At 31.0% G+C, this 51,182-nt stretch overlaps 5 protein-coding genes across 8 annotated transcripts; 3 read left to right on the top strand and 2 right to left on the bottom strand.

Moving 5' to 3' along the window:
- The first annotated feature begins 6,819 nt into the window (after positions 1-6,819).
- LOC107950514 (cytochrome c oxidase subunit 6a, mitochondrial) lies at positions 6,820-9,274 on the top strand. The gene is made up of 4 exons (XM_016885373.2): positions 6,820-7,033; positions 7,335-7,441; positions 7,549-7,591; positions 9,020-9,274. Exons 1-4 carry the CDS (start codon positions 6,919-6,921, stop codon positions 9,055-9,057), a joined length of 303 nt encoding a protein of 100 aa, XP_016740862.1. The 5' UTR covers positions 6,820-6,918; the 3' UTR covers positions 9,058-9,274.
- A 3,516-nt stretch (positions 9,275-12,790) lies between these two features.
- On the bottom strand, positions 12,791-16,187 carry LOC107950515 (uncharacterized protein DDB_G0290685). The gene is made up of 2 exons (XM_016885374.2): positions 15,885-16,187; positions 12,791-15,311 (listed from the first exon to the last, which is right to left on the bottom strand). The coding sequence occupies exon 2, from the start codon at positions 15,286-15,288 to the stop codon at positions 12,994-12,996; it is 2,295 nt and encodes a 764-aa protein (XP_016740863.2). The 5' UTR covers positions 15,289-15,311; positions 15,885-16,187; the 3' UTR covers positions 12,791-12,993.
- A 15,276-nt stretch (positions 16,188-31,463) lies between these two features.
- LOC107950910 (EPIDERMAL PATTERNING FACTOR-like protein 2) lies at positions 31,464-32,157 on the bottom strand. Its single transcript, XM_016885821.2, has 2 exons — positions 31,904-32,157; positions 31,464-31,839 (listed from the first exon to the last, which is right to left on the bottom strand). The coding sequence occupies exons 1-2, from the start codon at positions 31,977-31,979 to the stop codon at positions 31,610-31,612; spliced, it is 306 nt and encodes a 101-aa protein (XP_016741310.1). The 5' UTR covers positions 31,980-32,157; the 3' UTR covers positions 31,464-31,609.
- Positions 32,158-35,578: 3,421 nt separating this feature from the next.
- Positions 35,579-38,213, top strand: LOC107950516 (pentatricopeptide repeat-containing protein At5g47360). 4 transcript variants are annotated; one of them, XM_041089627.1, is made up of 4 exons: positions 35,614-35,787; positions 36,285-36,347; positions 36,505-36,632; positions 36,961-38,213. In XM_041089627.1, the coding sequence occupies exon 4, from the start codon at positions 36,993-36,995 to the stop codon at positions 38,130-38,132; it is 1,140 nt and encodes a 379-aa protein (XP_040945561.1). In that variant the 5' UTR covers positions 35,614-35,787; positions 36,285-36,347; positions 36,505-36,632; positions 36,961-36,992; the 3' UTR covers positions 38,133-38,213. The 4 variants fall into 4 exon arrangements, with proteins under 4 accessions (XP_016740864.1, XP_040945561.1, XP_040945562.1 ...); XM_041089628.1 differs by lacking the exon at positions 36,285-36,347; XM_016885376.2 differs by having other exon boundaries at positions 36,505-38,213.
- A 10,684-nt stretch (positions 38,214-48,897) lies between these two features.
- LOC107950518 (probable xyloglucan endotransglucosylase/hydrolase protein 6) lies at positions 48,898-50,411 on the top strand. Its single transcript, XM_016885378.2, has 4 exons — positions 48,898-49,191; positions 49,274-49,374; positions 49,445-49,641; positions 49,728-50,411. Exons 1-4 carry the CDS (start codon positions 49,008-49,010, stop codon positions 50,116-50,118), a joined length of 873 nt encoding a protein of 290 aa, XP_016740867.2. The 5' UTR covers positions 48,898-49,007; the 3' UTR covers positions 50,119-50,411.
- The last annotated feature ends 771 nt before the right edge of the window (positions 50,412-51,182 follow it).

Here is a 51,182-nt window from a genome sequence, read left to right as displayed (position 1 = left end):
AAATGTGCATAGGTAATCCCCAGATCTAGACGGATCGGTGCGACGGAGGACTCGGCGGTGACCACGGTTTTGGACTTTCATGGTTTTTAACTCATATTTTTGATAATTAGTTTTATTTCTATTTTATTTTTACTGGCTAAGTTTTGGGGTTGTAATTGGACTTTCGGACTTTGGTTTTGCGTTTTAATTATCTTTACCTTATGGATTACAACTGCTAGTAGTAGGAAACTTCGATTTTTAAAAGAAACAAATGTTTTTCCTAAACGCACGATTGTTTAATCTGATTTAAAAGTTTCCGCAAACGAATAACATTTTGAAACCATCGATTAAATAAGCAACACAATTTTGGAACTAATAAGATATTAAGATAAGGAATTCAATAGGAATGGTTTTAACGCGACGGCACAGTTTTCAAACACCCTATCATGTGACATCGCTAGATCCGGCCATAACGTTTAGGCCAGGTTTAGGGTGTTACAAACTCAATCAATAAGCATTTTATAAAATCTCAAATAGTATGTCAAACTCAACTATTTCACTAAATTTAGGCTCAATCAAACATGCAAAATAGTCATACTCAATATATGTTTTTATTTATATCTATATACATTTTTTTTTCAAACGTAATCAAGTCTTTTGACGCGAAGTGAGATGACAACCCAAACACCTCACCCCAGTTACTCAACCTAACACGTTCTCTTTATTTAATTTTTTTAACGAATTCAAGACATAATAAAACCTTTTGACGCAAAATGAGATGACAACTCAAACTCCTCATCCTGGTTACTTAGTTTCACATGCCCCTAATCGCTTTTTTTCTCAAGGCAACTTGATTAGTAGAGTGTTACAAGCTTCGGCTCGTTACCAAACCTTTTAACGTGAAATGAGATGACAACCCAAGCACCTCATCCCAGTTACTCAACTTGGTCGCATTTTTGAATCTTCACTCTTAACCAAGCTATTTATTTATTTATTTAAACGAGTGCTTTCATTAGGCAAGTTCAACAAAATTAATAATTTTTCATGAAATATCGACTAAGGCATAACATTTTCAATTCTACAAAATATTCATTGATCAAGCAAGCAATAGTATTCATGGTTCACCCACTTATTTAAGTAAACTGAACATAAGAATTAGATATTTATTTTTGAAATAAATTAAAAAAATTTATTCTTAACAAAACACATGCAAAAAAAAAGTATATCATGATTCAAAATTCCCCCTACTTAGCCCATATTGCCCCCAATGTGTAAAAAGAATAATATGAATGGAGAAAGTGTAATCCCCGTTTATATTTAATGGGCCGGAGAGCGATGGAAGTGATCACTTTGTAGAACGGTGAGGATGTTTGAGATGTTGGCTTTTATTATTTTGAGGCAAGCTTCAATGCGATGAAGTCGTTCGTCTACAGCTGAAGGTGGTTGCTCCTGGAAAATAGCACGATCAAACAGATTAAAATAATATTTTATTTAATTCTCAAACTAAACTAAAATTCAAAATTAAATTAAATAAAAATAAATGTGGTTGCCTCCCATAAAGCCTTTTTGTTTAACGTCGTTAGCTCGACGACTTGAGAGTTATTCGTTTGGTTTCTTAAGAATTAATTATTTCATTATGTGCACTTGGAATTCCTCCATTATTGGTGGATTAAGGCGTATTTGAGCTTCTCTGTTTGGGTTTGCCTTTTCCTTTATCAGAATATTTAAATGTTCAAGTAACGGTTTGAGTTCCAATTCCAAAGCCTGCAAAACAGAATGCAAGAATTTAGTTTTAGAAGGAGAAAGTTTAAAATATTTACCTTGACTTATAGGAAATTGTGACGAATCAGTTCTTTGAACGTCATTAACTCCTCTAATTTATCCATCGTATCGAGGTCTAAACTCTTGCAAAGTACAATTTGCAACCCATCCCGTTCATGATACTCAAAATAAAATTTCGTTAGTGGTTCAATAATATCAACACTAGAAATGTTCGACATTGTATTGGGTTGGCCCATCGCCTCATAAATATTAAATTTTACCACCTTACCGTCGAATTCCATAGTGAGGGTTCCACTTCGAACATCAATATTTGTACACACGGTACTTAGGAATGGTCTCCCAAGTAAAATATCAGAAGCATTTTTTGAGTGGTCATCCTCCATATCAATGATATAAAAGTCTACAGGAAAAAATTAGTTCATTTACCTTTACGAGGACATTTTCTAGTACCTCTTCTAGATATATGCATGACCTATCTGCCAATTGAATAATCACCCCTATTTCTTTCAAATGACCCGTGTTTAGTAATTTAAAAATAGATAAATGCATTACATTAATAGATGCTCCCAAATCACACATGGCTTTATTATGCTAATATTACCTATTTTGCAGGATATAGAAAACATGCATTGGTCTTTACACTTAGGCGGGATTTTCCTTTGTAACACCGCAGAAATATTTTCTCCCATATTCATCCATTCATTTCCTTGCAACTTCTTTTTGTCGGTACACAGTTCTTTCAAAAATTTTACATAACGTAGAATCTGTTTAATTGCATCAAGTAAAGGAATATTAATTTCTACCTTTCAGAATGTCTCAAGGATTTCTTTTTTCTCTCATTCCATTTTAACTTGGGCGGCTTTCCAGGGTATGGGTGAGGTACAACAAATGGTTTAAGAAGTGCTGACTCAGTGAAAGTTGTTGGTTTGGCTTCCTGTTCAACGTTATGGTCACGACTTGTGCTAGGCACTAGTTTTGACTCTTTCCCATCTTTTACGGTCACAACACTTGCATTTTGACATGGGTTTGGCTCGGTTTGAGATAGCAATTTTCCTTGGTTCTCCAAATGACTAACCGTAAGTACTAACTTACTTATTTGTTGATCTAGTTCTTAGAAATGTACTTCAGCCTTTTGTTGGAACTTTTCAGTGCCAACGACTAACCTCTCTACTATAACTTCAAGAGATGACTTTGGAGGTTGATATTGTTGAGACGGGGGTAGTCTTGGTTGATATTATTAATTGTATTGAAGGTTTGACCCATAGCTCAGGTTTAGATGATTCCTCCACCCTGCATTGTACATGCTTAAATATGGATCAGAACGCCTTTGAGGTGGCCCTGGGAAGTTCCCAACGACATTTACTTGTGTAGTTGTGTCTTCAAGTAAAACTGGGCACGAGTCAGTTAGATGATCAGGCTGAGCGCAAATCCCGCATAACCAAGTTGGGTTCGATTTTCCTACAAGCATACTTCTAATCACATTAGTAAGTTCATCAATCTTATTTACTATTGAAGGAGTACTTAGGTTATGAACCCTTCTTGTAGGTTCCATAAGTGGTTGATACTATTGAGAATTTGCAGCCATGGTCGAAATTAATTCCCTAGCTCTTTGGGGAGTCATGTTCACAAGAGTCCCTCCACTAGCGACATCAATCATCTTCATTCTCATTGAGAGTAACCCCTTATAAAAATACTGTAAGAGCGACTGTTTAGACAAGCCATGTTGTGGGCAACTTGCCCACAACTTATTGTATTGCTCCCAATATTCATAGAGTGACTTTGCTTCTTTTTGTTGTATTCCGACTATACTCCTCCTTAATTCAGCTGCTCGAGCTGCTGGGAAAAACCTGTCAAGAAACAATAAAGAAATATCAGTCCAAGTATTAACAGATCCCTAAGGTAAATAAAAAAAGCCACTCTCTAGTGGAGTGGGCTAATGAAAAAGGAAAAGCTCGTAGTTTTATTTGATCTTTAGTTACCTTTTCTAGTTTCATGCTCAGACAAACCATGTGGAACTCTTTTAGATGAGTATGGAGGTTCTCGTTTTTCAAACCGCAGAAAGTAGGCAATAAATGTATTAATTCTGACTTTAACTCGAACAGTGTTTCGCCTACCGGATAAGTTATGCATAGCGGTTGTTATTCATCTGGTACAGCTGCAAGTTGGTGTATAGTTTAATTTGCTATTTTGTCTGAATCTTCAGATGAGTAAATATCTTCGGTGTAAGATCTTTCTTCAAAGTCAGGTTGTGGTTGTTTACCGCGCCGAATAGCTTCTCTTCAAAGTGTTCGAGCCAACTTTTCTATCTCTAGTTCAAGTGCTAAAGTCCCCGATTTTGAACTGGTCATAAATAAAACAAACAAAAATTAGAAATTTTCACCAATCTCTAGCAATGGCGCCAAAATTTGATGGGTGTCAAAATCACCAACTATAAATTTCTACGACAAAATAACAATAAATTGAAATATAGAGTAGTAAGGTTGAATCTATAGGGACTGGTTGTCTAATTTCACCTTTTTTTGTAACCAGAATTATTGTTGTAGTAATAGTCATGTCCACGACTAGTGTGTTGCAACGCTAGAAAATAAAAATGGGGGTTTTAAATTAATTAAGATAATAAAATAGGGAAATAAAAAAATAAAATAAAAAATATTCGAAAATGCAAAAATAAAATTAAGAAAATAAAATAAATAGATAAATAAAATATTTTTTAAGCTTAGTCTTAGCTTCAGTGTACTCCAATCTTGAATCGATCCTTGAAACAAAATTTCCCTTCCAAGCGATTAGCTTGTTATAACAATCAAGGATCTCTCAAACCGCCAACTTTGTCTTTCGTAGTCGATCTCGGTATCACTTGAAAATCGACCCTTGTTGAATTTCTAACCACGTGGCACGTACCCGTAATTTAAGACTTCGACAGCCTTACGATCTGAAAAGCCCAACTCAAATTAACGGCCTCAACCATGTGGGTTGTTTAAATCCGATCACCATCTCCCTTAACGGAATCCAACTAGCTTTTTTCAATTGAACACACCAATTTGTTCGTGGGATTTTGAATACATCACCGCCGACTCAACTTCCCAATTGTACGTCAAATGATTGCAACCCAACGCGCGTTTTTTTAGCTGAAATTGAATCAATTTTGAGGGATGAATTTTTAATATCCCATACGCCAGAGAGATAACGAATACCGAATTGAGAGATTTTTTTGAGCTGGTTCGTATCTCACGATTATTTTGTTGGAGCAATTTTCGGGCTAAAGCTAAAAAGGGTTTAGTTAATCATGGAAAAAATCATGCTTGAAAATAAATGATTTAAGTGGAATTTTGAAAAGTAGAAAAGGGCAAGGCCTTAGAAGAAAATTAAACCAAAAGGTTGAAATCAAAAGAAAAAACAATTGAAGCTGCAAAATTGAATGGCAAAGACGCAGGAGAGGAAAAAAAATAGAGAATTTATTAAATGTCAAACGAAGATGTGTTTAATTGGTTGTAGTCACTAGATATTTATACACACTTTTAGTGCTAAAATTCAGCTAGATTTTTTCTAAATATTATAACTAAATAATTCTAAATATTATCACTAAATAATTTGAAAATTAAAAATCAAATTTAAACTAGAATTTAAATTAATTATAGAGTTGTAACAATATAAAAAATCTTTTAATCTTTATCCAGCCACTTAAAAAAAATCTTCAACCCTTCAATCTTTATCCAATTATATTTGAATCTTCTATCTTGCAATCAAGCCCTGCTTTTTGCTCCAATTTAGCTCTTTCCTTTTTAAGAGTTTGAATTTAGCATATCAACTTCATTCTTGATAAGAAAAATCTAAATTTAATAGCATTTTATTGAATAATTAGCTAAATATAAATATATTAAAATACAAATTTATCTTGCTATCATATATATTTTTTAAAAATCGCAATTGAGAATTAGAAAAAAGATAAATAATTATATTTTTTATGATCTTTATTTGCATTTTTGCATATAGTGTTTTGTGTTTCTCATTATTAAGTGTATTGAAAATAAAATTATGATACATTTTAATTATTATCACTTGATTTTATAACAAGTTAATATTAAAAATATATTTATAAAAGATTCTTCAATAATTGAATAGTAAACAAACGGTCAGGTAATTATGAAAAAAAAAATCATAACCTAAGTTCAATATTTAGAAAAATATCATTATATTAATATTTATTATTTTATTAAAAATAAATTAAATAATTTATCTAATTAAGATGGTGTCAATCGATTCCTGACATCAATTTAGTTCGGCAAATTAGATATAGTATAGATATTTAAGCATATTATATTGGGTAAAAGTATTATGGAAGCCTATGTACTTGGAGTCAGATTATATTTTGTTCTTTTTACTTAAAAAATTAGTAAACTAGTCCGTATGCATTACATTAGAGAGTAAACTAATCATTTTTACTAAAATTTTCATCCATTTTTTCTGTTAAAAATTGGCATAGTTGATAGAATAATTAGACAGTTACATGTGGTTTGTCACGTGTATCTTATGCTAGCGTATAGTAGGGTCGGGTAGGCTACCCGGTCCTATAGGCCCAACCCAACTTGGGCTAGGCTTGGATAAGAATTTTTGCTCTTCGACCTGACCCGAATTCAATTTAAATAATAATTTTTTTAAAATTTAAATTTAATTATAAAATATATAGAATATCAAATAAAAATATGCTTTTAATATTTTATTTATTTTTGAACAGTGAAATGGATTTTTTGGGTGGACCGATTCAGCCCATGGATAACTCTAGTGTACAGAGACCAATTTTTAACCATAGAAATGAATGAATTTTTTATCAGAAGGACCAATTTGTTATTTGATCTAACGTAAATAGACTAATTTATCAAATTACTGAGTAGAGAGACAAAATTAAATCCGACTCCTAATACAAAAGCCTCCACAATATTTTTACAATTATATTATATTTTTATATTTATGAAATATATCACCTTTGTTTTGCAATATTATCAGATTTTTTTTTAGAAAACAAGAAATAAAGGGGCAAAAGCCACGCACTTTGCACGTGCGAAACCCTTCTCGTTTGGTCTAATCTAATTGTTGACTAAAATATATCGCGTATAAGAAAACAAGGGTTTAAAGTCGTAGAGAAAAAAGAAATCGATAAAAATGGCGATGGCGAGTGTGCGATCTGGTCTCCTCCGAGCAGCCCTTCGCGGCGGCTCTCGTCCTACTGCTCCTCCCAAGCGTGGCTTCGCTTCCTCTTCTCATCACGATGATGCTTGTATGCAACCTTTCTTCTATTTTTTTAATATTTTATCTGATTTGGATCAATTTTATATTATTAATATATTGATTTCCTATATTTTGAGTTGTTCCATTTTTTTACTTTTGGGTTTTATTATCTAGTTTAACCTTTTGATTTTAATTGAATCTATGTTAGAAATAGAGTAAGTAAAATAAAATTTAGATTATTAAAAGAATCGTAGTTTTGGATCTTAGGGAAAAGAAAATCTTAAAACGGCTTGGAAAAATCAGATATATATATTTTTTGTTTTAACACGAATTTATATATATATTTGCAGATGAAACGGCAAAATGGGAAAAGATAACATATTTAGGTGCTGCTACCTGCACTGTTTTAGCGATTTATAATCTATCAAAAGGTCATCCCCACCATGAAGAGCCTCCTGTAAGCTTACTTTTATTATGTTTAATTTTAATTATATATTTTAAGAAAAATATTTTTGTTATTAATTTTTATCATTGGATGCTGTCATGATGTTTGAATGTTTGCAGGCATACCCATATTTGCACATTCGCAATAAGGAGTTCCCATGGGGTATGTTAATCTTATTGTTACCGGTTTCGAGTTGTTTAAGTTCGAGCTTATTTTCTTTTTGGTATTTAAATTTTGCTGTTTAGGCTCTATTGGGTCTTTCCATGAAAATTATAACTGATAACATTGCTGGATTTTCTTTTCATTTTGCACCATTTGCTTAAAGGTCGAGAAATGTAAAGAATTCTAGACAATTTTAGATATTCTAAGGCAGAACTAGAACCAAATTTACTTTTATTGGCTTTGGTTATTAACTAATAAATCCTATTCATTTTCTTCAAAACAATTCCTTTTTCAAGCATCCAAAACACTAGCTTAGGTAATTTATATGGAGACTTAAAAGTTGCCAACTCATAGTGATGTTTTGCTCATCAATTAATATGGAAACATCCAACATGCTATCGGCAACCAATTATGGTCTGTCTTGTTTTAACTTAATTTGGTTACTAGTAATCATTAGTTTTCCATCTTCTACCCATGGAAAAAAATGGCCATCTTTTTCCTCTCTTTCACCTAATCTTTGCAGTCATATTTTGAATGTGTTACATGTTGGATATTTACTCTATGTTACTTAGACTCTTCATTTTTCCTGAAGTACCTGTGTCCGACACATGGATATGGGGCTTTGACCTTCAGTGATCATCCAAATATATGGAAAAACTTAGAAAAGACTGCGTCAGATACATACCTATATCTGACATTCACACCCAAGGCCAAGTAACTCAGTATTTACTTCCTATGTTATGTTAGATTACTAACTATAACACTAGTTTTTGTCCTAAACTAAATTCTAGGTGAAAAATTTCCTTTCAGCCTATCTTACATTCATTGCTTATGTTTCCACATGCCTAATTCCTAGATAAATTGCTAAGACCTGGTCTAAACTCATTTTCATTTGATCATTTTTACAGTTACATTATTGGGTTTAGCTTGTCTCTAATTGTATCTTATGTTATCTAACCCAGGAATCTTATAAACAACATGTTTTGGTTGTGTCTCGTTTTGTGATTTTAATGAAAAACTAATCTAAGAATGCCTTTCTTTTTTATTTTTGTTTTTCTAGATAACTGTTATTACTGGTAGGAGAGTTTGACAATCGCATATGAACTAAAAAAAACCACCATTTTCTTATTCGTAAAGTTTGATACCAAGGCCATTGCTATTTACTCGCTGTTGTAGGCTTGGCCACCCTTGACCTAGCAAGAATTTTTTGTTGTGATTGATGATGAGCCTATTTAAAAGAAATAGGTTCATGAGTGATCAAGGAATCTAGGTATAAAATTTAATATTATCATTTGGAGTTTCTAATTTTCCAATATTGGAAGTGGATGTATGCTTAATCAAGGATGGTCATATATTAAGGTTATTGTTACTCATTTATCTAATCGGTCGATTCAATCTTTTCATTGTTTTATTTATCATGTTATTCAGGTCCGGATGGTCTGTTTGAGACAAAGGAGCATCACTAGGGATGGCCAGACAGATGCATATCTTTCCGAGTTCGGCGCATTTTTATCATTTCTCTGAGAAATCAATCAGATAATTCTGTGGATCTTTTGTAATTTTAGCACTCGATTTCCAGTTTCTGGACTTTGAATTGCAAGTTCATCAGGTTTTCTATATGGTTGTGCCTGCCTACCATACTCTGTTTCGAAATAATAAGATTACTGAATGGTTTGTTGTGGATATGGTTCTATTGAATGCTTGCATGAACTACTCAAAGAAGGATATATTCTTTTTCAGCCAAAATATTAGTATGGGCATATATAGTTTTTGTTATAGTATTGATGCCTACCGATATCAGTTTTCATTGGGTATTTTTAAAAATAATTATACATATATTTTTTGCTTTTAAATTTTTAACGAAATATATATTATACAATATATCTATATGAAAATGCGAAATTATTAATTCTATTTTCTAACTTAATTTAAATTTAAATGTAATTATGAAAATATAAAACTGATGAACATAAAAATATAATCATTTAAAGTTGGTTTCAGGTATTAAATTTAATTTAGAATATCAAAATGCTTTTGTTGGTACCAAAAGACTGGTAATGTTCAATATGGATCAATACCATGTGCACCAAATCCATGAAGTTTGTCTTGTTTATGTTGAGACGAAGTCTAGGTTGACATGTCATTTTGTATTTAATTTGGTTTCAATGTTTAATTTAATATTTAAGTTTAATTTTATTATTCAATTTGATGCTCAAATAAAATCGTAACATGTGGATTAATTTTATGAAAATTAGATAAAAATAGTTTTTTTTTTTGTAAATTACAATAATAGGGCAAAACCTAAACAACGAACGTAATTAGTGTGATTTGAACCTAGGTTACACCTAGGGTTGTAAACACCCTTAACTATCATGACATCACATGGGTTCGATAGAAAGAAAATTAAAAACTCAGAAACTTACTTAAAAAAAGAAACTAAAAGACTTGAGATTTTACTTTAACAAACATTAATCTTCTTTTATTCTGACTCAATTGATGTTGGTGTTAAAAATTGACGACAGATAAATGTTTGGGTTAATATATCATTTGGTATTTATATTTGGCTTCAATGTTTAATTCGGCTTTCGAGTTTTTTGTCCTAATTTGGTATTTGAGTTTGACTTCAATATTCAATTTGGCACTCAAACTGAACAACACCATACGGTCCAATAAATGTTTGACATGTGTGCTCTAGCAAAAAAAAAAAAAGCATAGGTACTTAATTGGGAGAAAAAGAAAAACTTAAGTATAAAGGTAAAAGTATCATGGAGGCCTTTGTACTATGAGTCAAATTGCATTTTGACTCATATACTCGAAAAATGGACAAATCAATCCTTATACGTTAGATTAAATAGTAAATTGATTTTCTGTTTAAAAAAAATATCCCCTTTTACCGTTAAGTGCTAACATGCTTGATGGAGCAACCAAACAATGACACTTAGCGTGCCACGTGTACCTCATGTTGTCATCGAGGTATAAATTCAAGCAAATCGGATGAAATTTTTAATAGAAGAAATGAATGGTTGATAAACTGTGAAATGGGTGAAACTTTTTATGTGGAGGGACTAATTCAAGCAAGTAGACAATAATCAATTATAACTTAATAGTAGAAATGGATGGAATTTTTATCAAAAGGACCAATTTGCTTCTTAATCTAATGTACAAAGATGAATTTGTCATCTTTTTTAGTAGAGGGGGCAAAATGATATTCGACTCTTAGTATAGGGGTCTCAATGGTACTTTTGCACAAGTATAAAATTGAACATTGAAGTTAAATTTAAGTACTTATATAGGACAAAGAAAAACTCAAGTATCAATTTGAAATGACCTAGGTTCTAAATTCAACATTTAAGTTAAACTCAAATATCAAATTGGGACATAAAAGCTCAAGTACAAAATTAAACATTCAAGCTAAATATAGGTACCAAATAGTATATTAACCTTAAAATATTTCTCTCTTTTCGAAAGATGCTCTTGATGAGATGACAACCCATCCTTTTACCAACCAAATGAAAGAAATATGGATAATATAATTTTGACCCCTGAACTTGGCAACAATATTTATTTTGGTACCTATATTTTTTGTCCACTTTGAGACTTGAACTTTACAACTAAGCACAATATCATCACTTGAAAATTTAAAAATTAATATAAATTTTTATGTGGTGATGTCATACAATCTCAAAGTGTCACATTCAATATTTTAATAATTGGTCCGGTGGTTGAACAGGCTAGACCATCGATTCCCGATTCAACCAATTCGACTGCCAGACAAATAATAATTAAAAAATCATAAAAAATATTAATCCAATTCAACTTATTCAACTATTGATTTTTGTTTCGATTTTCAATTTTTACCAGTTTCAAGCTGTTTTCGAGTCGATCGATTTAACCCTTTGTTCGGACCATTATATCGATCAATTCCAAGTCTAATCTAATCATGTTTCAGTAATACTGGTCACATCATTAAATCTTGATAGAATCTAAGTTCAAAGACCAAAATGGATCTAGTTGTCAAGTTCAAGTACCAAAGTGGACCTAGTTGCTAAATTCAGGGGCCAAAAATTATATTATCCAAGAAATTTTTTTTTTTTACCATATGAGTGCACCATGTTGTATTTTTTAAAATGAAAATGATTGTTCATGATTAGGTCCTTTGGAAGAAAAGAAAATTCCATATGAAAACATTGCAGCTATAATTGATTGTACCAATTAGTACTTTATCTAATTCATTTCATAAAAATAGATCCCCACAGGTCTTTCTTAATGATAATATGCATGTTGAAGCAAAACAAAAGCAACTAATTATGAATTACCTAACAAAATAAATAGCAAGTACCATGGGAGGAGTTGGGATGTCCATTAATAAGGTATTGAGGCACCATCAGGCTTCACCAACCCCATTGGTCCTTGCAATTTAAGCAATAAATTCATGGAATTTTGAAAGAAAAAAAGGGCTAATACCATCATTGGTCCTCAAAATTTAAAAGGTTTTAATTGGATCCTTTTAAAGGTATTTGTATTGTATCGATTAGGTCATTTTGTCTAGCTTGAACATTTAATACTACTTAAACTATATGTCTAGAGTGTACCTATTGCATAAACAACTTATATTTGACTTTTTTTAAAAACAATCATAACTGTCCTAAAATTTATTGAAATTGTCATTTTTCAAATTTGAAAAAAAAAATTCAAAATTTCTAACCATTTTTCGAATTTTCAAATCTGCAAAAATCCGAATTCGAATACAGTAAAATTCTTTTTAGATATATAAAATCAAAACTATAAGTATTTTGTACCACTAGGTTTGGGTGTTTGAATTTAAATTTACATCCATTACCCAAACAAGTAATCGGATTTGGATAATTGAATATCCGAGACATCTATTCACATCCAGTTCAAATTCCTATTAGATAATAATCATAAAATCCAAATATTATCCAAATCCGAAAAAAAAAAAGATCCATGTGGATATTCGAATCCATAATTCGTCAAATTCGAAGTGCATTGATAGCTAAACTAGTAGAAAGACCTGATTAATACAATATTAATAATTTGAGTACTAGTTGAGAATATTTGATGTAATTATCCCAAATGTCAAGCAGTTCTATTTTTGTAGATGATTTAAGCACCAAGAGACACATTTGAAGAGAAACCTAAAAAGGATTTTCTTTCCTATTATATATATCCTCATAAAGATATGAAAACTGGGGAACTTCAATTATTATAACTAGAAATCTACAAGTACAAAATAATATAAAAATTTTCAGCACTAATATGACAACAAAGGCACAAGTAACCAGGAACATACAGTTTCCCGATCCCATATCAGGAAAGAAGAAAAACAAAAATTTAGTGACAGTAATTAGTTCATATACTGAAATCACAAACCATTATAAATTTCATTCTGCAGCTGCATTCTCACTTTTATTTCCCCCACTTGTTGTGGTACCTGGCAAAGTTCCCAAACCGGTTTCACCTTCTTTTACTTCTTGATTCGTTGAAGAAGTGTCGGGATTATTCTGGGTGTTTCCATCTGTATTTGTGTCGTAATTGCTGCTCCCGTTGCTGTCGTTGAAGCTGTGAGTAGCATTGTTCTCGTTCTCGTTCTGACCTGCATTTTCGTTATTGGAGGCCTGAACGGCATTGTTCTCATTTGGACTTGAGTTTTCGTTGCTGTTGGTATTGGTCTGAATGGCATCGTTGCTCTCGTTGGTGGTGGTGTCGGTGTAGCTCTGAGAAGCATTGTTTTCGTTCTGACTTGCATTTTCATTGTTGTTGGTGGTGTCGGTGAAGCTCTGAGATGCATTGTTCTCATCCTGACTTGCATTTTCATTGTTGTTACTGCTCTGAGCAGCATTGTTCTCGTTTTGACTTGCATTTTCGTTGTTGTTGTTGCTGTTGCTGTTGTCAGTGTTGCTCTGAGTCACATTGTTCTCGTTCTGACCTGCATTCTCATTGTTGTCGGTGTTACTTGGAGTGGCATTGTTCTCGTTCTGACCCGCATTCTCATTGTTCTCAGTGTTACTTGGAGCAGCATTGTGCTCGTTCTGATCCGCATTCTGATTGTTCTCGGTGTTGCTCTGAGTTGCATTGCTCTCGTTCTGACTTGCATTTTCATTGTTCTCGGTGTTGCTCTGAGCAGCATTGCTCTCATTCTGACCCGCATTTTCATTGTTCTCAGTGTTGCTCTGAGCAGCATTGTTCTCATTCTGACCCACATTTTCATTGTTGTCAGTGTTACTCTGAGTGGCATTCTTCTCGTCCTGACCCGCATTTTCATTGTTGCTGGTGTTGCTTTGTGCAGCATTTTCATTTGAACTTGAATCGTTGTTTTCCTTTTGAGTAACATCTTCATTTGCATTTACATTGTCATTGGTGTTGCTCTGATTGCCTGTGCTGCCACCATTCCCATTCGCATTCCCGTCATTGTTCGAATTGCTACTATCATTCTCATTCTGACCTGCACCAGCATTATCATTAGTGTTCAACGATGTTCCACTGTTCTGGTCAGCATTTGAATTTTCATTTGTGTGTGTCCCCTCTCCTCCAGAATTATTGTTTGATTCTTCACTCTGAACAGCATTTGAATTGCTGTCTGATCCGGCATTCGATTTTTCAGTCTGTCCATTTGATTCACCGGAATCCGAATTACTTGTAGAACCTCCATTAGCTCCATCCCCATTCTCAGTTGAAGTAGGGGTTGTATTTGAATCCGAGTGCTCGTCATTCCCACCTGAATCCGATTTCTCAGATAGCTGAACCATACCATTTACATTCTCGGTTGAACTGTGTGTTGTATCTGTCAGATTCTCATTCAATTCCGTAGCTGTATCGGGATGTGCATCTTCTTTAGACTCGGCTTCGTTACTCCCATTACTGCTTTCTTGATTGTTTTCAGCTGTTCCATTTTCTTGCACATTCGACTCTTCATGACCGACATTGGCCGCTTCACTGCTATTTGTTTCGTCCTCCCGGTCATTCTTATCTTTGTTTTCCAACTGCTCAGCGTCGTTGGAATTTTCTGAACCACTCGTCTCATTTTGGGTATCATGGACTACTTCACTTGAAGCATCATCCCCCTTGTAATGTTCTTCTCTCGCTTCTTCATTATTCCCATCAATTCCATCACGAACCTGATCATCCGAGCTACCTGCATTCTCTATCTCACCTTCACTCTTCTCCGTCTCATTGCTCTCTTCCCCAATCCCTTTATTTTCCTTTTCTCGACTATCCTCGATGTTCTCTTTCTCTTCATTATCGCCTTCACGAGTCTCCTCATTTCCTTTGTTTTCATTTTCCATAGTCTCTTCGTTATCGTCGTTCCTACGTTCTTCATGCTCGGTTCCCTCCTCGGGTTTCTCATTATCATGCTCATGCATCCCACTGACTTCCCCATTTCCTTCATCTTCGGTTACCTCAGGCTTATTATCTTCTTCTCCATTCTTACTTTCTTCCTCTTCTTCCTCCTTATGCCGTGCATCTGTAACAGTCATCCCTTCCGATCGAGGGAAGTCTTTTCGCCCCAACTTGACAACATCGCTCCCAGATTTCTCATAAATCGCTTTCTTCTCCCCGGAGTGCTTAACTTGGTAAAGCAGCCAAATGCAAATACCAACAAGAACACATATTTGTAGAGCATGCTTCACCTTCAATCCTTTCGATCTTTGGTTCCTACCAGGTGAAAGCCGGAACATGTCGGACTTCCTTTCGATTTAACCTGTCGGCAAAACATCAGAAAAACATCGAAATTCTTCAAAATCCGACATATTCATATAATTCAACTTAATAATACCACAACATTTCATCAACTAGAAGTTTGCAATAAAGCCGAAAATGAATCATATGAAAGAAATTAATGCAAAAAATCAAATCGACAGTGTTTATGCAATGAAAAATCCAGATCAACCCATGAACTAAATATTCAAGTAGTAGTTTATTATGAACAAAACTTAAAATCATTGATATTCAATTCAACTTTTCACTTCCCAGCATATTAATAATAACAACAATTACACTAATCCAGTCCAAAGAGAAAATTCCAAAAAAAAAAGAAGAAGTAAATATTAGACCTTAAGCTAACAAAAATACAAAGATCACTATTAATAAAGCACAAAAACAGAAAAGAAAAAAAACAGCAACTTTTTTTTTTGCAGTAATGGTAGTGGAAAAGGAATAAAATGCAGGATCGAAAAGTGGATTATAATCTGAAACAGATCAACAGCTTGCATTTTTAAAGCAAACCCATTTTTAATACTTGAAAATTAAATTCAGAAAGCATTGATACACTTACCCAGAATCCAAATGATCCCCCAAAAGGAAACTAAAACTAACGAAGGAGAGACTTTAACTTTTCTTGGGAAATCCCGAGAATGGTTAAGTTTCCAGGAAAATTTTAAAGAAGACAGAAAAAAACTTGACTTCGAGATTAGGAAACTTTGAGTGTCGGTGGCTGAATGAACTTGGATCTGGAAATGTGGAAACAGTGCCTTTTTATCAACACCACATATATGTTCATATGGAGTGCTTCTTAAAAAGTGTCTACATTTTTATTAAATGTCTATATAATTTGTTTACATTTAAAGTTTGTATTTTTTATATTAAAAATTATTAATTTAGTTGAATATATAAGTTAAAGATTAAAACTTTACTTTAGATCGATCGAGAATCCATCATGGGTAATTGTGTAAAAATTCTTTAGCTAAAAATGATTAATTAATCAAAAGTCCTTAAAGGATTGATTAGACTTTAAATTAGTCCTTCTGTTAACTTAATTGTCAATTTAGGTGCTAAATACTAGCTCACATTTGATGTGAATAATATTTAAAACAGGTGGACCCAATTGTAATATTAGCTTATATATTTTTAGGGGCTGAGATTAAGTTATATTTTTTTATAAGAGCTAAAATACAAATTTATTCTAATGTTAACTTATATCTTTATGGTTTTCAAAAGAACTAGATCAAAATATTAGCATTTTGGGACGAGGTAAAATATAACTTAAGATTTTGTAAATTTTAGGGGACTAAATCAATAAATTTTCATTTTAGAGGGGCTAGGGCTTTGCATGCCTCCCTCTCTGCACTCCTATATCAAAGTATATATTGTATGAATCAAAGCTTTTTATCTCAACCCCCCAAAAAAAAAATTTGTCAACTTAATCGCTAATTTAAACATTAAATGTTAGTTTAGATCTAATGTGAAGAATATTTAAGATACATGGATCCAATTGTAAATAAATCTCAAAATATTTATATTTTTTATACAATACCTAAAACTATTCATAATCCCATCCAACCCTTAAATAAGAGGATAAATACACTTTAGCATACTCGAACCCATGTCCTCCTACACTAACAATAATATCGATATCAACTGAACTAAGACTCAATCAACTCAAAGTACTAATATTATATCAACAAAATCCTTCAGTTTATTTAGACAATAAATGTCAATTGATTTAAAATACATGAATTCAAACTGTAAATATGTCTTTTTATAAATTGATCTATTATTTTAAATATAACATTTAAGCTAATTTCTAGGTTGACATAGACATAATTGATATGCTATTGTAGTTTAAGGATTCAATTAGAATATTTTAAAATGTGAGGACCAATTTAGAATTTATACTATAGTTAGATAACAAAAAATATATTAGACAAATTAAACTCATCATCTCTCTGCCAATCTCACTCTTTCTGTTTTTGCTCACACTCTTAAAAGCGCGTGAAAAGCACACAGATATTAAACTGTGTCGTTCTGTCTGAGTTGGCCGCATCAATCGCTGTCAATTTGGAAGAGAACTCAACATCGGGAGGTGGTAAGTATTATAAACTCATTATTTGAAACATCAAACAAAAATTATTCACTTTTTTCCCCCCAAATTAGGCCACATGTCAAATGTCAACACCCATATGTTAAAGTCGGTGATCGGTAATTTAATGTTTTTAAATTTTATTATCGTATCAAAATCTCTTTTTCTAACCATTATTATATATCAAAATGAAATATTCTAATTAAAATTTTTAAAATCGGACTAATAGCCGAATCGATCAAATCACTAATTTATCAGCTTGATAGATCCATCTGGTTCCATTAAATAAATAAAAAATCGTTTCAATTGTCCAATTCCTAAGTTAATCAGTTTAATAACTTTCTCTGTACCGATATCTTTGTCGATTTCAGTCTAATCTGTCCAATAAACTGATCCGGTCCAATTCAAATTTTTATGATTTTTAAAATTTTTATAAAATTTTAAATATTTTTAAAAAATATTTTATTATTTTATTATAATTTATTATTTTTATATATTTTTTTATAATTTTTAGAAGTTTATATAATTTTAATATTAATAATTTTATTTTTATAATTTTTATTCTAATTTTTAAATATTTTTATGAGAAAATATTAGATTAAACTAGAAGCTATTACGTGTTACCATCCGATTGGTCTATCAATTTATTTTAACGGTCAATGTGGTCAATGACAAAATCTTTGATGGAGGGGCTTAATTGATTATTTTAATTAATGGTAGGGGCTTAATTGAGTGTGAATTTAGTATAGGAGCTTAATAATTAATTTTTTTTTACATTTTAAGGGCTTTTTTAAACTTATAAACCTATTATTTAAAAGTGAGCAAATAAAAATAATGTCAATTATAACCAATGAGGCCTTAACATAGTTAGCAAACGTTAAGGTTCCAAACCTTGAAGGTCCAAGTTCAAGTCGTACAATTTATAATTGCAATATGTGGGTCCCATTTTCATTATGTGTCGGTTTTGTCTTGTTCTATTCGAAAGGTTTGACTCCACTCTATTACTTTTTTATCCATTAATATCCATGCATATTTGATCATCGTTCACATGTTGATTTTCATTTTTAATAGATGAGTCCTACATGGGTCTTACACATTTAAATGACGATGATCATTGTATTGAATATTAATAAATGAAAAAGTAAGAGCGGATCTTAACTCCTTTTCGGATTAGTTTCGCTTTGTTCAAATTTTCATCACTTATGCTTATAGTGTAATTGGTATGAATATTATCTATTGGTTAAAATATGTAGTCCCTCTACTTTGATAAAATTTAAGTTTTAGTTCATATATTTTTTATTTAAAAATTCCAAGACAATCATTAAAATTGTAAATATTTTCCAAAAAAATTGTTAATTTGCTATATTGATTAGGTTGCCTTTTAAGCAACATGGTATATGATTGACGAAAAATAAACATATTATACTAATAGATTTCAACGACAAAAATGATTGAACTAGAATTTTTTAATTGAAAAAGTAAAATAAGTAAAATTTTAACAGGATTAAGTTTTAAATTCTATAGAGTATGAGGACTAACGACATATTTTTTTAAAATAATTATTCGAATGAACCTAATAACTAATCGTCTATATTCTGTAAATCAGTTAAGAAATTTATTATAAGTATTATTAACTGATAAATAACATGTGAAATAACACGTCACACAATAAATAGACCTGATGCAACTCACAGCTAAAAGCGAAAAATGTGGCTTTATAGAACATGCAATAAGAATAAAAAAGTTTTAATAAAATATCAATTGGTTGATTTGCTCAATCTCTTTTTATTAAAAACATTACTGTATTTAGACATAAATATTCACATGTTGTGGTGACTGAATGTAGCAAAATAGTTAGTCAACAAATATGAATATAAATAAATATTTATATAAAATAAAATAAATATTTATATTTAAAATACCAAATATGAAAAATAAATTAAATAAATATGATCATGAAAGATCAGAAATCGAATAAAGAATCGAGTTTTATAAAATGTTGATGCTTGTTTTACATAGTTTCCTAAAGACAAATTTGACAGTTCCTACGATACTTGGAGAAACGTTGACCGACTATCTCCTGGGATACAACAACACGATGATCAAAGCAATAGTACCTCGGTGGTGATCAACGAACAAACATTGCCTTCTTCTATAACTGAAAACATTGGAAAATATGGAGAGGAAAAGAGAAGAATTCTGGATAGCAAAATAAACTCGATGTGAGAGAGAGTGTGTCCAAAAAATTCTAAAGAATTCTTAGATTTTTATAGGTATTCAATATGGAGGAATAAATATCAAAATCTGTATTAAAGGAGAAATTAAATCAATTTAATTGGAATCAAATCAAATAAAATCAGGATATTTGTCATTTTAAATCATATTTTGTATATATTTGCTGAGAAAAATAAATTTCATGTTGAACTAAAATATTCGAAAACTCAATATTAGCTTGATCGGTTCGGACATTTTTTGTCGCCTACGTCGTGCAGATGTATCCTAACTCCGATGTGTTTAGATTTGCACCCTTTTTACGCGCAAGGTAAAATTTCAAGTTTAGTCATTCAATCACCTTTCAAGTGGATTCTCATATATACACACATATTAACTTGGTATTTAATCAATGTGGAATCCAAGCTTTCCTTTTCCTCAACAAATATTCACAAGTAACTTGCTTTGAATATTAATTTCTCATTCATTACTCAACCATTTTGAGCATATGATATACTGTTGTAAAGGCCTCATGGAGTAGAATATAAAATCATAGTTTTATGATTCAACTCTCCACCTTTACCAATCGAGAATATATCTCAAAGATTTTCAAACATTACAATTTTTCCTAAGTTACATTTGTTCTTTCATAATTAATTGGACAAAATCTAAACTACATTACACTAATATAATCAACTTATTTAAGTAATAGCAAATTAATTGATTTAATTTTTTAAAACCTAATAAAGTTTTTATACTATGGTAGAAATTGAGATACGGATTTTTTTTTTAGATTATTTTGGATTTAAGTTTATTATGTCTAGATTTTGTTAAGATTTATTCTCGTTTAAATCTAGATAATATTTTAGGTTTTAGTCTATTATATTTTACATTAAATTGATTGGTTATATATTATTTGTAATTTGTATTGTAATTATACTAGGGTTATAACTGTAATTGTACTTATTAATCATACATATATTGTTTATGATATTGTCCTGGGTATAAATCATATTAGGATTATTCTAAAAAGCATAATTTTTAGGCACCAATAAAATAGTACCACGTCATTAAATTTTAAAGATAACGAAATATTATAATACACTATCTATATCCAATATCTTCTCCAACTTAATTTAACTTTAATTAAATTACTTAAAATATTTAATTTTTTAAATTATAAACAAACATTTTTTTTACAAAATTTAATCATTTTTTTCCATAAGTTAACATTTTTTATTTTTGTGCAACCATTTTTTTAAAAGTAATAATTTTTGTGCAATTTTTTTCCATGTCATTGACACATAATTTTGAAAATTATTTTACCTTGAACTCGAATTCTGAACCTTAAACCTTGAACCCCAAACCCCAAGATTTAAGGTTTAGGTTTGAGGTTACGGGCTACGAGTTTAGGGTTTGAGGTTCTAGGTTTTGAGTTCAGGTGTAACACCCCTTACCCGTATTCAATACCGGAATAGGGTACGATACATTACCAAAACACATGCACTTGTAAACGTATTTAACCGAGTTATAAAATTTCATCTAAATTAAAACTTTCAAAATAATTAACATGCTCCTATAACTTTTCACAATATATCCTCAAAATGTTATAATCATAATAATTAGGGCTTACGAGACCCGATACATACTCATGCAATTCAATGCTTCATTTCCATTTCCTTCAATTCGCAATTTCTCATGCTCACAATTTAGATCATATCACTAGCAATTTCCATTTAACTCACGTACAATTCAATGACATCAAGTTCAACACTAATACATATTTACCATTTAACTCAATGTTTATTGATTATACCATTCAATAAACATTTATGAAATTCTCAATTTTGCAATGAAAATATCACTTTAGCTTGAATAACATGTAACACCCCTTACCCGTATCCAACACCGGAATAGGGTACGAGGCATTACCAAAACACATACACTTGTAAACGTATTTAACCGAGTTATAAAATTTCATCAAAATTAAAACTTTCAAAATAATTAACATGTTTCTATAACTTTTCACAATATATCCTCAAAATATTATAATCATAATAATTAGGGCCTGCGAGACCCGATACATACTCATGCAATTTAATGCTTCATTTCCATTTCATTCAATTCGCAATTTCTCATGCTCATAATTTAAATCATATCACTAGAAATTTCCATTTAATTCACGTACAATTCAATGACATCAAATTCAAAACTAATACGTATTTACCATTTAACTCAATGTTTATTGATTATACCATTCAATAACACATTTATGAAATTCTCAATTTAGCAATGAAAATATCACTTTAGTTTGAATAACAACATCGTCCTGATATAAATACACTACCACTTATCCATTTACTTTAATTCTTTTGGGCCCATTTGTCACTTACCATCCTTAATCAAATTAGGGAACGGTCACGGAAAATTGAGTACTTCACTTTCACTTTGCCATAGTATAACTATGGTCTTACGTATGATCACTTATCACTTGTCCCTGATCAGATAAGTGTAGCCACCTATCACTTTGTTTCTTGATCAGATAAGTGTAGCCACTTATCACTTTGTCTCTTGATCAGATAAGTGTAGCCACTTATCACTTTGTCTCTTGATCAGATAAGTGTAGCTAAAGCTATCACTTATCACTTTTCACTTGTCACTTGATCAGATAAGTGTAGCCGAAGCTATCACTTATCACTTTTCACTTGTCACTTGATCAGATAAGTGTAGCCGAAGCTATCACTTATCACTTTGTCACTTGATCAGATAAGTATAGCCGAAGCTATTACTTATCACTTTCCACTTGTCACTTGATCAGATAAGTGTAGCTAAAGCTACCACTTATCACTTTGTCACTTGATCAGAAGTACTCAAATCCGGCGTTCCGCTCAATTTGATCATTTATTCATATATCAGGCTTACCAACATGTGTTAATTCATAAACCATTCATGGTATTATTTCATGCCAAATCATATACTGAATATACCATACACACATACTATGAAACTTTATTTTCACACATGAGCTTAAACCATGACCAATAATGCACAAAAATAAGCATCATTCATATTTCATCGTTTATGAGTTATAATCAAACATATGATCATTTATACACGAATCATTCATATATTTCCCAATTTTCCTCCTCCTCCTCTCCATTCCACATCCTTAATGTGTATAACACACTTAAACAACATTAACCATAATTTCAATATTCACTAACATGTATATTCAAAGTTGTTTATCCGAGTCAGAGTCACTAAATTATTTTTATCTGGAGCTACAGAGCTCCAAATTAAGATCTGTTAATTTTCCCTGAAACTAGACTCACATATCTTCATACCATAAAATTTTCATAATTTTTGGTTCAGCCAAATAGTACAGTTTATTCTTTAAAGTTTCCCCTGTTTCGCTGTCTGACAGTTCCGATCACTCTTCACTAAAAATTAATTATCTCATTGTACAGAATTCGGATGATGTTTTAGCTTGTTTCTTATAAAAATAGACTCATTAAGGATTCTAACCATATAAACTATAACTCATAATCATTTTTGTACAATTTTTAATGATTTTCCAAAGTCAGAACAGGGGAACCCGAATTCATTCTGACCTTATCTCACAAAATCTATTATATCTCATGATTTACAATTCCATTGCTCACATCATTTCTTTTATAAGAAACTAGACTCAATAAGCTTTAGTTTCATATTTTATTCATCCTCTAATTCAATCTCTACAATTTTTGGTGATTTTTCAAAGTTACACTACTGCTGCTGTCCAAAACTGCTTTAGTGCAAAATGTTGATTTCCATTTTGCCCCAAATTTCACAGTTTATACAATTCGGTCCTTTCTCAATTAACCCCTCAATTAATCTAATTTTCTCAATTAGTACTTTACTAGACATTATAAGTTGTTACACAACTATTGAAATTCAGAATTTCCACATATAACTCTATCTTCAAACTCTTTTACTATTAGGTCCCAAACATTCACTTTCTATTCAATTCTTTCAATAAAATCAGCATATGAACAATTTAAAGCTCTAATTTCATGCTAAATCATCATATACTTCCAGCACATATTCATATCAACTTTCAACTTCTTTCATAAAATCAAAAACTAATGGATTTAACAAGTGGGCCTAGTTGTAAAAGTCATAAAAATACAAAAATTTCAAGAAATAGTCAAGAATTGAACTTACTTGTAATAAAAATATGAAGAACCAGCTTGAAGAAGCCCTTCCATGGTGTTTTAGCTGATGAGAATTCAGAAAAATGGAGAGAAATCTGGATAATTCCACTTGGGTCCTAACTTTATTAAGCAAAATTTGCAATTTTCCAATTTTGCCCTTAATTCTCCTTACTTTCTTGCTGATTTCATGCCTCTGCCGTCCAGCCCAAATAGACCTTAGGTCTATTTGCCTTTTAAGCCCTCTTCCTTTTATCATTTAAGCTATTTAATCATTTCCCAAAATTTTGCATTTGTTACAATTTAGTCCTTTTTGTTCAATTAATTATCGGAACTTTAAAATTTCTTAACGAAACTTTAATACTAACTTTTTAACACTCCATAAATATTTATAAAAATATTTATGGCTTAGTTTAAAATCCCCGAGGTCTTGATACCTCATTTCGATTCTAATTATTTTAATATTTATTTCTAGTGCACTATTCACTATTTCAAAAATTTTCCTAACTTCATATTTAACTTATACTTACTAAATTAATAATATTTTCTACCCATTTGTCGAATTTAGTGATCTCGAATCACCGTTCCGACACCTCTGAAAATTCAAGCCATTACATTTTTTTTTTTCCGTCGGATTTGTGGTCCCGAAACCACTGTTCCGACTAAGCCTAAAATCGGGCTATTACATAACAACATCGTCCTGATATAAATACACTACCACTTATCTATTTACTTTAATTCTTTTGGGTCCATTTGTCACTTACCATCCTTAATCAAATTAGGGAACGGTTACGGAAAATTGAGTACTTCACTTTCACTTTGCCATAGTATAACTATGGTATTACGTATGATCACTTATCACTTGTCCCTGATCAGATAAGTGTAGCTAGACTACCACTTATCACTTTGTCACTTGATCAGATAAGTGTAGCTAAGGCTAACACTTATCACTTTGTCACTTGATCAGATAAGTGTAACTAAGGCTACCACTTATCACTTTCTCACTTGATCAGATAAGTGTAGCTAAGGCTAACACTTATCACTTTGTCACTTGATCAGATAAGTATAGCATTTATCACTTTTTCACTTGATCAGATAAGTATAGCACTTATCACTTTTTCACTTGATCAGATAAGTGTAGCTAAAGCTATCAGTTATCACTTTGTCTCTTGATCAGATAAGTGTAGCACTTATCACTTTTTCACTTGATCAGATAAGTGTAGCTAAAGCTACCACTTATCACTTTATCTCTTGATTAGAAGTACTCAAATCCGGCGTTCCGCTTAATTTGATCATTTATTCGATTTTCGCATTTTTATTTTACTCTCATTTCAAAAATGAGTACATTTCATCATACATTGTATAATTCATGAAATTAACATTTAATCATTAAATTTCAGCCATATGAACTTATTATTTCATTATCTTTCCACACTTGTTTCTATGCACATCACACAAGATATAAGCATATCATTCAACCATAGTTGCAAGCTAGTGTATTTAAACATGACTCTTTTGGAACTAACCACACGATAAACCATTTCAATGCATAACTTATAAATTTAACGTGGCATAATCTAGCCACTACTTGGCCAAAGTCTAAGCATATACACCAAATATGTTAGCCAAATACACGTATAGCATAAGCATTATAAGCATGGATGAGCACAACATTTATTCATGTACCAGGCTTACCAACATGTGTTAATTCATAAACCATTCATGACATTATTTCATGCCAAATCATATACCGAATATACCATACACACATACTATGAAACTTTTATTTTCACACATGAGCTTAAACCATGACCAATTATACACAAATCATTCAAATATTTCCCAATTTTCCTCCTCCTCCTCTCCATTCCACATCCTTAATGTGTATAACACACTTAAACAACATTAGCTATAATTTTACTATTCACTCACATGTATATTCAAAACTGTTTATCCGAGTCAGAGTCACTAAATTATTTTTATCCGGAGCTACAGAGCTCCAAATTAAGATCCGTTAATTTTCCCTGAAACTAGACTCACATATCTTCATACCATAAAATTTTCAGAATTTTTGGTTCAGCCAAATAGTACAGTTTATTCTTTAAATTTTCCCCTGTTTCGCTGTCTGACAGTTCCGACCACTCATCACTAAAAATTAATTATCTCATTGTACAGAACTCGGATGATGTTTTTGTTTTTTCTTATAAAAATAGACTCATTAAGGATTCTAAACATATAAATTATAACTCATAATTATTTTTTTACAATTTTTAATGATTTTCCAAAGTCAGAACAGGGGAACCCGAATTCATTCTGACCTTGTCTCACAAAATCTATTATATCTCATGATTTACAATTCTATTGCTCACATCGTTTCTTTTATAAGAAACTAGACTCAATAAGCTTTAGTTTCATATTTTATTCATCCTCTAATTCAATCTCTACAATTTTTGGTGATTTTTCAAAGTTACACTACTGCTGCTGTCCAAAACTGCTTTAGTGCAAAATGTTGATTTCCATTTTGCCCCAAATTTCACAGTTTATACAATTCGGTCCTTTCTCAATTAACCCCTCAATTAATATAATTTCTCAATTAATACTTTACCTAGACATTATAAGTTGTTACACAACTACTGAAATTCAGAATTTCCACATATAACTCTATCTTCAAACTCTTTTACTATTAGGTCCCAAACATTCACTTTCTATTCAATTCTTTCAATAAAATCAGCATATGAACAATTTAAAGCTCTAATTTCATGATAAATCATCATATAATTCCAGCACATATTCATATCAACTTTCAACTTCTTTCATAAAATCAAAAACTAATGAATTTAACAAGTGGGCCTAGTTGTAAAAGTCATAAAAATACAAAAATTTCAAGAAATAGTCAAGAATTGAACTTACTTGTAATAAAAATATGAAGAACCAGCTTGAAGAAGCCCTTCCATGGTGTTTTAGCTGATGAGAATTCAGAAAAATGAAGAGAAATCTAGATAATTCCACTTTGGTCCTAACTTTATTAAGCAAATTTTACAATATTCCAATTTTGCCCTTAATTCTTCTTACTTTCTTGCTGATTTCATGCCTTTGCCGTCCAGCCCAAATAGACCTTGGGTCTATTTTCCTTTTAAGCCCTCTTCCTTTTATCATTTAAGCTATTTAATCATTTCCCAAAATTTTGCATTTGTTACAATTTAGTCCTTTTTGTTCAATTAATTATCAGAACTTTAAAATTTCTTAACGAAACTTTAATACTAACTTTTTGACACTCCATAAATATTTATAAAAATATTTATGGCTCGGTTTAAAATCCCCGAGGTCTTGATACCTCATTTCGATTCTAATTATTTTAATATTTATTTCTAGTGCACTATTCACTATTTCAAAAATTTTCCTAACTTCACATTTAACTTATACTTACTAAATTAATAATATTTTCTACCCATTTGTCGAATTTTGTGATCTCAAATCACCGTTCCGACACCTCTGAAAATTCAGGCCATTATATTTTTTTTTCTCGTCGGATTTGTGGTCCCGAAACCACTGTTCCGACTAGGCCTAAAATCGGGTTATTACATCAGGGTTCAGGAATCTAGATTCAATGTAAAAAATTACCAAAATTATGTGTCAATGACATGGAAAAATTTGTTAAAATATTGTTAAATAATTGGAAATGGACCATGAATCATGTGGTACTGAGAATGGTCCATAAAATAATTGTTCTATAGATGAGTGTATATAACATTAAAATTTGATGATGTGACAAAATTTATTTATATCTAAAAACCTTAATTTTTAAGATCATCCTTGTAAGTTATTCCTTAATCTAAATTTATATTACCATTTTAATTAAATAAATTTATTTTAATCGACAAGGAATAAAAGGTCACAATTTTTATGATTATTCATTTACTTATTCGGAGAATATTTACTGTAAAAAAATTAAGCCTTACTAAATGTAGTGAATAATCTAGGTTTAAAAAAAAAAAAACCATTATCGTATATTGAGAATTGGATTTCTGTGAATTTTTTAAAATGTAATATAAATTTTATTTGTACCAAAAATATAGTCATATAATAATTGATGCAAAGTTTGCCACTGGAATTTGCATATTGTACCGTCAGTATTTTTCTCTATGTTATGGAAATATGTCATTTGTCACTTCATCTTAGGAATTTAAATTGCCATAAAGAATATCACATTATGTTTATACATCACAATTATAGACGTAATTATCAGAATTAATCGTGTGATTATTATTGTTTATGGGTCAAAGGTGACATTAACTCATGATTTAAATCAATATATAATGGATGGAAATAATTATTTTATAAAATAATATTTTAATAAATTTGAAAAAAGTAAATGATTAATTCATCGGTGATCCTCAAATTATAACGTTAGTTATATTAGTCGAGAGCTAAAGCCTCGAGCTCTCACAAACAATAGCTTGGAAGGCCCCATATCTCTCAAGTGCATATATATGTGCGATGTGATGACTAAGTTGCATGTACCCAACAAAGAGTTAAAAATATAATCTTATCCAATTAAGGACGCATACTTCAACTAATTATAATCTTCAACAAAGAGTTAAATATAATCTTCGTTTGTCTTCAAGAACAATGACTATAGACACAGCTAGGGGCTCAAGGATAAAGAAGAAACATGTTTACCACTACATATACACTTAACAACATTATTTCAAACTTTCATCGTCATTCTTCCATTGACTTAAACATCAGAGATTATCCCAGAACATAAACTCTATTATAAACCTGAAGTTTAGAACTAATCTTCAATCTATCTCCATCTAATGAAGACATTAGCGATCCATATTTTAAATTAGTTCATAAATTGTAAAAAGTTTTAATTGAATCTTTAAAATATTAGTATCACATCAAGTAAGCCATTTAGCTCAGGCATTAAATATTAGTTTTGATTTAATGTGAAGCATATTTAAAATATATGGATGACAACAACATAAGAGATCAATTATTAATACCCATTGTTGACTCCCCATTAATCAAAATTTAAACCCTATAATTCATGTTAAATTCAAATTAACATTCAACATTTAAACTTATCCCGTGTATTGGCCTGATGATCAGAGTGTTCATCACCTCAAGCATGGCCTGAGTTTAAAACGTGTTCCTGTTAAGACTTTGCCCTCCTCTTGTAATTAAAAAAAAAACTCAAATATAATTGAAAACCAATTCAATATTCTAGATGTATGCTACAATTGACCTAAAAATAGAATAATAGATTTCCAAAATTTACATGTACAAACGTATATGTTTACTGTCCAAACTTGAGCCAACAAAGAGCACCCATATAGGTATTGACCCCATTACTTGTTTGCTGCAACAGCACCTTGTCTGCCTATCCATTAGCTACTGTCATTCAGTATATTTTCCTTTGCTCCCACTGTTTATATGATTGATTTTAACCCCCCTCCCCCCCCCCCAAAAAAACAAAGAAAATCGTACCTATATGCAAGGAAAACCCTTTGTTTAGTCATGTCTACGTGAAAGATCTATGCATGAATTTTGTAGTATAGCGAATTTCACTTCGTAAAACAAAGTTTTTTTTAAAAAAAAACCCATAGATGGAAAAAATAATCATACAATATGATAATGAAATATCCCATCAACTCTTATCCTCAGCTCTTCTTCATCATCACCATGATTGATTGGTTCCTTTTTTTTTTCTCTCTTCTATCTTTCATTTCCTCTTGTATAGAAACAGCCCTCTATTGTTTATTTTTTCTTTAGTATATTTTGTTGAGGATTTTTACTCCTCTCTATTGGATCCAAAACGTTGTTTTTGATGGGTCTTAACTTAAGCTACTCCTTTTGCTTGATTTGTGTTTATAATAATTGGTTAATATGGTTTCTGCAATATTATTTTATCTACGAGAATTTGTGAAAGACCAATTTAATGGTTGGGGTATATGGTCATATCTAGAAACTTATTAGGTGTTAGAATCGAATTATAATTTTTATAATGTATTAACTTAAGATTTCATCATTTTTAAAGGAATTAAATAGATCTTTTTTCATTTTAAATTTAAAATGTAATTTTATAATTTATCATTTACAGAGGGATTAAATCACAAATTTTCATTTTTAAGGTGGCAAAGACCTTTATCTGTCTAGTTGAAAAATGAAAACAAATCGATTTAACTAGCTAATCTCATAGGTAGATTAATTGTAAAAACAAAATTTCACGTTACTTAAAGAAAACTTTGACACCCTTATTTACAAGTCATTGTACATCATTAGGAGTTTAGATGATGAATTTGCATGCATAAGAATTGGACTCAGATATTTATTCCGCGTGTAATATATTGATAGAAAAACTTGTTAAATCTTATAAAATATAAATAAATATTCCTAAAAATAATGTCTAACATACCTTAAACTATTCAACTCGTATTCATAATTCATTAATTTTGTAAGATTAATTTAGTTCTTAATTTATCTAAGCTCAACATTCATTCTTAGGCGGGTTAAGTAAATTGAGCTGATTTTCTTCTTGATATTTCCTTCCAAATATGATTAGAAGAGATATAAAAATAGCAATAAAAGTTTAGTTAAAAAATTATATATTATTAGAGATGATACGAGACAATGGAAGATAAGATTTGTCCAAAAGATTGATATATGCTCAATTGTAGAAGTTGAGCTGTGGGAAGCTTATAATAGTCTACGACAAACTTGGAGTATGGGTATTAGGAAGGTGATTCTCGAGATGGACAACTTAGATGCTATCCAAATGTTGCAGAACTCTACGTAAGATGTACCTTAGTATGCAGTGGCTTGAGATGTTAAACAACTGATTCAAAACCAATGGGAAGTGAAGATACAACATGTCAACAGAGAAGGTAATAAGGTTGCGGATACTTAAATAAGTCCTTAGATGAGAGCTAAGTTTTTACAAATTCTTGTAACTAACTGATCATGTTTTGGAGTTAATACATGATGATTTAGAGGGATTGTTATTTATAATAGTGTCTACTACCTTTATTTACCCAAAAAAATTATATATTATAAACATATTTTAAAAAAATAGAAAAGTTGATTAAATGGATTGGTTTATTTTACTGAAAATTGCACTTAATCTAATTTAAATATTTATGAAACAATGAAATAAACCAACGGAGCAATCTTGATAATCAATTCAGACAATTAGATTAAATCCTAAAAGTTGTTTTGGTTTTAGACCCATGTATGTTTTGTCATGTTAACAAAACCAGGCGAGCTGACTGTTCAAGTAAGTTTTCAAGGAAAACGGAATCGTTACTATGTAATTCCTTACACGCCAAGTAAGCAACGAAGAGAGGCAATAAGAAGAAAAAACAACTGGAATCTGCCATTAAAAGAACAGTTTAAGCTTTTTCCTTTACCCTCTCTGATCACTTCAATTCCTATCGCATTTTTCGACAATAGTTGACACCAAAACCAGACACGATGGCGTGTATGGTGAAACTATACCAACTCAAAAATCATTGTCTACTTTTTAAGTAAATACTTTACACTAATTTCTAGACCCCCCCTTCCTCCCAACGTCATAACGATTTGCCCAAGAAATCGTATCTTAGTACGTATATACCAGTACAAATACACGCCCCACAGCAACAGCAAGTACTATAGATTCATTTTCTTTTTAAAGATTCAGATAATCAAGAAATTTCACAATGGAGTTCTAATATGTTCTCACAAGCAAAAAAAAAAAATACTTACATGGTTCAAAAATGGGTATTTAAGAACCTAAAATATATATGTATTTATGAGCTAAGGGTTGAAGATGAAGTTGCCACATTTGCATTTCCAACTCATGGGTTTGTAGTAAGAGCTTCCATCACCTCTTGCATAAGCAACATGGGAGATTTGAGGATTGGTAGGCACTTGAATGGCTTCACAATGGTCGCATGAATTGCACCTTCTCTCACACCTTGGTGGCCTTGATCCTATCTGTGCTCTTAACCTCGCCTTTTCTTCATCGGATTTTGGTATTGATCTACCTGCAGAAACAAAAGTAAGCAAGCAAGAAAAAATTGCCTAATGAAAAAGATGATTAACAGTTACCTTCAGCTTTGTATCTCAGTTGGGTTGAGCTTAAAATCAAGAGAAAAAGAAGGGAAAATATGAAACTATGGCTCATTTTGATGAAGAAAACGATGGCAAAATTTGGATACTTTTTATAACGGAAGAGGAGAGTGGTAATAATATTATAAGGGCGGGCGATATATCACAGTCTGTTGAAATGATGTAACGATCGAAGGACAAGTAAGTTAATGCAGAAGCGAATGACAAAAAGGAAAAAAGAGAAGGCAGAAAAGGAAAACAAACCTTTTTTCTTAAAACCTCGGGTGTTGAGCTTTTGTTTAAGCTACAATGGCCAACAAAGATTTGGGAAACAGAGACAAGTTACTAAAAAAGAGAAGGCAGAAAAGGAAAACAAACCTTTTTTCTTAAAACCTCGGGTGTTGAGCTTTTGTTTAAGCTACAATGGCCAACAAAGATTTGGGAAACAGAGACAAGTTACTATATATAATAGAAGATAGAGAACGAAAGGCAATAGAATTTGAAAGATAGGGTGGGATGACAGTATTGAAAGGAGCATTTGAGAAGAGGAAAAAGCCGTAATTCAGTACATATACAAAGAAAGAAGACAACTATGAAACAAAAAACAGCAACCAAACACCATAAACGCCAACCAGTTCTTACAAAACGGATATGAAATCACAGATGTATCATAAGAAGAATGTAGATTATTTCAATTATTATTATTTTTGTCTAAATATATTGTTAAACCGTATTAACAAGTGCTTGGAAAGAGTGGATTTTTCCATCGGTAATTTAGGTTAAGTTTGATTTTTAGAATTCTCATTATTGAGAGGGCTTTATTCGAATCCATTCTTAACCCGAGCGAAACTAATCTCATATCGAATAAGGACACTTGTGATATAAACCAAAAAGAAACCTATGTGATATGAGAAAATTTTTGGTAAATGTATCGTGGATGACCCTGTAGTAGAACCAAATTAATCTATATTAGATTAAAGAGTCAATTAGTCCTCTGTTAAAAATTTTATCCATTTCTATTGTTAAAAATTGATGAACTTTTTAGCTAAAAGGACCAATTTGTTCCTTGCCCTAATATATAGAGACTAATTTTTTAATTTTTTAAGTAAAAGGGACAAAACACAATTTAACTTCTACTACATGAGCTTTTATGATACTTTGATTGAAAAATTTTCGATTTTGAAATTGGAAAGGGCATGGGTTTTTTTTTTCTTTCTATAGTTCAACCTTCACCGCATGGTAGGCAGAGCGAATAAAAAATTTGGATGAAAATCAATTTTCTTTTCTCTTTGGATACATAGGGTAAGCAAAAATCGAATATTATTGATTTAATTGGTTCATTCGGTTAAACCGATATCGGGTTTGTGTATTTTATTAAATTAGTTGGCACATGCTTTTGATTAAGTTAGTCAGTTTAAGGTTATTAATATTCATAATTGAACTAATCAACTTAACAAACTTCATATATTTATATATTTTATTTATTTTAAATATATTTGTTGATACAATATATCAACAAACGAGGAAATATGGTGGAGAAGGTGGTGGAGCGAAGGAGGTTGGTTAATCTAAACAAGTGAAGAGTTGGAAAAGTGAGGGAATAAGAGGAGGCTAAGGGCTTAGTATGTTATTTAGGGTTTATGAGAAGGAAGAAGAATATCCCTTTTATGTTGTATCTTGTGGTATTTATAGGTAGGAGGTCTCCTGTCCAATTACACCACTCAAAGGTCTCCTCTTAAGGAGAGTGCACTAGCTAATAGCGGGTGGCTTAACGAAGGGTCCAATCGAGTGGTTAAGGATAGATGATCTTTCCCCTGGGTAGTACGAAGCATGCAGGTGATTGGTCATTGAGAAATCATATGGACGATATAAGGTGGAAGGCCATCCATGTGTGTTTCCTCAATCGCTTCTCATGTTACCACATGCCCAAGCCGAGGTAGCGATATAACAATCTTGAATGTCAAATTCTTTGAAACCTTTGGTTAACACAGTCTAGCCCATTTTTACCTTCATCCTTACCCTTCCAAAAGAACCTTAAGGGTTGAAATGCCTATCCTTGAAGCAAATTCCCTAGCACAAACCTAGTAGTTTTCTTGATTTCCTATTTTGCAATTGAAAAAAAAATAGAGACAAAGCAAGGCAACTAATCCGAGTGTCATGATTCGTGAGTGAGCAAGGCCTTATCAAGCCCGAAATCGAGCAAACACGAGACTATTGAGCCACAAGATTCCCGAAGTGCCCCGAAAGACTTTAGAACCATGTAGAATATTTTTGGAAGCTCTAGAACAATCCGTTCATGTATAGAATTTAATGGAGTTAAGTGGGAAAGTTCTAGAATGTGATATTGACCATTTATTGTAATCAATTGTAACCGTTGGATTGAATGGGGCTTACTTATATAAGGAGAGGCTCTCCTCCCTCATTTGTACAAGCTAACTTTGAGAGTTAATAAGAATACTTCCACATTCTCCCACATTCTCTTGTTCTATCGAAGTTCCCTAAGTGTGCTAAAATCTCTCCCAAGCGAGGACTAAAGGCTGACTTAGTCGAATCTAAAGTCACACATGATCGGAGCTAAAGTCTTGACCCGTGACACAATCCAATCCAACAAGGAATAAAAATTAGGGAAAACATAAAACCTACAATTCATGAGAACAGAAGGAACAAGTCGTTGGCTTCATGAGAAGGTCGAGCAGTGAATGGCGTTGGTGAAATGCTTCATTGACCCAAGTTTAGTCAAACTAGATTTGGAAAGCTCAAAGTGACTACTATAAGATTTGAGTTGTGGTTAACAGTGTGCGAGGGAGACCGAAAGCACGCCAACCAAAACTTTGAGTTTAGATTAGAGAAAACCAATGATGTTGGAATATAATCCTAGAATAGTAGATAGGAGATTAAGGGGAACATATTGAAACCAAAATCAATGCCAGAAACCACTGAAGAAAAGCGAAGTATTGCGGCGAACGACTAGGACTGCATGGTGAGTTTAAAGCTTTGGGATAAAAATGAAATGCGCGTAAAGAGATGGGTGTACCGTGACTCACTTAACCTAAATTGCATAAACTTTATTTACTATTATTACTAGATTATGACACAACCACGTAGACGAAAAACATAATATTATATGATAAATATATTTATAATTAATTAATATAGTAAATGAGACTTTGGTTGAATTGTAAAGTATAAATGTTGAAACTATAAATACACAAGTTAAAGTCTTATTATATGTATACATTTTTCTATATAAAAGATGTAGAAAGACAAAAACATCCTTAAAATAATACAATTTACTTTGTAAAGTAAGGGTATTTTCACTTAAGTTAGCGTCCAGTTGACTCGTAATACCAACTCTTTTATGTGTTTGAAATATAGTATACATTTTTACATATATACTTTCACTTAATTTAAAGATGATGAAAACTTGGTTAAAATCGAATTAATCGATTAAATTTGATTCACTTAATTCAATTAAATCAATTTTAATTTCAGATCGATTTGAGAGACTAATTCAATTATTTTAAGTCAATCGATTTTAAAATCTAATTCGAATTAATATAACTTATTAATTTTATATATTTTTAAAATATAAATATCATACTCATTTTCCAATCCCCAAATAAAGTCATTATACACAAGATCCAAGCTATAAAAATTAAAGCCCAATACAAATTCTAAAAACTAAAAAACCCAAATACAAATTTTAATCCATTTAAAAAAGAAAAAAATTAAACGAATTAAAAATAAAAGCCTAAATCTATGGTGAACAGCCTTGAACTGAACCAGCAAACCCAACGCCGGTGGGTAACAGCTCATCGCCTTCAACCTTTCTCGGACCTCGGTTGCCGCCTTGCTCATCGGAAAACGCCTCGTCACCGGCCACTGTAAGTTATTTTTGGCTTTTGCCACATTTAATCTACTGTATATAGCTGTTCAATCTTTATTTTAAAACTATTTAATCTATTGATGTTCAACTTTGTCGTCTTGCTCATCGCCTACTTTTCTTTTACCCTAAAATTAGTTTTGGCCCATTTCGAAATTCTATGGTAGTCCTTTGAAGTAGTAGCCAAATGAAACAGGTAGCTTATGACTTTCGATTAGCTTTCCAATTAATTATGGTTGTAAATTGAGTTTTTTGTTGCGATCAATTATGAGAAATTCAATTATTTACTACAAATTTACTTTCATTATGGTTTGTGTAAATTAAAAAAAACAGCTTTTTTCATGATATTTTTTCGGTATGATTAACCGACGGGACCGACCGACTAAACTCAGTTGTTATTCCGGTTTCCGTCAAAGTGAATTTCGTTTCCGATTATAATTTTTATAAAATTCGGTTTTGCTTTTCCACTTTGATGAAGTTAATGTGTTAAAACTGCAGGTTTCGATTTAACAATCTTTCAATGTAATAGAAGCTTAGCCATCACTGACTTGTGCTAATATGGTAATAATTTTTAGGAAATGTCGTGTTTCCGCTTTTACACACCGGACTCATATTTGAACATCAAATACGGATATATGCTTGATACTGTTATGTTTTTAATAAAATGAAAATCATACGTAATTGTGAGTTACCTTAATGCTCTATCGTTATAATGCAGGGCCATATATGAGGTTATGGTTGCCTGGCTATGAGTTGATGCCACCGTACTGGGCCACATTCGAACAACTCGGTACACCTGGCCTCATTCTTGCCAAAACTTATCCAACTTCATTCGGAAACAATCTCGTAAGATTTTACCTCATTGTTTTGTTCAACCTCAACTCTTGCAAAGACACTAAATTCCCCCACAAAGCAATGCCAATTGCTTCACTCTCTAGATTGATTTCACTTTCAATTCACACTAAACAAAGCAAAATTTTCAATCTTCAATTCAGATCGGTCTCCTCTGCCGACAAATTTTTCACTCTTTTAGAGAAAAACCAAAGCAATATAGAGAAAACCTTAGCTTTAGTCAATGCCAAATTGGACCCAAACTGTGTTTGTGAGGTGTTAAAAAGATGTTCTTTTGATATATCTCTATCTCAAATAGGTTTAAGGTTTTTCATATGGGCAGGTCTTCAATCAAATTGTAGGTATAGTTCTTATATGTACAACAAAGCTGCTGGATTTTTGAAAATTAAGCAAAACCCATTTCTTGTTTTGGATGTTATCAAAGCTTACAGGATGGAAAAGTGTTCAGTTAACCTTAAAATGTTTAAGGTTGTTTTGAATTTGTGTAAAGAAGCTAATATTGCCGATGAAGCTTTGTTGCTATTGAGGAAAATGCCTGAATTTAATTTACGTCCGGATACTACTGCTTATAATGTGGTTATCAGGCTGCTTTGTGAGAAAGGGGATATGGATATGGCTCATAAATTGATGAAAGAGATTGGCTTGATTGATCTTTATCCCGATATGATGACTTATTTTGCAATGATCAAGGGGTTCTGTAATGCTGGTAGATTGGAGGAGGCTTGTGAGTTGTTTCAGGCTATGAAGGGGCAAGGGTTTTCTCCAAATGCTGTGACTTATTCCGTGCTTCTCGAGGGTATTTGTAAGTACAGGAGTACGGAAAAGGCATTGGAATTATTAGGGGAGATGGAGAAAGCAGGTGGGAATTGTAGTCCAAATGTAATCACATATACATCTATGATTAAAAGCTTTTGTGAGAAGGGTCAAACAATAGAGGCATTGAGGATTTTGGATAGAATGGAAGCTTGCCAGTGTGTTCCTAACCGTATAACTGTTATTACTTTGATCACGGGTCTTTGCACCAAGGGACATGTCGAAGAAGCATATAAGTTGATCGATAGAGTTGCCGGACGTGGTGTTTCCAATAGTGATTGCTACAGTTCTCTTGTATTGGCTTTGATTAGGATTAATAGACTCAATGAGGCAGAGAAGCTCTTTAGGAAAATGTTAGTAAGTGGGGCTAAACCTAGTGGCATTGCTTGTAGTACCATGATTAGGGAGATCTGTCATGAGGGACGAGTGCTAGATGGTTTTTGCTTATACAATGAAATCGAGCGGATGCAATACATTTCATCCATCGACACTGACATCTATTCTATTCTTTTGGTTGGCTTGTGTCGGCAAAGCCATTCAGTTGAAGCTGTGAAGCTTGCTAGGTTAATGCTTAGAAGAAGGATTCGCTTAGAAGCTCCGTATGTCGACGAAATCATCAAACATTTAAAAAACTCTACAGATAAGGAGCTAGTTACTCAACTCAGTAGAATTGCAAGTTGATATTCTTGAACAACTATTTATTGTACTGTAAGATTCTTTCCAGGGTTTTATAATAATCAAACTAAATTACTGTTTTTGTTATATCACTTGTTATATAGATCAAAGAGAACTATCCACTGTCCTTTCAAGGTTTCTATCCCATTGAATTTGAACTTCCAACTTTCTTTTTCAATTCCATTGTTTCTCAATAGGTAAAAGTAACAGGAGTCTTGTTTGTACTGAGAGTCAGATTTTATTTTGCCCCTTCTATTAAAATTGGGTAAGTTAGTCTTTATGCATTAAATCAAACAGCAGACTAGTCCTTCTGTTAAAATATGCATCCATTTCTATTGTTAAAAACTGGTTAATGTACATTAGAGTGAGGTACACGTGGCATGTCACTTGTAACTATTTTATTATTTTATTATTAATCATGTCAGTTTTTAATAATAGAAATAGATAAATATTTTAATGTTCATGATACTTGTATTCAATGATGAGTTTACAACTTTTTCATAATTATTTAGACCAAACGTGTTGATTGTGCAAACGGTATATCGAAATCATTAAACTTTATATATATATATTGTATTGAATTGATACCATTAGTAGCTTTTTTGGAATAAAATTCAACTCTACATTAGTACAATTTAGTGGCAACTAATGGAAATCAATCAAAATCCAGAGAAATTGAGGGGTCGGAATAAAATTGTATATTTTTATAATAGTAAAAGTAAAATTTTATCATCTTAATAGTTTATATACTAATTTTGTTCTCATTCTTGAGAGGCAAAGTGTAATTTTACCATATACTAATTTAAATTTTTTAAAATTATAAAAGAATTAAAGGTGATTCTGCCCCTGTATATGCTGAAGCATGGACGAAGTTAGAAAATTATTTTAAAGAAAGTTAGATATGAATTATGAATTACTAGAGGAATTAAAGTACAATTTTATCATTATATTAAAATATAAATTTCTTTGTTAATTATTTTTTTCCAATAATCATTTAGGTTTTAAAAGTTCATATTTTTGTCATTCAAATTTTTTAATTATTTTTATTAAATCGAATTTAGCAGATAAGAAAAGGAGATGTTAAATGATTGAGGGTATAATTTTAGCCAAAAAAAGTCTTTGTGATGTTAAATGATTGAGGGTATAATTTTAGGCAAAAAAGTCTCTGTATGTAAGAAAATGTTTGAGCAATCTTTTTCAGGGCGTGTGCATACCTGACCCTGCAATTGCCATGCATGCATTAAATGAGCTTTGAGGCAGCTAGCTTTTTAATTAGATTTTCATAATTATTTTAATAACATTCATTTTTTTATTCTTAGAAGCTTTAATTTATTGATATTATTTTTAAATATACATATGTGTCAATTTTAATTAAATTATTATTTCTAAAAATGTAATAATTAATTATTGATTTCATATGGTTAATTAAAAGAAAATTATTAGTTTTTTTTATATATACGAGTATATATATTTATAGTGATACTGTGATAGTACCGAAAGGAAATTGTTATTTTCTGATATTTTTATTTAATAATTATTTTATATTTCATTTTGAAAATAAAATTATCACAGCAACTTTGTTTTATAACGAAGGATGAAATCTATCAATTTGTGATAGGGTAGTTGTTTATACTTGAATCAGTGAATGTTGGTTTAAATATTCATTTAACCCTCGAATTTATCATATTCTCTTAAGTTGGTATTTATGGTTTTCTATTTCAAGTTGGTATCTCGATTTTCATTCCATCAAAGGTTTTGATATTTAATATTGGAACAAAAATACCATAAATACCAAATTGGGAGAAAATGATAAATTCCAAAGCTAAATGAGTATTTAAGCCAAAAACATTATAAAAAGAAAAATACATAGAAAAATCATTTTCCAATATTAAATTTAAAAAGAAAAATTTCTGTCCAAGTCAAAAACATGCATTAAGAATTGGATTGGTGATTAAATTCATCAGATAATCGATTTCCGGTTTGATCAAATTGATTATCAGTTCAATTTTAGTTAAATAAATTATTAATAATTTTAAAATTTAAAAAATAATTATTAAAGTATAAATTCAATTCAACCATTAATTTAATCAATTTTTTTATCCTATTCAATTGGTTCTAAGCAATTTATTTAAAATTTATTTCTTTTTATCTAAAACCACACAAAAGATCAATTATTTGTGCTTGTTGAAATATTAAATTATACCTGATTTGATTTTCCCTTCAAAAAATTCAATGAATTAAAAGTACTTTTTTATGTGTGATCCAGCTAAAATATGCAAAATAGAACTTTCTATAAATTAAATTTGATTTATATGAAGAAAAAAAATGTCATGTAGGTCTGATTTGATATTTCACAATAATGTAGGGTCTCAAATCTCATATAATATTCTTATCATTATCCCATTGAAATAATTGAAAATTTTGCAGCAATTACATTAAAATTTAATTAATCTTCTCTATAATTTCTCATACAAAATAAGTTTATACAAGTGTTTGGGTTGAGGTAAGTTTTTAAAGTAGTAATATTGCTCGTGTCCAAATTAAGTTATCTTATATATTTGGATATGTAAATCTAAGAAGACACGAGTTGATTTTATGAAGATTTACCTCAATCATTTGTAATCTTATATTAAGGGTAATTGATTTGATAAAATTTGGACAGATTTAGATGGATTAAATGGTACTTTATAAAGATGGATTCATATTCTAAATATAGAATTCTTGTTGGAAGAGATTGTTGAGGCAATATGTGAGCAATGTCTCATGTAGTGCCACAGTCGGTGTTCATTGCTTTTGGCTCTGCACAAGTTACATAACTTGGCTTATTAATGTCGACGGATCTTTAAACCAAAACAATTGGGTCATGACTTAGTGAATATTATGAACATGTGTTGACCCATATTTGAAGATCTATTTTGTGAAGCTACAAATCCTTGAAGTTTGGACTGATCTAGGTCAAATAAATTGGATCCCTTGATTTATGAAGATTGACTTGAAGATATATCTTGTAGATTTTTGTTTTATTTTGAACTTTACGATTATATTTGTAAAGTCTTTTTATGAGATTATTTTAGCGGGATCTTGTTTGTAATTAATATTTATCTTCATAGTCTTAAACTCAACACATAAAACCAACACATAGCAATAGCTAATGATGAGACTAGAAAACTTTCCTAATTTTAACTTCTCTCTCATGCATTTTTTTTATCACAGTAAGTTTTTAAAACCATTAGCACTTTTTATTCATTTATAAGGTCAAATTTTGTTATTGGTCCCTACTCCCTATATCATGTATAATTTATTAATTTAGTTCTTATGCTTTAATTTGGTCAATTTTAATTTTTGTACTTTTTAAAATTTGAAATTTTAATCTCAACCCAAACGACAGTTAAATATGTTAAATCAAATTATGCTATTAATCTTGTACTATGCCTAAATTATGGATTTAGACCATGTTCTCCAATTTCATCATTTTTAATACTTAACTTTTAAATTTTGATATTTTAGTCACGATTCAAACCGTAACTATTTTATCAATTAACTAAAGTGATTGACTTTTTTTTGCAAGGATTATGTGGAAAAAAAAACATGTTTGCCATGTAAAATTTTAGAAATAACAAATTTAACTTAATTAATTTAAGAACATAAAAAATACAAGAACCAAAAATCATATAAATTAGAGTACATTGCAATAAATAAATCGATAAGGATAAATAGTAAAAATTATTAGTTAAGTAATTTTAATTTTTCATTATTTTGAATTTTCACCCAAAATTTTCTTTATTGTTTTATTCCCCCCTCGGGGGATGTGCATAGAACTAGTCTCAATAAATATCATTAATTTCTTATAGTATTGTCGGTCATTTATTTAATAAAACAAAAAAAAATTGTAAAATTATATATTTAAAACCTTTACAGTAATTTAAATGAAAATTTTTAAGCAGTTCAGTAATGAGCAATTTACTAATAAAAGCTTTTTTTTTAAAAATTATCGAAATGGGCTCATTTTTTAATTATTTACCGAAATGGTACTTTTTCCGGAAAATTGCATCCACGTCAACGCGATGTCAGGGTATGCGTCAGGAAATCGCGTCCACGTCAGCGTGAGATGCTGACATGGACGCGATTTCGGCCCGCGCGTGAACAATACCCAACGGTCAAAAAAATAAAATACCGGGCCCATTTCGATAAATTTTAAAAATATAGGGCTTTTTTGGTATTTCGAAAAAATAAATTTTGAATCTTTTTGTATTTGTATTTATTTTTTAATCAATTAACTCTTCAATATTACATCAATAGCAACAAGTACAAAAAAGATTTAAAATTGTTAGCAACAAGTACAAAAAAGATTTAAAATTGTTACCAACAAGATTTGAACCTAGGTACTAAGGGAAAAGAGCAAGCATTTTAACCAACTAAGCTAAACTAATTAATTAACATATTATAAAAATACTGTTATTATCTTAATTATATTACTTACGTTCTAACGATTTATCGGACCTATTCCATACACGTGTCAAATCAGAAAAAATAATACAACAGTTTTGTAAAAAAAAAATCCGGTGTTTACTTCAAATAAATAAGGAAAATAATGATTTGAATGTTTCAAAATTTAATTTTAAACCGAAAAAATTGAAATTCAGGGGCAAAAAATGATCTTTTTCGACGAAAACTGCGGCAAACTAGCAGTTTGCCAGAGCATAGATCTCGAAAAGTTATTCGAAATAAAAAAAATCATCTCAATCGGACAACCGAGCCAAAAGTTATGGCCTTTCAAAGTTTTCCAAGCTAAAAAACATAAACTGTTCATCCACGTCAGCAAATCGCGTCCTCGTAGGCGCGATTTGTGTCCACGTAAGCAAAGCGCGCTGACGTGGATGCGATGTTCTGACACGTCCCCTGACATCGCACTGATGTGGACGCGATTTTGTGGAAAATGGCCCATTCCGGTAAATAATAAAATACCGGGCCCATTTCGGTAAATTTTAAAAAAATAGGATTTTTTTTGATATTTTGCCCGTTCAGTAATTATTTAGTAATTTTTTAAAGTTAAATGATTAAAACATTAATTTATTATTTTATTAATCTTGAGTGTTGTTTATCCCAAGTAACAACGTCAATTAAATTTAAGAGATTCATTTTTTAACACGTCAAATTCGATACACATATTATAATTTGATCCATATGTTTAAAATAGGCTCAATGTTATGTTTGAGCCAACGTTTATCCTCAAGCTAATGACTAAACTTTCGAAAAGACTTGATTGATACGATACTTATACTAGTTTAGTTAGAAAGTTTTAAAATTTAGCGACCAATAAAAAATCTGAATCATAATTTCAAAATATTAACTATGATTGGACTTGTTCAATGGTCAATATACCTACCCTAACTCAAATTCCTTCTCAATAATTGGGAGGATTCGAAAAAAAAAAAAAACAATGAGTGAGTTTATGTAAAAAAATTAGGTTCATTTAAAATATAAGTCTAATTCGAACTCCAATATTCAAATATCAACTCCGGTATGTTTTCAAGCTTATGATATGTAACTTTTCCTTTTATTAATCATTATGTACTTATATCATATGAAAATTAAATATGTTATATCATAATGTATATATTTTAAAAAAGGTAAGTTATTTATATTTGAAAATTTAATAAAAATATATATAATAGTAGTGAAAGAAATATATAATTATCAAATTTTTAAAAAATTTCCATATCACCATTTAAAAAATTAGTAAAATATTAAAATATATTATTTGATATTGATATTTATATAAAAATTAAAAAGAATTTAATTTAAATTCAGATCGGATCATACTACACGAGCTAAGTGGGCCACCTGTCTTATGAACAACTCTATATTTACTCCAATTTCTATTTATGACACTAAAACTTTTATGTTTAATCATTATAATAAATAATCCAAATTAATTATTAATATAAGATAATGAAAAAATAGGAATTGAAGAGCCATTGGCTTGCCAGCCTCTAATTAAAGATGCTTCTTATTTATTGTTGCTTTGTCAATTCCAGCATTCTCAATTTACCGGCAAAAAACAAAATACATTAAACCTTTTTGTCTACCTAGGCCCTTTTTATGTTTTTCAAATAATTGAGTCTTGGGTTAATCTAGAGCTATTCATAGATCGGGTTATTCGTTTAAATTCAATGTTTTATCTAATATTTAAAAAGGTTAAACTCGTAAAATTGAGCTTAAACAAAAATTAGGCTCGTTTAAAATATGAGTCGAATTTGAGTTTGAACATTTGAAGTCCGACTTGGCCTAGACCCTTTGTAATTTTTAATATGTATTATATAAACATTAAAAATATTAGATGTCTATATATAAAATTTTTATAAATAAAAAATTGAATTATTAAATAATAAATTAAAGATAATATGAGCGGATTTAAAATGAATTTAGACCAAATATTTATAAATATGGATAGATTTAGATAAAATTTTAAATTTATATTTCAGACTAAACAAATTTGGATAAACATACAAGTTGATCCGGCCCGACCCATTAACAAATATATATTATTAGATGGATTACATTATTAAGATAGAACCGGCAAAAGCTATACACTTGGCAATTATTTGATTTAATAAAGACTGACTTTAATTTTGAGTTTGACAATCAAACCATATGATAAGGACTTGATTGGCTAGGAAAGTGCTAGGCTTATACTAAAAATTTTTAGGTAAAAATATCTCTTCAATCTCTCTCAATTTTAATATGAAGCAGATTAATCTCTTAAAATGAGTAATCGAAGATAATTAATTACAAAAATTAATGTTTTCTATCAATTATATATAATTTTAATTAATATAATAATAAATTAGTCCCTTTACCACCATGGGCATTAATAGTGTTATAGAAATTTCAAAAATAATCCCATATTTGGGTCATTGTTATGATTTGATCATAAATTTTATAAATTATTAACAATTTGATTACTGGTCGGTTAATGGCAGTTAATAGTGTTAATAAAAATCTGTACCACTAAATGCTAACATGGCTTCCATGTCACGGAAAAGAAGGAATAACAGCTCAAAAAGAGAGAACTTGCGGAGAGAGATTAGAGAAATGAAAAAAAGAGAATACAAAATCAAGAAAAAGAGAGCAAATGGAAATCAAAAGGGGAAGAGAAAACCCATTTCGGGTTGTTGAATTCTCGGGGCTCTAGTTATTTGCTCGCAAATCCAATGGTGAAAAGCCTCGTTGGACGGAGGAGAGGCACATATCCTGGGATTCGGCCGATCTGACGGTTGGAAAAGGTTTAAGCTTCAACTTGGGATTTTGTCCTTTTGTTTGGTCTAGAAGAAATCTGAATCAGTGAACGGAGAGGAGAGGAGTTATGGTGGCACTATCGGCCGGAGGACCATCGATGGCGGTGAGCAGCGACTAGGGTTTGGTTAGAAGAAAAGAAAAGGAAGACGGGAAAGAGTATATTGGTCCGAATATAAAAGTGAACTACAAAACGTAACAATTGAAACATCGGTGACCAAAATTAAACTTAAACAAAGATATGGGACTATTTTTGAAATTTACCCCAAATATTGTTATGGTGGCAAAATTCAATGCCAATGGAGAACGCATTTATTAGCTTATCCCAGCAATCACTTATATGCCATACCATGCATGCCCCATAAAATATTTGCCACTGAATGAACAAAAAATTAATCGGTATATTAGTTCAAATATAAAAGTTAAATTAGTTTCTCATCATTAGGGAAAAATAATTAATTGCGGATCTTAACATTACATTCAACCAAACACAAGATTACTATTACACCTCTATTCCATTCAACCAAACATAAGATTACTATTACGCCTCTATTCCATTACATTCAACCAAACAGTTGATTTGCTATTACACCTTTAATCCAATACACCTCTAATCCAATACAGCGAACCAAATGCACCCTAAATGTTGAGAGTTAATTACATGATTAATTTTATTTATAATTTAATTTAGATTTTTTTATGTTTTATCAATATAGAATATAGTGTTAAATCATTATTTGGGATTTGAACTTGGTAACTTTTTTTACACTGGAGTATAAATTTTTTTTTTGTTCAAGTTAGACTTTGAACTTGACAACTGTTTTCACATTGGGGTCTAGACTAGGCAATTGTTCTCACATTGGGGCTTGAATTTTTTTCAAGTTAGTCCAAGAACTTGACAATTATTCTCACATCGAGGCTTGACCTGAACTTTTAGGGTTTTTAAAGACTAATTTGGAAAAAAAATTCAACCCTAATATTGGAAAAATTGTTAATTCAGGATCTATCTTGAATAAAAAAAGTTTAGTTCCCAATGGAAGAATAATTGCTAAGTTCATGACTTAACTTGAAAAAAAATTCAAACCCCAATATAAAAAATGTTACCATGTTTTGATCCTAAAAAGTGATTTAACCCCAAATATATATATGCATGTAGGCAACAACAAGTTGAGTAAGTTGAGCTTAAATCGTCTCTTGTATTGTTGAATTATTTCTACAACTAATTTTTGGATAAAATATATTATAAGTCTCTAAACTCTTCAAAAATTTGGAATTTAATCCCCCTACTTTTTAGATGTAAAATTAGGTCCAACTGTTAGCACTATTAATATTATTTTATTAAATTCAGGTTCATTACAACGTTATTATTTTAGTTACATTACTACCAAGTAAGTTTTTTTTTCTTATTTTAAAATATCACACCAACAAATTCAACCCCAAAAAATTAACACAATTAATAATTTGACTTGAATTTTGAAATCTAGAAAGCAGAGAAACTAAATTCCTGAAATTAAAAAGCACAGGAACCTATGACATATTTTAACCATTTTCTTTTTCAATTTCAATTATATCATTAGCTGCAACTCAAAACACAACAAATCCGCAACTCAATACTAACATACAGGATATAAGAGAATTTGCCTCCTCCTATACATAATTTTTTAAAAAAAATGTTGAGTGCAGTGGTAAACCGTATTTGCTCTTATGAAAAGAACTTAAATTTGGATCCTGGAGATATATAGTTGAGAGAGGAAATCATGATCCTCAGTTTTTATTTTTTATTATAAATTAATCATAATTTGTGAGGAGAAATTAAAAATTTTATTTGGACAAGGAAATTTGCATATTTAATCATTTAAGGACTACATATTTTTAGAATTATTTTTTTATATTGACTTTGAGGTCAAAGTTTTAAAATAATTGAGGTTTGCAGCCAACATTGGTTGAACTTTAATCCCAAGGATCTTTGCACGTCAATTATGCAAATGGTGAAAGAAATGATCCCTTTCTGTCTTATAATTTTCAGATATCTCAGTCTTTCACTATCTGTGTTTTAACTTTAAATTCCCTTCAATTGATGTAAAATACGATAATACTTTTGTTTGAAATTATTCCTTGTCACAACAATTGTCAAGTGGTAGAAAAAGATGGGAATGGAATTTGATCCAATTTTCAACATGACTTTTGAGTGGTTTTAGGTTTGATATTAATTTGGGTTTGGATGATTTGTAAGATGAAGTTAGTCGGGTTTGTTAGTGAATTTTTGAGGTAAGTTATTTCAAGTTATTTATTTATGTCATTTTTGAGTCATTTTTGATTTAAGATTTTTTTATTCGAGTTGGGAAACTTTTCGATTAACATTTAAAAGCTTTTCTAGAAGAGCTAGCCATGTTAATATGTGTTAGAGATTGTGTGACCCGAATCCCGTCACTTGTTGAAGAAATTCATGTGTTCTTATTTTTCTTATTTTTATCGATGTCTACTATATTAATATGAAAATAAGGCAACCCCTACCCCCAATGTTTTCGGAATTGGATTGGTGATCGAACTAATCAGATCACCAAATTTTAGTTCGATTGGTCCAAAATTAAAGAAAATTTGAAAAATAAGTAAAAATTTGACAAAATTAAAAACAAAATTGTATAAACACAAATAAATAACAATAATGACACTTCGATTTATATTGATTTTTCTCCTCTCTCTTTTTTTTCTTAATAATAATAATTTTTTTAAGTATTCGAGTGGGTTGGGTTGATATATTTATGTATTTGGATTTTACCAGTTGAGATTTTTTTTTCGATTTGGACCATTAATTTGGACTAAAAACGTTAAAAAACAGTTCAACCGGTTTACGGTTTAAATTTAATTTTAAGTGTTTCGCTCTAAAATCGATCTAACCCTTTTATCTAAATTGATATACTGATTGGTTTTCAGGCCTATGGAATTGACCAGAGTTTAAGATTAATAGACCCCAAAAAACTTAATGGTGGGGCATGTAACTCGGTGGATCCGGCCAACCGGCCGTTCAATATCAGTCTAAGCTGTTCACAGATAAATTAGATAAGCAATATTGAATGAGACTGCCTTTGTGAACTTAAGTCCAAACCCTATTTGACCCAAATTTTTAGGCACACCTCATTGGTCTTCAATCCTTTTCTACACCACCTTCATACCATATCAATTTCAAGAGATGGAAAATTATCCACCCATATATAAAATTAATCAAATTTTCATGTGATGATGGAACATGACAAACAATATATATACGATCAATTCAATTGTAAAATTTCAATATCTGTGATCCCTTTTTCTTGTTAGGTTGGAGAATGAAAACAAAAACAAAGAGAGTTATGAAGTGGAAGCATTAAGATTAGGTTCCCAAAGGGCAAAATTAGAGCACAGTTGGGGGGTATGTAGGGCCTAAAGACGGCTTGCCATTAGCTGTATCGAAAGCTAAACTTAAGAATGGCACTTTCTATTTCAATGCAGCGGTCTACATCAACCTTAATCTCTCCCACCTATATATATATACATACACATATACACATATTCACCACAATTTAATCTTCTAAGTTCAAAACATTGATGACAATGGCAACTCTAAGCAGTGCTTTTCTTTTCATCTTCTCTTGTTTCCTTGCATGTTCGATCTCGGTTTCGGGACGACCCGCCACTTTCCTCGAAGATTTTAGAATCACTTGGTCCGATTCCCATATCAAGCAAATCGATGGGGGGAGGGCCATTCAACTTATTCTAGACCAAAATTCAGGTTTAACTTTTTAAAAATAATAATCAATGATTAAATGTGTTAACCCTTCGATAATGTGTTGTTAATTCATTTTGTTTTATAGGCTGTGGATTTGCTTCCAAAAGACGGTATTTGTTTGGACGTGTCAGCATGAAGATCAAGCTTATCCCCGGTGACTCGGCCGGAACCGTCACCGCCTTTTACGTACGTAAAGCTACCTACCGACATAACCTTTAACCTTTAATCTGTTTTTCATTGTAATCTGGTATTGCAGATGAATTCTGATACGGACACCGTAAGAGACGAGCTAGATTTCGAGTTCTTGGGAAACCGAACCGGGCAACCATACACGGTCCAAACCAACATATATGCTCATGGTAAAGGTGATAAAGAACAAAGGGTTAACCTCTGGTTTGATCCAGCTGCTGATTTCCATACATACACAATTATTTGGAACCATCATCATATTGTGTAAGTCCAGTATCTAACTATAAATATGACATTAATAAGCATATATGACATTAAAATTTGACCATTTGGGTGCTTTTTCTTAACAGGTTTTATGTAGATGAAGTGCCAATAAGAGTATACAAGAACAATGAAGCAAAAAACATCCCATACCCAAAATTTCAACCTATGGGGGTATATTCAACACTATGGGAAGCTGATGATTGGGCAACAAGGGGAGGACTTGAGAAAATTGATTGGAGCAAAGCACCATTTTTGGCTTATTACAAGGATTTTGACATTGAAGGGTGTCCAGTTCCAGGGCCAGCAAATTGTGCTAGTAACCCTAGGAACTGGTGGGAAGGTACTGCTTATCAAGCTCTTAATGCCATGGAAGCTAGGAGATACAGGTGGGTTCGGATGAACCACATGATCTACGATTACTGCACCGACAAGTCTCGGTACCCGGTCACCCCACCGGAATGCATGGCAGGTATATGAAGTACTATCAAGAGTTCCCATTGTTCCATATCCAACTGAACTGTCCAGAATATTTGATATACCAATATGTTTCATGTGTCATATATACTTTGATGTATATGCCTCCCTTTGTACCATAGTAGCTATATGTATATGCTATAAGAGGGCCATGCAAAAATTGGGGTTATGAAGGGAAATAAATTGTGATCGTGTGTGCAAATATTTAATTTTAAAACGTGTATTTTATTATTATTATTATTGTATTATCCAATTCAGAGTTTGCAGGCCTAAGACAAAAACTACTTGCTGCTTCATTTTACGGGTTGATGAAAACAAGGAAATGAGTGAATGCTAGAAATTCAAAATTAGTGTTTGAAGTAATTGGCTTTCAATTGATTTTCAGAATGGTCCCCTTTTGTTTTGGTTTTTCCTGTTATTCACTTTAAATGTTTGGCTAGAATTTGGCTCATTTGGTCGTCCCCGAAGTGCATAAAAAGCTCATAATGGTCCCAGTGTGAAGGGATACTTCTTGCTTCCTTCACTTCTAATACCATATTTTTTTTGTTCGAAATCAATTAGGATACTATAGCGTGAAACAAAAAGTAAGCTAAACGCACTGCATCACCATCCAAATCCACACTTAATTTGTTTTCTTTGCGAAACAAGAGTTTTGTACTTCGAAATAATTCTCTTTCGATTATTTATACAATCACTTTTAAAAGGTACTGATATTTAATAAATGTTTATTTGAATTCTACATTTATAATTATTTCTTTTATGCTCAGCTTTATGAATTTTAGGATATACCATATTATAACAAGCTTAATTATGTAAAAAGTTATATTTATAAAAAATAAATAAAATTAAAGCTTTGAAGACTCTAGTGTTTTAGGTTCAATTTTTTTTTCTAGATTATATTTTGGATTTAGATTGATTTTTCTAGATTTTATAAGAAGAAATAAAAATAATCTCGTAATAATATATATTACTTTGTAAAATTAATAAAATTGTTATTTATTTTTTAATTGAAGTTTGTATTATGAGTTAAGTGAACCAAATATGTATTACATTATGGTACACAATAC

This window comes from Gossypium hirsutum, chromosome D03 (assembly GCF_007990345.1).
Source record: "Gossypium hirsutum isolate 1008001.06 chromosome D03, Gossypium_hirsutum_v2.1, whole genome shotgun sequence".
NCBI classification, from domain to species: domain Eukaryota; kingdom Viridiplantae; phylum Streptophyta; class Magnoliopsida; order Malvales; family Malvaceae; genus Gossypium; species Gossypium hirsutum.
Note: the sequence above shows the minus strand (reverse complement) of the source record. Positions and strands in the feature narration are given on the sequence as shown.

Coding starts and splice junctions, on each gene's coding strand:
- LOC107950514 (XM_016885373.2), top strand. CDS start 6,919: ATGGCGATGGCGAGTGTGCGATCTGGTCTCCTCCGAGCAGCCCTTCGC. Junction 7,034..7,334: donor TTCTCATCACGATGATGCTT/GTATGCAACCTT, acceptor ATATATTTGCAG/ATGAAACGGCAAAATGGGAA. Junction 7,592..9,019: donor CAATAAGGAGTTCCCATGGG/GTATGTTAATCT, acceptor CATGTTATTCAG/GTCCGGATGGTCTGTTTGAG.
- LOC107950515 (XM_016885374.2), bottom strand. CDS start 15,288: ATGTTCCGGCTTTCACCTGGTAGGAACCAAAGATCGAAAGGATTGAAG.
- LOC107950910 (XM_016885821.2), bottom strand. CDS start 31,979: ATGAGCCATAGTTTCATATTTTCCCTTCTTTTTCTCTTGATTTTAAGC. Junction 31,840..31,903: donor ACTGAGATACAAAGCTGAAG/GTAACTGTTAAT, acceptor TTGTTTCTGCAG/GTAGATCAATACCAAAATCC.
- LOC107950516 (XM_016885375.2), top strand. CDS start 36,513: ATGAGGTTATGGTTGCCTGGCTATGAGTTGATGCCACCGTACTGGGCC.
- LOC107950518 (XM_016885378.2), top strand. CDS start 49,008: ATGACAATGGCAACTCTAAGCAGTGCTTTTCTTTTCATCTTCTCTTGT. Junction 49,375..49,444: donor GAACCGTCACCGCCTTTTAC/GTACGTAAAGCT, acceptor CTGGTATTGCAG/ATGAATTCTGATACGGACAC. Junction 49,642..49,727: donor TGGAACCATCATCATATTGT/GTAAGTCCAGTA, acceptor TTTTCTTAACAG/GTTTTATGTAGATGAAGTGC.